The sequence below is a fragment of the Neolamprologus brichardi genome, chromosome 16, assembly GCF_056152115.1.
Source record: "Neolamprologus brichardi isolate AB-2024 chromosome 16, ASM5615211v1, whole genome shotgun sequence".
Taxonomy (NCBI): domain Eukaryota; kingdom Metazoa; phylum Chordata; class Actinopteri; order Cichliformes; family Cichlidae; genus Neolamprologus; species Neolamprologus brichardi.
The window spans coordinates 1,474,643-1,546,731 of record NC_142119.1 but is presented as its reverse complement, the minus strand read 5'-3'; the positions used below and the strand labels follow the sequence as shown (position 1 = coordinate 1,546,731).

Below are 72,089 nucleotides of genomic sequence, written 5' to 3'. Positions count from 1 at the left end.
CCCTCACATAGATAGATAGATAGATAGATTTTTTTTGTACTATAACAAGTAAATAAATCCTTCTTCAATATTCTTGAAAGTGGCTCATCAGTTTCCCATGTGAGTAGTTTATATGCTCTTTGGCAACAGGCGAGGTAAGCCATTGCCTCCCATATATTTTTACTCATGGTTTATTATTAAGAGCCATATCTTACTTCCATGTATTGTGATCGTGGGGGAAAAAAGAAGTGCATGGAAACCTGCAGGTATCATTCAACCAAAATGTAAAATAAAACCAAAAATTCACAACAGTAGTGTCAGATTTTATCCCAGAACAACCCTGAAGCCTAGAAGTGAAATGTCATGACACCTACTTTTGGCGTATGACAACGGCCTTTGTCATACTAGTAGGTGTAGTAGGATTTCTGGCAACGTAGTAATATCTATAATACCAACAATAGCCATTTAAAGGGCTGATAACATTTAAAACAAGTGACAGCAGTGGTGCTGTGGCTCTGTCACATCATACACTCATTCACATGTGCACTAGAAGTGTTCACTTTCCTTCATTTGCATTAAAAGCAACCATTCAGGCGAGAATCCAGGCATAATTAAAAGTTCTTCACAAATAGCTTGCAAAGTAAAACTACTTCAGTCTTACAGATTCATATTCAACATAATTACCATTGTTACTGAGCTGAATGTGGTTTGTACAGGTACTTTTCATGCTCAGGTGGAGTCACAAATGTGCAATAAATGAAGGTGGTTCATAATGAATCTATGAATTTCCAATATATTCACTTCTCTTTTACTCTTCATGCTTTTTGGCATTCAAGCCACAAAGTGGATTTCTCTTCTGTTTGCCATTTTGTAGCTAATTGGAGGAGATGATGTACATAATGCACATTTGGCCCTCGTTAGAGGTTGTTGGCACAAAACCTTACTTATCAGAGGAAACAAGTCACTTTTATATTTGTTCTGAATTTCCAGTTCAAACTTTAAATTTTCTGAATAGTATCGGGCTGCCTCAGCGGCAGGGTCTGTGCAGGAGAAATGTTCTAATTTAACTCCTGATCTTTACTGCGTACAGTCCAAAGTCTCTGCTTATCTTTCCTGTCCACGCAAAGTGTCTAATAAAACAAAACTGTGGTTTCATTTTTATGTAAATGTGGCAGTACAAAAAGATAAAACGCCGTACAGTACATACTCTAGACTTCCCGACTCTTTGTGAGTGCTAAAATACTGCATATTATTGGATCCCCTGTGATACAGAATTAATTGATCTCTTTGCCGGGTGACAGTGGATTGCAGACACTCTTCAAAGGGCCTCGACATTACACATTAGCTCTTTTCCACCAGCTTCTAAATCTTAAAAATAGCCTTTAAAATCAGGGCTTTGTCTATAGCAGCACAGAGATCATTTTGAGAATCACTACTTCTTCCAGTGTGTGTGTGTGTGCGCAAGAGCTATATTTAAGTTTTCACAGTTCAACTTCAAAAAGACTGCCACAGCAGCAGCCAAGGCTTCATAAAAATTCGGCTTGATATCAGCGTAATGCATTGCTTGAACATGAATAAAGAATTCATTTGATTGTCCAAATCTGGTTTTCTTCTGTTCCGGTTTTTAGAAGAAGCTTTATTTTTGTGCTTCCCACTCTACTGATCCAGTCAATTTTTTTGTGTCCACCTCCACCACAAATTTCATATTTCATGTCTGTGTCTTCCATCGGGCTGTGAATTTCTTCATAAAGCATTTGCTCTTGTCATACTGTAAGAAGCACTTCTCAGGTTATTCATGTTTTATGCATTTGCGTATTTTTTCATGGATGTGACGTATGCATGCACCGTGTGTGCCGTCCAAGTGATGAGCAACTTTTGATTTGCATATGATGCGGTGAGCTCGGGTTCCTCAGCAACATAGATCACAGATTTCTGTGTAATTTTCAGTATGAAATAAAAACAGCTGCGCTGATCATTGAACATTGGCCTGCTGTCACTTTGCATATAGTCATATCAAAGACTTTAGGGTACACTTAGCTTTTCTCAAGACAAAAAAGAATACTGAGAATAAATAACTTAATGGTTTTGAAGTTAATGGTTTCCAGCAGGACTTTCTCAGTCGCTCACATTGTTGTGGAGCAATGTTGGCCCATCTTCTTTACAGTGTCAAGTTAGCTTATTGACTTTTGTTGGCATTTGTTTATGCACAGCTCTCCTGTGTCCGACCACAGCATTTCAGTCAGGTTAAGGGACAAACGCCATCACCTTGAAAAGAAAGAAAATGTAACAAAACCCAAAAGTTGGTCATTAAACAGAAAGTAAGTTAAAAGGTTAAATCACCACAAACACCCTCCTCTCCACAGAGCAGAGAGTAAACAGCAACACACACAGATCACGATCTGCATCACAAACTTTCACTGGCACTACAGCTCTCTCTGGCCTTAGTCTCTGGGTTAATTGCTGAGTGGAGTCAGCTGTGTAATCAAGATGGCACCCAAGGCAGGAGAGATGGCAGGACACACCTAGGTCGTGTCCAAATTCATGGGCTGCATCCTCCTGAGGACGCGGCCTTCGCGGTCTACGTGGGCCGGGTCCTCAGAAGGTCGGGTAGGCCGGAAGTAAACGGCCGTGAAATTGGACGGTCTAGCCTCCTGATTAGCGTCACCGCTGTCTCGGTGGAGTTTAATAAACTCGGCCGTCTGCTCCTTGCTATCTAAAATATAACAGGACACTGGAGGAAACTCTCGACCGTCTCACACTTCTGTTTAATCAGTTTTCTGTTTGACGTTTAGTCAGCTGAGTAAAAACCAAGGAGGAACCCACCCGGGGGATTAATAAAGTTTTATTTTATCTAATCTAATCTAATAACTTTAATCTCAGCCAAACCGATTTACTCACGAACAAACAAAACACTGAAAAAAGCCCAACAATAACATTTTTCACTTTCACTTATATGACTTATATATCACGTTTAACCCGAGCAGCGAAACTCCGCGGTGATCTGAAAATGATGTGCCGGGAGTTGTGCCGTTCTCGGCCGCATCAGTAACCCTCGAGCTCCCGGCGAGCTATCGAGCTGGTGGGTAGCAGACGTCTCCGAAAACGTCGAAGCACTTTTGCAAATATGCGATATCTTGATAAACCGAGCAGATATTTGATGTTCACACAGCTACTTTCTCGACTGAAAATATGTTAAAAGTTTATTTTGTGACCCAGAAAGATTAGTATGAGTAATTTTAAAACTTAGTAGCGGCCGCCATTGTTGGAAACTGGAGTTTGGCTGGGCTGCGCTATGAATTCTGGGATATGGTAGGCCACGAAGTACACACCCGACCCATCCTTCGAATTCGGGGAAAAGGAGGACGCATTTGTCGGCTGCATTCGGAGGAGTCTACGAATTTGGACAGCCTTCGGCACGTCGCTGTGACGTAATCGGTCTACAAATGCAGCCTCAGGAGGAAGCAGCCCATGAATTTGGACACGACCCTGGACACCATAGATGACTTCATGAGGTGGCACCATTTAAGGGACCTGATTGGAGGTAATCATAGTTGAGTGATAAATCTAGAGCTATACAGTCTCCATAGTCTGCACAAAGAGGCTGCCAGAGGGGACTGATGGGTCAACAAGTCCCCAGTTTTAGTCCAAACCATGATCTTTTCTTGCTGGAGCTTTTTTTTTTTTAAAAATTCAGCTTTAGTGAAACAAGTAAAATATGCTATGAGTGACAGGTGAAGATGTGGAGGAAGGCCAAATAAACAAAAGATAAAACTTTAATGACAAATGCAAAAAATAAAAAAAAATCCCGGAAACACCGAGTCAAGACAGTAAAAATGACAAACACACACACACACACAGACACACACACACACACACACACACACACTCACGTGCGCGCATGTTTTTAACACTGTAAGGAAAATGCAACACTATAAACTATGAAACAGGTACCGGCTAATACATTATTTTTCCATTAGCCGGTAACCCTCAGTTAGTTAGGTGTGTCCCCCCCCTCTGTTGTCATACAGTACAGTTGTTGAGTTGCAGAAGATGAATCTGCTACACTACTCAGCATGTTTCTTTTTGGTTCGGTTTTCTTTGTGAATTCATAAACAAGAAAAAAGAAAAAGGGGAATAAAACACACTGCTGGCCTTAAGGTAGAACTCCTCCCCACTGCGTTTCCTCTATATGATGCTGCCCACTCTCCACTCTCCTGCTGCTCCTACAGCTCCTCAGACATTCCCCTTTTGTATGACTCGAGATTACTGTGACCCATTACTGCTCAGCGTATGTTATTTTGATTCATTCAGAAGCTTTCTCAGAAAGATTTTTGCTGCAGAATGACTGCAGCTCCTTTGATGGCATATTGATCGGAGCCCAATCAAGCTGAGTCTGTAAACATCACATTTTTATTACTTTTAATATTGTTACAAGCATCTGTCTATATCGGATGATTCTGTCCCTCATAGCGTTCCAGTATAAAGACCGATGCAGTAGTGTGTGTCCTTTAAGCTATCACAGAAAAAAGTGAGGGTTTGGAGGTTGGGGTCGTCTACTTATTGCATGTAATAATCTGATGTCCCCCCAAAGTGAGGTGAATGTTTGCAGCGACGATGTGAACACCTTTTGTTTATCATTCAACTTCACGTAGAGTGCTGGACAGATGAAAACTTTGAGTGAACACCCCCTGGCTTTCAAAATTCACTGCTTCTCTCTGGTATGCTTACAGATGGGTTTTCAGGGCACTCTGCAGGATGACTCAACCTTCTTGGAGAACCTGCCAGAGTTCTTCAGTAGAGTTATTGTGTTTCATCTTCTGTCTCCTCTTGTAATCCCAGACTGACTCTGTGATGATGTCCGTCAGGAAGGGTACACAAGAACTACTAACAAAATTCATGTAACACAGTGGAGAAGGGCAGCATGGTGAAAGGAAGAATCCATTAAGTTTTTTTGCAGATCCATGGAGGAGCGTGAGCTCTCCAAGAGCTCTTCTAGTTCTCCTGTGGCTAAATGTATTCATGAATGTGGCTTTCTGTCTAAAGTTGTTCTGTTGCATAAAAGTAAACCTATACATTTCTTCACTGAGGCAGCACTCTTTAGAAATGGAGTGATGTAATTCCAAAACCACACAAGCAGCTCATGCTGCTTTAAATTCTTAAATATACAGATAAGTGACCAGTAAGGTTGTTCAGGTTGGAGGACTCGATGATAAAGCTCTCTGATGGTGTTGTGTAAAAAAGAATCGAAACCGCTGCTTGTATTGTTCTTCTCACATAACTCAGTTTCAGCTTCAGTTTCAGTTTTATTTGTCATATGCAAGTTAGCACAGGGTCAACATTGCAATGAAATGTGTTTGACGAGCAGCAGTCACTCAGCAGCATGATACAGTAGGAGAAAATATAATAAAATATAAAAATATAAAAATAGTAAGGAGCTAAATATTAGAGAGACATGGTGAAAGAGAAAAAATGACTAAATATATATGTATCTATAAATATAAATATATGTACACTAGTGATTAAATAAGAAAATCTTGAAATAAGACGGGAGGGCAGATGGGATATTGCACAGGAATGAGCAGCAGAAAATTACAGTATTGCACTTTTAAATATAAATATCAATGACAATAAAGTGGAGTGACGAGTGCAGATTAAACACTTGTGAAGCTGCAGGGTAGCTTCTGAGTGCTGTGTTGTGTGTGTTTAAGTGTTGTGGTTGAGGTGTCGTATGGTTGGTGGTAAAAACTGTTTTTAAGTCTTGTAGTCCGAGCAGACAGACTCCTGTAACGTCTGCCAGATGGTAACAAGGAGCTGATGTGCTGGGTGGCTGTGGTCCTTGATGATGCTGTGTGCTTTACGGAGGCATCGCTGGAGGTAAATGTCCTGAATGGCAGGAAGCCTCGTGCCAGTGATGTGCTCTGCTGCCTTCACCCTCTGTAGTGATTTACGGCTGCTGGCAGAGCAGCTTCAGTACCAAACTGTGATGCAGCTCGTCAGCAAGCTCTCAATTGCACACCTGTAAAAATTTGAGGTGATGTTGGCGTTCATGCTAAACTTCCTCAGCCTCCTCAGGAAGTAAAGCTGCTGGCGAGCTTTCCTGATAGCAGTGTCTGTGTGAAGGGTCCAGGAGAAGTCCTCAGTGATGTTGACTCCAAGCTGCTGACCCTTTCAACCTTGACACCGTTAATGTGGATGGGCTGGTGTTCCCTGACTGGTCGTTTCCGGTAGTCCACTATCATCTCTCTAGTGTTGCTGATGTTGAGAGTCAGGTTATTTTCCAGGCACCACTCGTACAGCTCCATCACCTCCTCTCTATAGACGTCTCATCATTGCCTGTGATGAGGCCTATGATGGTTTTGTCATCAGCAAACTTGATGATGGTGTTGGACTCGTGTTTAGCAACACAGTCGTGTGTGAACAGGGAATATAGGAGGGGGCTAAGCACACAACCATGTGGCGTACCTATGTTTAAGATGAGTGGTGAGGAGGTGTGCTTACCAACTCTCACCACCTGGGGCCTGTTTGTGAGGAAGTTTAGAATCCATCTGCAGATCGGTGTTCCCAGCCCAAGGTCGACGAGCTTCGTGGCAAGTTTCGAGGGGATGATGGTGTTAAATGCCGAGCTGTAGTCGATGAAGAGCATCCTTGCATATGTATTCCCTTTCTCCAGGTGAGTGAGGGGGGTGTGCGTTGCCAGGGCGATGGCATCCTCTGTGTCTCTGTTTGTCCGATAGGCAAACTGAAGAGGGTCCAGTGTGTCTCCATATGGTTAGCAGCAAATTACCCCGATGATAACTGTTAGTGTTATGTCATTTTGTTTACAATGACCATCATTGTTCCAAAACTTTTAGGATTTTTTTATAACACGTTTAATCACATTTTTAATCACTGCATGCATATCAGTTATGTTTAGCATGTTTTTTCTTAGCTCGAATATTTATATTAATCTAAGCTATAAACATTTTGAAGCAGTCTTTTCTGGACATTTTATTAAGTTATTTTTCAAATAAGCCTCAGGAAGGTGTTGACATTCAGCTTGAATCATTTGTAACCAAACACAGTATATCAGCACACAAACAGCTCAAATCAGCTGTCAGTGGAGAGCTGATGATTTGGGCTTGTTTTGAAGCCACTGGACCTGAGTGTGTCCTTGAAGTCGTTGAGTCGACAATGAACTCTTCTGTTTACTAAAGTATCCTAGAGTCAGATGTAAGGACATCTACCTAACAGCTACAGGACATTGATCGCAACCACAGCAGCATATTTACACCTGGATGGCTAAAAAAGAAAAGAATGAGAGATGACCCAGACCTTAACTGCTTAAATATTCATTTAAAAAACTACCTTTACAATTTTGCCTCCATGACTTCTTTTTTTTAACCCAAACAGAAGCATCACAGTAGTCTTCTATAATCAGTGTGTGGCTTTGTGGTGTATAATTAGCCACTGTTGTTGTGTGGAGTGTTAATGTTGACAACCCAAATGCACACATGTGGAGGCAGATGGAGTAAACAAAAAGCACACCTTTATTATCTTTTAAGTCCATGAAGAAAGTAAAATATAAAAAAAAGATGCAGCAGGGACCAAACTAGGAGGGAAGTCAGACACTCTGACAATGACTAAGTAAAAGACAGCACTGTAAACACACACACACAAAGGCAATCAGGGGGAGTGGAGACAACAAGAAGCAGCTAAATCAGAGGAAGGACAAAAAGCCAGAAGTGCAACATGATGACTAAATGGGTAAAGACAGACATAAATAAAGTTAATATAAGGGAATTAACACAAGATGATGGAACAAGGAACCAGAGACTAAATTCACTAAAGAAAATACATGAAGGAAATATAAACAAAACTGTAACCAGGAACTAAGGACTCAGGAATAAATACATAAATAAATCCTACAGAAAATCTTAAAATAAACAGAACTAGAAAGTCAATGAACCAGGATGATGATCAGAGCTGTAATCCGATTAGTTTTTTCAAGTAACAAGTAAGGGATTACTATTGCAAAGAAAAGTAATTAGATTACTGTTACTTTCCTGTAAGCATGTTGCATTACAGTGTGACAATGACGTACAATTGTGCGACGTCCGTGGCAGCAACAGGCATGTGTAGATAAACAATGGATCATATGAGAGAGAGAGTACGACCATGCAGCGTTTAACGCTTGTGTTGTGGAAGTTTTCCACTTAAATAAAGCCTGCAGACGAGCGGTGGGCGGTAGCTAACATTCTTTAATCAAAGCACACAAAGAACAGACAACCAAGCTTGATGGAGAGCCTGCATGACCACGGGGCAGGTCAGCAGAGTCTCCCTGAGCCTAGCATGGCTCTCAGTTAAATACCTTCTCCAGGAACAAAGGCAGTACAGCTGTTTCACACTTTAAGGTTCACACTCCCTTGCTACTTCCCAGAGTCCTTGAAGAGACAAAAGACTGGTCCTCTGGAGTTCCTGTTTCCCCCAACATCCTTACTACACCCCCTACCATTTGTCTTAACGTATGAGTGTCAGACATGTTAAAATCCAGTGGCACAGAGGCATTATACAATGAAATAATGTGATTAATACATGAGTGAAAGAAATTCCTATACAGCTTGGAAGTACTGACATTACTTTAATGTTTTTTTACAGAATCCAACTCAGTGTCCGCTGTACACTCTCCGTGGGAAGAAAACTTCCTTCTACAGCGAAAAATTAAACTTCAAATCTGAGCAAACCTAGCACGCTGCCACAGGAGTGTGAAATTCACAGAGAAACCCCCAGATCCCGACTGACAGGACTGCTGCAGCACCGGGCAAACCTCTGACGGCCCCACTCCTGCTAAACAGGTGAAAATAGACTTGAGAGCGATAGGTAGCTAAATCTTTGATTTTACTTACTGTAAAAACAAAGAATATTTAATTTTATATGCTTGAATATGCAGAAAATGGGTTTAAATGTTAAACACATTTCTTCAAGTCAAACACTGTTACATATAATTTAATTTTTGCTTCATACAATGTGCATAAAGTTAAAATTAAAGCTAATAAAAAAAAATTTAAAAAGAGACTTTTTCATTTCATTCAATTTTATATGATGGATTATGCAGAAAAAATAGAAATGGTCTGAAAGGTCTGTTTCTTTATTACATATCAGGTTGTGTATCATGTTTTTAAAAGTAACTAAGTAATAAAGTAACTAATTACTTTTGAAAATAAGTAATCAGTAAAATAACTGAATTACTTTTGTGGAGAAGTAATCCGTAATTAGCAAGTAATTGCTAACAATTACTATCACTGTGGAGATTCCTTTAAAGTCTCTTTGTGCTGGTTTTCATTTTTGCTTTGTGTTTGAACCTAAATACTAAGCGAAAGATCATGAGTGTTTTCATTAAGATAAGAATTTGTGTTGTGTGTACAACATTGACCTATAGATTTATAGTGTTAAATGGTAATTATGAGACCGAGTATTTCTGGTAATTTTACAGAGTAACTGCAGCTCGGTTCACTGCTTGTTTTTTCTTCTTTTTCTCTCAACAGGTGATCCAGGAGTTTTTTTAAGAAAAAAAAAACAGAGTAACGTGAAAGTAACGCAACGGTTAGCTTAGTGATGGTAGTGACTGAAAAAGGAGAGAAAGAGAAGACATAAATGAAACAGATATATATTAATAGTGTTATTAAAACCAACAGACTGTTATAAATAATAAATATCAATAAAAGGAATGCAAATTTAATAAAATGATCCTTAGGACAGACAGTAGAAATTTATGAAACCTACAGAAATAGGAAGAACTGTAGCAGAGAAGACGGGGGAAGCAGCGTGTGGAGGAAAAGCAGTGAGGAAGAATTCTAGCTCAAGGCTAACGGCATTTATTATATTTTATTTATATTCACAATAAAACAATCAGAACTGGGAAACCTAAAATGAACCCAGTCCAAGCAGACGATTGGATCAGCTACTTACTTTAAATTTACGATATACAGTAATGAAGCAGCACAGCTTTTTGCATTCATACAGTTCTTTAAGCTTAATGGAAATATTCAAATATATCATCTTCGAGGAGGTTCAGCTGTTGTGATTAGAGGCAGCATCACTGTGCTCTGCTGTGTTCCTAAAAATAAGCAGCATCCTTGTAATCAGACGTGGACACACATAATCACATCAAATGGAAGAGGCTGCAGCTTTGTAGCTCATCCTTAAAGAACAGACCTCCACTGTGTTCACTTGCCTTTGTTCGGGTACCTTAACCGTGGTACTTTTTCATCGCTGCATGAGAAAGAGAATGCGGCAGATGACGAGCTGTGATGTGGAGCAGTGTGCGGACACTGCTGAGCTCTCGCACTGATAAGGCATGCAGAGGCACACATAAGAGAAGCAGTGCTCTGGGTTAATGGAGCACAGTTATTCTTTTTTGCTGTGGTTGTTCTTGGTGGTCGGTGTTATTATTTTCCAGCCTCGATGTGGTTTCTCCACTGATGATGATGATGATCCTCGAGCATTAAATCCAAGCCGGTGAACGCAAACAAGATATTTACTCTGTGTCTAATTGCTGCAAGACGGCTGCAAAAACAGTTTCTGCATAAACTTAAAAAGAATGAAAACTGGGTTATACAGTAGCGCCTGGCTGGTTTTGTTTATGAAACGAATAAATCCCAAACACTATAAAACCAGCTCAGATTGCCCACCAGTTGCTCCATCCACAGGATTAAAGATACCGAGGTCATGAGACACTGTTCATGTTTAATTTATGCACTTAAAGTTCAATAATAATGTGTGCAGTTTTTCTTTCTCATTAAGAGGATCTTAATCCTATTTCAAAGCCTTCTCCTCACTGTCAAGCACTAAATTAGGGCAATAATTTATTAATTTTACTTTAAAATTTCAACACATTTTGCAGGGTTTACGTGTTCCCAAGTGTCTGTTCTCTATAATGTCTAAAAGAAGTAGTGAGATTAAAGCACACGTAACTTTCAAACCAATATAATGCAACTATTTTAATTTGTGATCACAGATCAAAGTCATTTTTAAGGTGCACTGACTTGCACAGTTAGAATGGCACTTCTGTATTACCCACCATGTCTTAAATGCTTGTTCTTTGTTATTTCTCTATTTTGGGCATCCTCATCTTCCTGCCTCTGACCTGGAAATCAATCTCAGTACTCTATGATGAAGGATGACTGAATTTCTTAAATGTTTCTGGAGCACAGAGGAGTTACAGGAGGCTGTTCGAGGAGTTAAAGTCGAGGATGCACAGGCGTGGCACGTGCAGGGGGGAGGAGGGGAAACCTTTGGGGCTTAACAAATGCATAAAGTGGTCTTCAGGTGTTCAGAGCCTAAAGGGAAGTCCCAGCGTTTAAACTCTAGTGGGAGTGTATCACCTTGGAGGAGGACTAGAGGTTTAGTGAGGTGCTCCTGACTGATTATGGTCACATGAGGGATGGTACGCATGACACCATGGGTCACTGGCGTCATTTCAACCAATGTGTGAGTGGGAGTTGAATCACCTGAGAAGACCCCATTTTACCCGCCACAATAGTTGCTTCACATGTCGGCGTTGACATCACCGCAGCTTCATATTACCCGTACTGTTAATTAGGGCATTGGTACCCATTACAGTGATTTCCTAAATGACTCAGACAAAAACTCCACTTCAGTGCTGGTGGTGAAGAAGAAGAAGTCAAAACCAGAAGTAAAGAACCCCCCCGAGTGTTTTTTATGTCTCAGAAAGTTTCATTTTTCAAACGGTTGCATTACATCTGTGAATCTGAGGTTCTGTACTGATTAATAACATATATAAAAGCAGTAAAAACCAACATGATCATGCACACGTTTCTTTAACTGGCACATCTGGCTGAAAGAAAGCAACTGCTTGGACCAGCGGATGTGACTTCAGTTTTATCTGGCGCTGTTCACCAAAGAAAGAACTGCAAACATAACTGCCTCATTACAGGTGGCTGATAGTTGGCGCCATAGGCTACCACCTCTGTTCAATAATGGTTCTAACAGGTGGGCATAAATGACCTCCTTTACGCCTCTCTCTAATCATCTGTCACTGGTTGTGAAGGTCTGAGGACTCCTCTCTGCTTTGTGCAGCACAAAGGTTTGTTGTTCCTCTTGTGTTTAGGTCTTTTGTCCTTGGGATGAGCAGCTTTTGTCTGAAGGTGTTTCTGGGTCTGAGACAGCAATTTTTTTAAAAGAACCTGAAACAAAAATGGTTTCTACAGCTAATTTTCACCTGAAGTCATTTTATTGGTTGTTTGATTGTTTTATAACTTTTTTAATTTAGGTTTACAGTGTTTATTATTAGGTGCTTGGCTGTGGTGCTATCTGACATCTAATACAGCTTATTGTAACTTTGAAGCAAGCACATAATTACCACATGTGGCCACAGGGGGCACTGTGCAAAAACAGATTATGAACTGAATCTAAGTTGTCATTCAAAGTGTTCAGGTTTAATTTGGCTTATAGTTTTGGAATATATCTGGAATATAAGGCATTACAGAGACACTTCAAGTAGACATTAGCTACTTTCCTTTGAAAACTATGACACCTTAGACACAATATGTCCTATTCCGGATGTATTTTAGGACGTTTGGCTCACATGGGCCAGATGTGGCCTTAACAGACATAATGATAATAATAATAATAATGGATTGGATTTATATAGCGCTTTACAATGACCCAAAGCGCTTTACAATGCCACTATTCATTCACTCTCACATTCACACACTGGTGGAGGCAAGCTACGGTTGTAGCCACAGCTGCCCTGGGGCAGACTGAAGGAAGCGAGGCTGCCATATCACGCCATCGGCCCCTCTGGCCAACACCAGTAGGCGGTAGGGTAAAGTGTCTTGCCCAAGGACACAACGACCAGGACAGAGAGCCCGGGGATCGAACCGGCGACCTTCCGGTTACAGATACGTTTCCCAACCCCCTGAGCCACAGTCGCCCCATACATACAGCTCATATAAGGTTGGCCTGTTGCTAAAATGAGCCAGCCACTTTTACCCTATGCTGACACTGTCAGTCAGGGCCAAATAGTGCACATATGGGCACATTTGGGCCAAACAATTATTACTGTCTGGGACTAGTTCTCGCTTCGTTTTGAGGCAGTTTGCATTAGGCTACATCTGTGAAGAGTTGGACAGCGGTGTCTAATGTTTCAGAAACATAAACAGAAAAGTTCAAGATTAAGGATGAAAGGAAGAACAGTTCAGTATTAACACTTTAGGTTAAAAGAACAATGTTTCAATTTATTTCAATTAGCTACTGAAGAGAGGAGTAGAAAATAAAGCTCTAAACTTCTTTTTCCATAATCCCCACAATATGTGATCATAGCTTTAAACACACTGTGTCATCACTTTCTCCCCTATTGGCCCTCCTGTAATAAATTATGGTTTTATTGCTGCTGTGATGTTTCTGTTGCTCCCATTTGATTTTCCAAGCAAGTTACAAAATGCCAAGATAATACAGAGAAATGAGCAAAAGCGTCATTTTCACAGCAATAACCGTTTCACACAAGCAATAACAGACTAACTGCAAGCTTGGCATATTTGCATATGTACTTTTATTGACTCCTGCTGTCTTTAGTTGCATCATTCTCCAACTCTGCAGCACCACTATGAATATGAACCCATTTGGTTGCCCCCCAGTGATTTTTGTATATACCTAATGTGTGTATGAAATACAAAAAGTTGTGCTGTGTGTAATTGAAGGGTAGTGCAACAATTTCATCATAAATCCCAGTAATTTTATCCATGATGATTTTTTGTTACATTTAGTGAACCGTCAAGGAGATTCATAAAATTTGTATTAGTATACTGTATTATTAAAAGAATATCCAAATGCAGTCTTACACTATCATATACAGTGTTGGGAAGGTTACTTTTAAAATGTATTCCATTACAGAATACAGAATACATGCCCCAAAATGTATTCTGTAACGTATTCCGTTACGTTACTCAATGAGAGTAACATATTCTGAATACTTTAGATTACTTAATATATTATCATGCTGTTTACAACTACATGAATGTACTATTGCTGTGATTTATTACTGTTACTGAAGGTCCGCGGCTCCGAACCGTAGTAAAGGGACCTCTGGCTAATACGGTGGGTTCGTGTCGGCTTGTAGCCAAAAACTAGCTTTACTTTGTTGTCTGGGTCAACTTTGCTAGCAAGAGACAGAGAGAGGCGTTGAAAGGCTGCTCCAACAGAACTTTTTGGAGGAAAACACGAACACGGTGTACAGTCGAGTCTTAATAGCTTACTTACAACTGGGCTCGTCAGGCTCTCTTCTTGGCTGCAGTGGTTATTATTATATTTACATGCTTCCAGCTCCCGTTTCTGCTCGATGACAACTCGTACTTTTCCTTTTTCTCCCTCCCTCGCTCACAGACACATAACGGGTATGGCAGTCCATTCTCCCTGCCAGTGTTGGTCAAGTTACTTGAAAAAAGTAATCAGTAATTAATTACTGATTACTTCCCCAAAAAAGTAATCCCGTTATTTTACTGATTACTTATTTTCAAAAGTAATTAATTACTTAGTTACTTAGTTACTTTTTAAAAACATGATTTACAACCTGAATAGGTGATAAAGCGATAGATCTTTCAGCCCAATTCTACTTTTTCTACATAATCCATCATACAAAATGTAATCAAATGGAAAAGTCTCTTTTTAAAACTTGTTTTGTTAGTTTTAATCTTTTAACTTTATGCATGAAGCAAAATTTTAATTATATGCACCATTCTCTGACTTGAAGAAATTAGTTTAACATTTAAACCTATTTTCTGCACATTCCAGCACATATATATATATATATATATATATATATATATATATATTGTTTACACTCACTCTTTCAGATGCAAGTAAAACACAGCAGAAAATAAATAAAGTCAAAGACTAGCGGTCCTTTTGCTCTATTTTCACCTGTAAAGCAGGAGTCGGGTAGGCGGAGGGTTATCCTGGTGCAGGTGTGCCGCAGCGGTCAGTGGAAGGATACGGCAGTTTCTCTGTGAGTTTCCCATTACGTCGTAGCGCACTCGGTGCTTGCTTGGAAGTTTAGGGGGTTTTTTTCGCTGTAAAAAGAAGTTTTCTTCCCACGCACAACGGACACTAATGTTTTTGTCACTTTTTACGGAATCAAACTCAAAATAAGGTCAGTACTTCCACGCTTTAAACGCTGCACGCTCATACTCTCTCCCGCACTCGATATATGATCCATTGTTGATCTGCACACAGCTGCTGTCACACACGTCGCACTCGCTTACGTCACTGTCATGAGACATTCTCGCAAGAAAATCACGGTTTTAGTAACGCAGTAACGCAGCGTTCCTACGGGAAAGTAACGGTAATCTAATTACCGTTTTTGCAATAGTAATCCCTTACTTTACTCGTTACTTGAAAAAAGTAATCGGATTACAGTAACGCGTTACAAGTAACGCGTTACTGCCCATCTCTGCTCCCTGCAGCACGGACTACACTGCCTATGATGCTACATTCTTTAGAGCTATACCTGTAGCATTCTGCCTATTAGCTTAGCACAACAACAACAAGGCCTCTCTCACCCAGGAAACACGCAGAGAGAGAGCGTCACCCTGTAACCATGGCAACCGTAACGCTGCCACCTAGAACAACAGAACGTAGCTGTCAAACAAAACCCAAACAGTCCTGACCCGCCACAATATGAAACAGGGAAGTACCGCCGTGTAATCCATTTATTTCAACAAAGTAACTGTATTCTAAATACCACCTTTTTAAACGGTAACTGTAACGGAATACAGTTACTCATATTTTGTATTTTAAATACGTAACGGCGGTACATGTATTCCGTTACTCCCCAACACTGATCATATATGAGGTCTTACCTTAACTGGAGCTGTGTTAACATAAAGGCAAGCAAGAGCATAAATATCTGTGACTCCAAATTAACAATAAAGCAAACAAGATGCTCCGATTCCAAGTAAACATTACAGAATGCCATGACCTGCTGCGGGCTGGAGGGAACCCTGAGGTTGATCAGAAGCTGGCCTCACTGAACACGAACCAAAACCCCGCTGGACATTTTTGTTTGTGCTTGTCTCTGAGAAATCACTGCCAGACTCCTGCTGCCCTTTGTGAGCAAACATTGGCAAGCCAACATGGTATGAAAGCAGAAATCACTTGTGGGTGCAGAAGCATATTGCTATAAATGTAATTATGTTGGTTTTTTTTATTAAAAATGTCCATGTGCACTGGTGCTGAGGAATTTCAGTGTAATGTGACTGTTTGGTTTAAAGTTCATTAGATCTTTGTGTAGGAATTTCTAATGCAGGAATTTGCTCAGTCAGGTTAAAATATGCTCCAAACTCCATATTTTTATTTCTGGATTCTACCACCTTTCTATCCTTTGACATAATCTTTATTTATCTTAGACTGGGCCTCCTACAGATCCAGAAGAGTTTCAATAATTTGTAACGGTTTCCGGGTTTCCACCCACAGGACGAAGACATGCTCGTAGGTCGGTTAGTGGGCAGCTGTCCTCAGATAGGTTCTCTGGAAACCTAGATGGACAAACGGACGGACGGATTTCTAAAATAGGTAAGCTCGGCCATTACATGCTGACATGGAAAAGGTCACTTTTTAAAAAGTGATCATGTTACGTTGAAACCATTTAGATAAAAAGTGATTTAATCTCAATGAAACTTACCTGGATAAACAAAACCTTTCTTATATACTGCCCATGGCGCCTTTTCTAATTCTTCATTCCTTATTTGATGGGGACTTGAATTAAATTTTGGAGACTTTTAAGTTATGCTACACATGAAGAAAACATGGAGAACATAAATTGCTTCAAAAGAAGGATGATAAATGAGAAAATCAAAAGAATTTTGATTTATAATGAATCTTTTTTAAACATATAGATGGTAATAATTACTGTATTTTTGATGATGTTTCTTCAAAGTTTCACTAAGATTTGCTCACCTGTTAAAGAGGATATAGACCTATTGTATATAGACTGGGCATTGTTGCGCAGCAGGAAGAACCCAGGACAGACTGCACCAGCGTAGGGGCAGTGGGCAGTGAGCACAGGGCCCAGCAGAGGACGCCGTGCCTTCAGGCCACCCACCTAAAGTCTGTTTCTGATTCTTTGGTCCGACACATTCACACCAGTGGCCTGCTGGAGGTCATTTTGTACCTCTGGCAGTGATGTTGTTGTTGTTGACTGTTTTGGTTTGCACAAAAGAGATGATACTGGTCCCCTATCCTCTCCTTGAATAACTGACTGTATCCTGGAACCTAATCCATGCTCGTGAGACTGTGCTGAGAGACACAGCAAACCTTCTGACTGTGCTATCCTGGAAGAGTATGACCTGTACAGACTATGTAGGGTCCAGGTGTCGCCTCATGTTAGCATCAGTGACACTGAATTGCAAAACTAGTGAGAACAATTTCAGTGGCCTCCACCTGTACAGCTGCTCCTTGGCGAGGTTGTCTCATTGTTGCCCCTTTAGTGCACCTGTTGTTAAATTCATTAACACCAAAGCAGCTGAAACTCATTAATACCCATGTTCCTAAGTGTGTTCCTCCATTTGTTATAACGTATAGGATGATTTTTTTAATGTATAGTAGTATTATACATTTCCAGGTTACACTTGTGCTGTCTAGTTACAAATTAAAGCTTTTTTCCCTTTAAGAAAAGATCCCATGTATGGAAATTTGGGGAAAATCTGATTACCTCTGAGCTTTTTTATGTCTCCTCCAGCTTATCTCGAGACCCATCTTATTTCCCCTCAGTCTGAATAAACAGCCCATATCTCTGGCAAGATGCCACAATTGATTGCCTCTTCTTCTCAAACCTGCTGCACTGTCCCTTGTGACGGGATTCAATCCACCCTCTCAGCCCAAAGCAGTTCATTCACATTTAGCTGACAGATCATCTGACCAGGAGAAAATTGGAAGAGAGAGGAGGACTCTTTGTCTCTGTGCGTGTGTGTGTGTGTTAAAGTTTTGAAAAAAAATTACATGCAGCTTTAACAAGATTACTGAGGTCACTGAGGATCAGTGACTATGAAACTGCATCTGCAGGGAAATCAATTCTTCACTCATTGTTATTAGAAGAAAGAATCAGATTTGCCCTTTCCATGCATTTATTAAATATTTTTTGTTTCACTCTGAACAGAAGGAGCCCGCTTCTTCATCCTTTGAGTCGAGGTATCTATTAAAACATATTTGTTCTCTGCTGTCTCTTGACAGCAATAACACGATTGCTAACTGTGAGCCGCTCTGCTCACAACCACTAAAACTGTGAAATTGGACAAAACTACTGTTCTTCTTCACTCATAGAAAACTCGTCCCAAGTCTTTGCTCAAATTAAGATTTATGAAGTTGGATCAAAACACAAATCAGCTCTTGCAGCGGGGATCCTCTGCCAAGATCGGTGCTGAAGGAAGTGATTAAATCCACATCCAAAGTTTCATGTCCATAACCGCTACACCAAGTTTTGGCTTCACAGTTTTTGTGCTGAAAGATAAATAATCACATTTGGATATCTGTTCATGGAAGGATACATCTATCGCACCTGGTACAAACTGAAAGGTGAGGTTTTTACGCTGCACAATAAATTACAAATATTGCACAGCTGAGATTCTCATGATGCCACCAACAATCATAAATGGCAGGTGACCTTCTTGTTGCTTTATGTGAGTAACTGCAGATGCACAATTCAGCTTTCTTTTAAAGAGAGAACAAAAAGGAAACTTGGAGAAAAATCGTATGACTGGTAGATTTTATAAATGTTACTTATGAACTGGTCCAAAAAATCTCCAGTGATTATATTCCAGTAAAGGAGCGTCCACACAGGAACCAAACAACTAGCTGACCAGCAGCGATGACACAACCGGAGACCCACAGTGAGTCAGAGACATTCAGAAACGTCAAGCGATGATGGGCAAAGCATCAGCAGACAGATGGCGGCGTGAAGTTCAACTTTTTTCAGCGTTTTGGATTGAAGTGACTACCAATGAGAGTGAAAGATACCGATGATTTACAGTTGACAGGTTTATAAATGCCTGCACTCTAAATATTTGTTACTACATGATATGCCATGTTCCTTTTTTGTCATTTAAGTTCAGTCAACAACAAAAAATCCCTCAAATTTATATTTAGGGATTGAGGTTCCCAACAAATTTTTTTTGGATGCATAATATTTACATATCTGTGAATCAAATGTTTCTTTTGTGGTACAGTTCTGAACTTCTTAAGTCTTTCCCCTGACAAATACATATAGATTAAGGTAATACAGAAAAACTGCGTTCACAGACGCGGACTACACCTTTCTTGGCTGCTGCCTCAAAGCACATTGTGCGCTGTCTATCTTGCGTGCTGCACAATAGCGTTTAATATTTAGTATCTACTGTTATCTACTGCTAGCTAGTTTGTTGTGATGGTGCTGTTTTTATTATGTTGCTCTTTTTTGTTTGTTTTCTCTTTTTTTCTCCCTGTCCTATCCCCCAGTCATGTCTGTCCCGTTTGTAAAATAAATACATAATTATAATAAAGGTCAATCAAATGGACCAATATGGCAGGGCCATGATGATCCACTTGGTAAAATAAATCTGCTTCGCATCTTTCTTGGCCTTAAGACAACAATTCTGATGGCTAAAGATCCAAACGGGACAAAAAAAAAAAAAAAATACAGAAAAACTAAAAGTAACACTTAAACTAAAGCAATTTAATGAACCTGAACTTTTTTTTAACATTAAAACCCAAACCGAATAAATCAAACTGTCTGGAAATAACTTGAAACTCGACTGGACTAATACAAGATTGAAAGCTAAATTTAAAAAAATGAAATGAGGAATTATAAAACCACCAGTATGATAACTTAATAATAATATGATAGAAAATGAAAAAACAGCAACATTCGGTGCATTACTTCCATTGAAAAATAGTGTTGAATATGTTACGTATGTAATGCCAAATTGTCTCTGCACGTATTATATTATATATTATAATGGGAAAAGTTACAAAAGTCCTTCAAATGTACTTGTGCACCTTTCTAAGATTACTCTGAAGTCCTGGCATTGAAATTACATCAGCTCCAGCAAAAAGTAATCCTTCAAAACACGAGCAATCTCCTTATCTGAGCACTACTCATTTTTGTTCAGATCTGTGGTGCTGTGTGTTCTCATCTACCGCACGAGGTGATACACATGGAAGAAAGTTGAGATTAAACCTGAAGGGGGGAAAGGGCAGTCTAGCCTGACCTGTTTGGATGGAACAAGGTGGGTGAACTGTGTTCAATTTCCCATGGCTTTCAAGATATGAGTCATAGCAGGTAACACTTACCTTACATCAGTCAAGCTCTTCATGTTCCATTAATGTCATGCTTCTGTGTGTGTGCATCATTGCCAGAAGGCAGACATGCAACTAGCATATATATGAATCTGTGTTGTAGTGTGTTGAAGTTCCTTCCTTGTTGAAGAGTTCCCCTACATTAGCTGTCTCTGATTAAACTCACTGGAGACGCCCAGCTGTGTGCACATTTCCTCTTTCTATCAGTAAGCTCACATGGCGCTCGCTCTAAAAGGCCAAGAATCATTGTTGGGTAATGATGCACTATAAAAGCAAATCAAGGGTTTATTGCATTTAAATTTGTGCATTTAATTTTATTTATACAAGTTTTTGAACTTGGAGTACTTCTTCGTTTTCCACCGGTCCCATTTAGGTATGATCACAGCAAATCATCTTTCGATCCTTCACATCCTCCTCCAACAACCCTCTGCATGTCCTCCTTCACTACATCCATGAATCTTCTCTGTGCTCTTCCTCTTTTCCTCCTGCCTCCATATTCAACATTCTTCTCTGCACGTGTCCAAGCCTTCCCTCTCTAACTTTGTATCCAAACCACTTAACCAGGTCTCATCCAGGCTAAGCTTTCCAACCCATAGATCACAGCAGCTCTTTGTCTTTTACTCTCGATGCTATCCTTCTGTCACAGATCTCCCATAAAAGGCGTCTCCACCCACTCCACCCTGCCTTCGACCTCCTCTTCACCTCTCTTCTGCACTGTCCGTGGCTTTTGCTCTTTGACACCAGGTATTCAAACTACGCTACTCTACTCGTTGCATCTTGACTTTTCCACCTGTCTCTTATCATTCACACATGTTCTAACTTCCACTGACTTTCATTCTTTTTCTCTCCAGAGCATGCCTCCACCTCTCCAGGTTCTTTTCCACCTGTTCCCTACTCTCATACAAGTCCATACTTCCTCAATCAGTCTTAACTTCCTCATACAGTACCAAATGGCCTGTTTTGACACCCTAAACCTTAAACAATCTGTTAAAAAGTCCACTGCCCTATGTCCCAGACATCTCCATGCCTCCACAGATATGTCATCTGGACCAAATGCCTTTCAGCTTCATCATAGCTGCTCTCTTCCTCCTTATTAATCCTCCAACTATCATTCCCTCTCTATCAATTTCTTGAATTCTCAGCTCCTTAAAGTACTCCTTCTATTTTCTCAACACACTTTTCAGTCGTTGATCTATCTCTCTCCTTAATCACCCTAAATTGCTGCACATCCTTTCCAGCTCAATCAATACAAGTCCTTTTCCCCTTCTTCAGTGCCTTTTCCTTTACCACTTGTCTCTTTGCTGTACACTTTGCCTCCCGGTGCTTCCTGTTTATTTTATTCACCTTTTGGACTATCCCACTTTTTTTCTCCTATTCTTTCCCTGAACTTAACATGCTAAAATTGAGTTTTTGGTACTTTGTTCCAATATAAAACCTAATATAGCTGTGTATACATCTTTCATTTGCAGTTGATTTTTCACAAATATTCCTGCAATGGTGAGCACAAAGACTCCGGGGACTGTAATCATTTCCTATCAAAAGGTTAATTTAGCAGTGTGACCGCCCCAGTTTAACGGCTACTGTGAAGTCATGGGGCTAAAAACCCTGTTTTTCCTCTTCATCCTTGAAGAGAGTGGTCCCTGGCAAGGTGCAGTTCTTCTGACACCTGGGCCTTGTACTGTGAAGCAGGATTTGAGACTATCCAGGTAACTTGAGGGTTAACATTGGGTTTTCTGTACTATGATGGTGGATCATTTCTAACTGGGATGTTTTGCCATGTTCCAGTTTACAGGTAGGAAATCACCACCTACTGACCAACAGTGTCTGGAAATAGACGTCCTTCAGACTTTTCTGCATTGATATCAGGTACCAGTTTTTTGTTTTTTTAAGAGCATCTAAAATCTTTCTCTTTCCCTGAGGATAATCAGGGATAAATGAAAATTCTTAGACACAACTTAAATCATTGGACAATTTTATTATTCCAGACCTGTTATGACCTAAAACAGAGCAGCTGCTGACCTGATATCATATTCATCTGTAGTCTGAGCCTACATTTAAATTCTGTTTTTGATTCTTTACTTTCTCTCAGACCACTAAACACCACTGGGGCTGCATCTAAACATTCATTTAATAAAATACTCAATGATAACCCATCAGATTCTCTGGTGTTTCAGTCATGGAGCTGTGATATTGATTCTTCTTTTATCTCACACATTTTGCCTTTTTGCCAGCTTTCTCTCCTGGCTTCAGATAGGCTAAACTTTTAATACACTAAATAAACTATCAATATAGTAAATCTTGTCCAGCCTTGGATACTAAAATATTGTGCAGAGCTTTTCCTCTCACACATACTCATAGCGCTGCTTTGTCTGACACAGTTGTATCACTTTTACCCTGTATTGTGTGTTCAACCTCCCATATTTTTCCCATAACATAGTTTTATCTTCTGTTGTAAAATCTGTTACCAGTGGCCTCATCCATAGTTGTGACTTGTCAGATCCTTCCAACGCCATGTTGATCATGCAGGAGAAATCCTGGATGAACTTAAGTGACTTTATAACCAGATTCAAGCGGACGCTTATCCTGAGTGCCAGTGTTAAGGTAAGTGAATTCAGATAAAAGAAAGACAGCCTGGGTATGCTTTACACCTAGTGTGAGCACACTCTTCAGTGTTCATGTTCATGTTTGTCAAAAAAGCTAATATTTCCGTAACTGTGTGTTCTATGGGTCACAGTAATATCATCAAATATCTGCCGCATCCCAGAAAATGTAAATTTTGTGTGGAGGTATTTTTACATTTCTGGGCCATTAACTTTAAGTCTATTTATTGTAACATTAGCTAAACTGTATTATGGAGCATTAAAATTAAATAGTCCTCATTTACTTTAGAATACTAAATTCAGTTCATCCTCCCCAAACGAGTTAGTATAGCTCGCCGCTCTTAAGTTAGCAAAGGTTACATTCTTGAGTTTCTATGAAGTGTAGTCCAAAAACATTTAGGTAGCCAATAACAGCCTTTCTCTGTTTGACAGCCCACCTCTCTTACAGCCACATTTCTTTAGACATTGCCTCCATCCACATCACTGCTTATCTAACATGAAATCAGCTCACTCAGAAGTTACCCCGTCTGCTCTCCTTTGCACACAATGGTCCAGCTAATGCATCGTGTCCAACAAAGTTTCTATGAGCCTCCACAAATTGCATCAGCAATCAGATAAAATGCATTCAGCTCTCAATGTTAAAAGTTATCTGATTGTGACAAAGGCTCGGAGCTAATGCTATTTCTCAATCACGCTCAGCTGAAACTTGAATGACTTTTTGTACAGATAAGCAAAAGGCTTGACTGCGCCGCAGCAATCCATGAATTTGGGAGGTTTTTTTCAGAGAAGGTAAAATTATTGGGATAGAAACGTTCTGAATGAGGAACTGCATAAATAACCTGTGCAGGTCTGTCTCCTACAAAGTAGATTTCCATTTTCAAATGGGTTTGCCAAATTTAGTTACGGGGGAATATCTGTTCACAGCATCCTCTAGGACACAGGACTTTGACACTGAAAATCAAAAACTGCTTTAATACAATTTCTAACTGGCAGGCGAGTGAGGTGCATTAAATAAAGAGGACACAGAGTTACTATGAAAAAAATTGAAGTGGCATTTTTTGTGCTTCAATCGAGTTTTCTCAGACTTGGTATTGTTCTGAGTTTTTGGAACAGGCTTAACAAAAAGATTTTGGGTAGTATTTTTTTCTCATAGAACCAAAACTGACAAAATTAAAAATAATAATTAATAATTAATAACAACTTAAACAGTCCACAATGGTTTTCTCAGAAATTTGTTTGACGTTCATATTGACCACATACGTCTAAGTGTGTATTGTCAATGGCTTCTCTTTTTAAAAGCTCTATAAAAGTGAATCACAAGCCACTCCACAGAAAGAACATTTTAATGTATGTTTTTTAAGTTTTAGTGCCATTGGCCTCTTTTTTAAGTTTTTCTTCCAACGCTATTACCCTGCAAACACTATTATGTTCTGCAATATAGACAGTACAGAAAGTGAGTACAAAGAGACAAAGTACTTACAATTACCTTAAACAATAATTGTATAATAATAATATATCTTGATGCATGCTCAATCATCCAGGTAAGTAAATCCCAAAAAGTTGATTCTCTTCAACTGTGTTAGGCCTAGTTTCAGTCATTGTACAAAGGTACTGTTTATAAGGTTGGGGAAACCTGCAGTCAACTGAGACTGAAGAAGTCACCTGGATGAGAGATGAAACATTTCTCCCATAATAATAATAAAAAAAAAAAAAACATATATATAATGATAATATATTAAGCTTTGCCCACAGTTACATGTGGGGATGGGAAAAAATAGCTTTTTCACACCTTCCAGGGTGAGATTTTTCAAAAGATAGAATTATACTATGTCAAAGTGTGGCTAAGATTCACTCCAGATCAGTTTGTGTTAGTTTTGTCCATTTCTGCATTGTCAGCCTGCAGTGTTGGTCAAGTTACTTGAAAAAAGTAATCAGTAATTAATTACTGATTACTTCCCCAAAAAAGTAATCCCGTTACTTTACTGATTACTTATTTTCAAAAGTAATTAATTACTTAGTTACTTAGTTACTTTTTAAAAACATGATTTACAACCTGAATAGGTGATAAAGCGATAGATCTTTCAGCCCAATTCTACTTTTTCTACATAATCCATCATACAAAATGTAATCAAATGGAAAAGTCTCTTTTTAAAACTTGTTTTGTTAGTTTTAATCTTTTAACTTTATGCATGAAGCAAAATTTTAATTATCTGCAACATTCTCTGACTGGAAGAAATTAGTTTAACATTTAAACCTATTTTCTGCACATTCCAGCACATTATATATATATATATATATATACAGTGGGGCAAAAAAGTATTTAGTCAGCCACCGATTGTGCAAGTTCCCCCACTTAAAATGATGACAGAGGTCAGTAATTTGCACCAGAGGTACACTTCAACTGTGAGAGACAGAATGTGAAAAAAAAAAAATCCATGAATCCACATGGTAGGATTTGTAAAGAATTTATTCGTAAATCAGGGTGGAAAATAAGTATTTGGTCAATAACAAAAATACAACTCAATACTTTGTAATATAACCTTTGTTGGCAATAACAGAGGTCAAACGTTTACTATAGGTCTTTACCAGGTTTGCACACACAGTAGCTGGTATTTTGGCCCATTCCTCCATGCAGATCTTCTCAAGAGCAGTGATGTTTTGGGGCTGTCGCCGAGCAACACGGACTTTCAACTCCCGCCACAGATTTTCTATGGGGTTGAGGTCTGGAGACTGGCTAGGCCACTCCAGGACTTTCAAATGCTTCTTACGGAGCCACTCCTTTGTTGCCCGGGCGGTGTGTTTTGGATCATTGTCATGTTGGAAGACCCAGCCTCGTTTCATCTTCAAAGTTCTCACTGATGGAAGGAGGTTTTGGCTCAAAATCTCACGATACTTGGCCCCATTCATTCTGTCCTTAACACGGATCAGTCGTCCTGTCCCCTTGGCAGAAAAACAGCCCCATAGCATGGTGTTTCCACCCCCATGCTTCACAGTAGGTATGGTGTTCTTGGGATGCAACTCAGTATTCTTCTTCCTCCAAACACGACGAGTTGAGTTTATACCAAAAAGTTCTACTTTGGTTTCATCTGACCACATGACATTCTCCCAATCCTCTGCTGTATCATCCATGTGCTCTCTGGCAAACTTCAGACGGGCCTGGACATGCACTGGCTTCAGCAGCGGAACACGTCTGGCACTGCGGGATTTGATTCCCTGCCGTTGTAGTGTGTTACTGATGGTGACCTTTGTTACTTTGGTCCCAGCTCTCTGCAGGTCATTCACCAGGTCCCCCCGTGTGGTTCTGGGATCTTTGCTCACCGTTCTCATGGTCATTTTGACCCCACGGGATGAGATCTTACGTGGAGCCCCAGATCGAGTGAGATTATCAGTGGTCTTGTATGTCTTCCATTTTCTGATGATTGCTCCCACAGTTGATTTTTTCACACCAAGCTGCTTGCCTATTGTAGATTCACTCTTCCCAGTCTGGTGCAGGTCTACAATTCTTTTCCTGATGTCCTTCGAAAGCTCTTTGGTCTTGGCCATGGCGGAGTTTGGAGTCTGACTGGTTGAGGCTGTGGACAGGTGTCTTTTATACAGATGATGAGGTCAAACAGGTGCCATTCATACAGGTAACGAGTGGGGGACAGAAAAGCTTCTTACAGAAGACGTTACAGGTCTGTGAGAGCCAGGGATTTTCCTTGTTTGAGGTGACCAAATACTTATTTTCCACCCTGATTTACGAATAAATTCTTTACAAATCCGACCATGTGAATTCATGGATTTTTTTTTCACATTCTGTCTCTCACAGTTGAAGTGTACCTCTGGTGCAAATTACTGACCTCTGTCATCATTTTAAGTGGGGGAACTTGCACAATCGGTGGCTGACTAAATACTTTTTTGCCCCACTGTATATATATATATATATATATATATATATATATATATATATATATATATATATATATAATGTCGCCTTGAGGCGACATTTGTTGTGATTTGGCGCTATATAAATAAAATTGAATTGAATATATATATATATATATATATACATATATATACACATATATATATATATATGTATATATATATATATACACACATATATATATATATATATATATATATATATATACACATATACATATATATACATATATATATATATATATATACACACATATACATATACATATATATACATATATATATATATATATATATATATTTGTGTTTACACTCACTCTTTCAGATGCAAGTAAAACACAGCAGAAAATAAATAAAGTCAAAGACTAGCGGTCCTGTTTCTCTATTTTCACCTGTAAAGCAGGAGTGGGGTAGGCGGAGGTTTACCCTGGTGCAGGTGTGCAGCGGTCAATGGAAGAATCCGCGAGTTTCTCTGTGAGTTTCCCATTACGTCGTAGCTACTCGGTGCTTGTTTGGAAGTTTAGGGGTTTTTTTCGCTGTAAAAAGAAGTTTTCTTCCCACGCACAACGGACACTAATGTTTTTGTCACTTTTTATAGAATCAAACTCAAAGTAAGGTCAGTACTTCCACGCTTTAAACGCTGCACGCTCATACTCTCTCTGCACTCGATATATGATCCATTGTTGATCTGCACACAGCTGTTGTCACGAACGTCGCACTCGCTTACGTCACTGTCATGAGACATTCTCGCAAGAAAATCACGGTTTAAGTAACGCAGTAACGCAGCGTTCCTACGGGAAAGTACCGGTAATCTAATTACCGTTTTTGCAATAGTAATCCCTTACTTTACTCGTTACTCGTTACTTGAAAAAAGTAATCGGATTACTGCCCATCTCTGTCAGCCTGTAGGATTATCGTTACATTTACACTGCTTGAAAAAATCCTCCAATTTTTATAATAAAGTGACATTTTTCACCAGTGGGTCTCGTTTATTTGAACTCCCACCAGTGTGAAGGAGTCTAATTTATGTGCATTCTTTTCTTTTCTTATCATCATGACATTTTCCGTCGAGGTCAAGAAAAACCTTTTTGTCAGTGTGTCCTTCCTGTGTCTCAATTTTGTTTTATTTTGCTAATATTTTTTGTCACCTGCTTTTCTGATTAGTTTCCACTGTGGTTTATTAGACTATAAATACATGTCAGTCAGGCTCCTCAGTGTTTTTTGAAATCTCAGTGATTCCAGTTTCACTGATTTATTTTTTATATACGATTTTCTGTTCTTGTACTGGTTCTTTTTTAATTTTTATTTCAATGCTTGTTTTTTAGTGGCTGGTCATAGTTAAGATATTTATTCTCTACATTTTTGAAAAAGCTGAAGTAAAACTGGCTCTTCTTTTTAGCAGTAAATCTTACTGTGGCCTGGAGATATGGCAACAAGGTAACTTATTAGTTGGCATTACATTTGTGAAGCTGTTATTGACTGAATGTGAGTTTTTTTTCTCCCCCAGATAATAAATTTTAAAAACAGCCTTGTGTGCCAGAGGTTACAGAAGGAGAAGGCCCTGGTCTTATTTTTTAACAGTGCTTTGTGACTTGCTGTAACCTTTTAGAACTTTGTATTAGTTGTAATAAACGGACATTTAGAGGAAAATGTGCTGTGATTGATGTAATAAATGTACACTATATCCATTATGTTGATTAGAAACAAGACAAAATGCATTTGCTGTTGAATTAGTAGTTTCTAAATGTATTTTCAGGCTATATAGACAGCTGTGACTGTGATTGTTACTGATTACCCTCTTATTTTAAAAATAACTGATCAGTTTTAATCTATGAAACTATAAAATGTCAGTCTTGCTTTTTATTTTTAATGAATGTCTCAACATTAAAGTAATTAATGTCACAATAATACAAAACAGTAAAGAGTCCTTATAAATTGGTGTAATTGGCACTTGAAATAAAAGCTTAATGTACCAGCAGGATTATTTTTCTTTTGATTACCGAATCAATCAAACGATTTGTTAGCACGAAACAAAACTCCTGTTTCTCTGAGCGACACAGGGGTTGAGCTGCACGACATACTCACGCTGTTATTTTTTACAAGCACATATCAGCCACTCCCAGCCCCTTCAGACGGCTCCTCAGAGAAGATTATTCATCAGACCTGCAGATCTCTGGTCACAATACAAGCCTTTGAACCAGTGGTACTTGTATCAGAACCCCAGACAGTCTGAGAGACACACAGGCTTTAAAAGCCATCCCCAAATACCAGTCCTGACAGCGCCCTTCCTGCTGCCCTGACAGCACCACTACAGCTCGCCTCACACCTTATTAACTGTACGCAGCCCCCTCAAAGGATTCCTCTGGGTCACAGACAGGGTTATTTACCACACCTGTCACCTGGCTCAAAGGCTTTTGTTGCCTTTGATCTGCTGGATGCAACACAGGAGCAACAACATGCTTTTGCCCGGCACGGCCGCGTTTCATTAGTCTGCATAGTAACCTTTTAGTGACAAAAATCTTCTGATCTTCTGAATCGGGGAAAATTAGTGTGCTGTTATGAAGACAGGGCATGCCAATGAGATTTTCTTTTAAAACTACTTATTGTGTGAACTTTAACTCATCATCAAACTTTAACTAGCAGCTAATAGTCATGACAGTGCAGATTTTCATTAAACGCTTACAGTTTTACCATCTAATCAGGGCGCGTGAGTTGGTGCATGAGGCTTTGAGCTGATTAAAAAGTCCAATATATGTAGAATAAACTGCACTGTAGGCTTGCAGCTAAAAATAAACCTAGAAATAAAGGCATACAGTGGAAACTGCACCTGCAATCTGGCATCCAGCACTATAAAAACACACTGTCTGTTGCATGCAGCAAGAAATAATAAATCAGAAAGAGCACAGAAAGTTTAAACGGTGGAAAAATCCAACTACAAAACAAGATAAACAGAAAATTTCAGCAAAAAGAAGAAAAAAAGAGGACAGTAAATGTTAATTTATCCTCCGAGGAGCCAATTGAGTTTAATATGCAACCAAACTGTCACGGTTCTGGGTCCGTTGGACCCAGTATTTTGAGTTCCTTATGTTTTGGTTTCATTTTGCATCAGGAATTGTTTTCTTGTTGTGTTAATGATTATGCTGTGTATTATTAGTTTCATGTCTCTGTTTATTTGTGTTTAGGATTTGTTCTTTGGTTGTGTCTGCTTTGTATTGGTCTAAGTTCCATGTGTCATTTTCTGTCTGTCTCTCAATGTCGAGTCTGCGTCTTAGTGTGATGGTTTCTTGTTCCTGTTTTACTTTGAAGGTCTGTGTCTCATGTGAGTGTATCCTACTTTGCTCCCTGTCTCGTCAGTTCTGATTTCTCCCAGCTGTGCTCTCCTTCTGTGTCTCATTCCCCTCGTTACTTCCCAGTGTATTTAAACCCTGTGTTTCTCTGAGTAAGTGTCGCGTCGTCCCTCTTGATGTGTGGATCTATCTGTGTCTCCCTGTGAGTTTTAGTTTATGTATTTCCTGCCAGCAAATAAAGCTGCGATTTTGAGTTCATCCCCTGAGTCTGAGTCCTGCATTTTGGGTCCTACTCCTGCTTGCCACACTGCACTCCATGACACAAACCACCTTCAGTTTCAAGTGTAGCAACCTGGAGCGCCGTTTCCAATCCACGCTCACAAAATTCAATAAAACCACCTGGGAGTCACTGCAGGAAAAGTGAAAATTGAGCAGCCAGATCTCATCCGCAGAACAATTTCTACAGCTACTTTAGACAATTTTTCTTCAGGCATTTTATTTTTTCTGAAGCAGAAATGCTGGCGAAGGATTACAAGGATAAAATTGTATTTAGAGAAGAAATAAACGAGTTACAGTTAAGGTTTAATCAAGACTATAATGGGTACAATGCGTGCACCTAAAAAAAGTATTTCCCATAGAATGGATTGACACTCTTGTATGGGCTGTCTGATGTTCCTTCCTCCACACGCAGAAGAAGAGCTCATCATTGCACAGGTTAGATGGCGTAGAGGTTTTGCTGAGATATGAAGGCAGGTGTGATATTTCAGCTCGTCCTGTGATGTGCAGAAAAATGTGAAAAGCCCTGATAGAGAGCGCAAACCAAAGCTGTTGCACCTTTTGATAATTACAGTAGATTATGTTATTTTCAGAGTGTAGTTCCATTTGACTACAGATGAACACCAGAAAGCTAAGCTTCATACAGACTCTGCATATTTATAAGCAGATATGTTTCTACTGTAGACAGTAGAAAGGTGTAGTTAGTTAGGATGTCTTCACCCAGTGGCTTTTGGTGGACCAGTTATGAAATCTCCAGCATTTTCATGTTTCATTTTCTACATCACCAGAAGTCTTTTTGCAACCTTTTTTTTCCATTTGTGGTACTTACTCTCTACATTTTTGCAAAGTCGAAGTAAAACTGGTTCTTCTTTTTTGCTGCACATGTTATTGTGGCCAAGATATATGGGAACAAGGAAATTTCTTAGTTGGCCTTACATTTGAGAAGCTGTTATTGACTGAATGTGAGTTTTTTTCTCCCCCAGATAGCAATTTTTTAAAAACAGCATTGTGTGCCAGAGGTTACAGAAGGAGAAGGCCTCGTTGTTGTTTTTTAACTGTGTCTCAAGATAACTTTGTTCATATTAGTTGTAACATTGAGATGAAAATGTGTTGTGAGTGATCACTAAGCAAACAGATGTACAGTATATCCATTGTGTTCATTAGAAACAAGACTAAATGCATTTGCTGTTGCAAATTATTAGTTTCTGAATGTATTTTCAGGCTATATAGATGGCTGTGGCTGGGATTATTATTGATTACCCTCTTTTACCGATCTTTTTTAGGTTATGAAATTATAAAATGTCAATCTTGCTTCTTTTGCTTGTGTAACCAATACGTCTACTCACAAAAGAATGAGTGAAGCAATATGGATAACAGCAGAGGACAATTTATTTAGGGTCTGATGGCAATTTACCATCGGTGTCCAGCACTTTAAAGGATTGATGGACTGGAGCACATCTGTCCTTAACATACCCTCTTAAACATCAGCTTGACACTGATACATCAAAGGAAACTTAACAGACTTTAAGTGCAAATGTTTAAACCTGAACAACTTAAAACTTCTCTGGGATACAATGTAAACAAAGACAAGAAGAAGAAAAAATATTTCCATCAATAGTCACTTCTCCTAACCAGGAGACAAGTGAATATATTATGTAAAGAGTCTTTTTTCTCAGTCCTGGGGTTGTAACACCACAACCTCCTCAGTCTGTAATCAGAGAGTGTCTATTTGACAATAACCAAAATGTCTTTGGATTGTCTTTGTGAATGCAAAAAGAAAAAAAACAATGGTGTTAGCTGGCCAGCAAAATAAAGAAAGTGTATGGCACTGAGTGCGGGCGTGTGTGTGAGTACTTCGGTCCAAATAATCGAGGTCCGGATGGATGAATAGATGGCAGCCGCCGGTCCTTTAATGGCACCAGCGAGACAGCACAGTAGTAAGGCAGCACAGTAGTAAGGCAGCACAGCAGTAAGGCAGCACAGCAGCGAGGCGTCTGGCGGGAGAACGAACAATAGTCTTTTTTAAGGCTACTACAGAAGGAGATATTCCCCGCTAGCTCACCCAAGCTTGCTCTCTGGCACAGCTACAAGCCACGTGAGCTCATAACCCCACAGTGACATACGAACTTGGCTACCAACGTCCGCTTAGCATGGCGGCTAATTGTCGAGCTTGCTAGCTTGTCCCCGATTAGCGATTAGCACCTTAATAACCATTACTACACATCACATCATAGCAAACACACGATAACACATGGAATAATATAATATACATACGAAACAGATTTTTACCTGGCAGGAGAACGAACAATAGTCTTTTTTTAAGGCTATTGCAGAAGGAGATATTCCCCGCTAGCTCACCCAAGCTTGCTCTCTGGCACAGCTACAAGCCCCGTGAGCTCATAGCCCCTCCCGCTAGGATGTACTACCACAGTCGACTGTCGTAAAGCAGCCGCAAACCAATAGCAATTAAAAAAAAAAAAACTCAAAATCATTGAAGAACATTTTATAACTGAACACCCAATATAGACATATACATATATACTGAATATCACACAATATCAGATAACCCAATTAACACTGGGTTACACTTGCCAACAGTCTTCCTGTCTTTGCCCATTGGTTTGGTTTGTCTGGTTTGTGAGACCCAGTTGTGAAGTTCAAACTGTGCATTTTCACTTTTGAGCAGGATTTGAAGGACTTGCTGCAAATGTCTGGGTGCCAGAAACCAGAGGACACACACCCAAACCTCAGAAGATCCAAGTGCTGGTCAGTAATTTCAGCTCATCAGCACGTATACTGTTGATGCTGTGATTCTGAATAGATTGCCATGAGTGGTCATGAACAGAGACTCATAAAATCTGAAGATAATGACGCAGTTTGGACAGATAATTCGGCGTAATTGGAGCTTTGTTAGCAGTATGAACACGTTGATTGTCAGAACTCTTTACTGCTGAAAAATGTTGCTAATTAACATTCAACCTGTTATGACCTTGTTCGTAAGTGCTTTTCCATGATGTGCTGTATTTCAAAGGAGGCACTTAACACCATAATGTAAGATCAATGAAGTAGATTATATATTAGTGCAGTACAGACCTCTATGTCTGCATGCAAAAGAAGCAAAGACATCGTGGTGAGGGTGAAACACCTCAGATTAAGTCTTTACAGGGGTCACAGTTTTTATTATTAATAAGTAAAAAAAAAAAAAGGCTAATGAAAACTGCTATTTTTACACCTTTTCTTTGGTAATTGTATTTTTAAATTTGTAATGTCATTTGATATTTTTGATTACTTATCACTAAGAAATGGGCAAACGCAGGGTTTGATATTTTTCAAACAATAACATCTCCTTTTGCTTTGTTACAAGACTTCTTTGCCTCAAAAACAATAAAACAAAGGAAAGACTGAGCAAAAGTTTTAATTCAGATACATAAAAACACATAATGAGGAGACAGAGTGACACTATAAAAGGCCCACAGAAACTTAAATACACATTTGCAGGAAAAATAAATGTGACGTCTGGCCAAAGCATAAAATACATTTAAAGGCTGTTTATCTGAAGAAAACTGAATTCTAGAGAACAATTAAGACCTTAGGGTTTAAACATTTCTATAATTGAGTTCATCAACATTGGATTGCCTTCTTGTTTAAATCAGATTGCGCAATTAACTGGACTTATTACTTATTAGAGAAAAAATACACACAATACTAACTTCTAGTGCACTGTTTAGGCCCCACTCACAAATGTATGGCTGAAATGGGCCAAACAATCTGTAAATAGAAGGGAAAACCAACAGACTTCATCCTATTAGGTCTGTATGGTCATTCAGCCTTCAGCTACACTAGCCAGCCTAAAAGCACTGTCTTGGTCCAAAAGTCTCGGGCAGGGCCATCTTTCTTGGCCTGGCTGAGAAGAACTTCCTGTTTGCTGTTGTAGTTTTTGTCCCCCTTCAGCCACTATTACAACCAGAGAAGATGCCTAAAATATGTCATCTCCCACTACTGGAAAGAAGAAAAATCTCTGTTTCTAAGCGTCTGTGCACGCTCACATAAAAATGTGTGTTTCACAACTCATGTGACTACTCTTGCACACAAAATGATCATTATGAGTACCGCCTACTTCGATCAGAGACGTTATCGCGTGACCATGATGAGAAAATAAAACAATAAAACCTTATGCAAATAAGAATGAGATTAATGCTGCAGAAAACCATTAATCTAATGATTTGGCGCACAGAGCGGTGAAATAAAACATTTTAATCCAAGTTAATTTTATTGCTGAGTGTGCTCTCAGTGCGCTGCTGTTTATATCTAAGGTGAGCATTAGAGCTCTGAAACTTTAAACTTGAACCATTTAAACAGCTTAATAAAGGAGATGTTTTAATTTGTTGGTAGATGAAAGTTGAATTCATTTTTATTGAACAGTTATTCTGGGTGTCTATGTTCTAGTAGCTGCAGCTCCACCAGTGCAAAACAGACTTTTCAGCAGATTCGACTCAAGTGCAACAACATTTATCCATTTTCTAACAGAATTGATCAGGACCAGGTTATGTTCTGACCTACCTTATGCTTAACACCTAAAAACAAGAGGCAATTTAATAGGTAACCTTGCCGGTTTGGGGTTCCTCCTCTTTCTACTTGGCCTTTCATCTCACTGGCTGAGGTCTAAGACCTGCAGCCAATGGATGTCCTCCAGTCCCTATCCTTTTCCATTGTAGACTGAGAACTATCCTTACTTTAGGCCTCACTCTCATACGGTGTTCCCCAGGGGTCTATTCTTGGTCCTGTTTTATTCTCTATATGCTTTTTTAATACAATCTGAAATGTTTGGGTGATGTCTTTTAAATGCTGGAGATCAAAAACTTCTTTCAGTTCTATGATTACTTTTCAGAAGTATGTTTGTTTGTTGACCTCAAAGACACTGACCTGTAATGTACAAGGTCTAAAATAATCAGGCCCCATCTTATCTTAATGACCTTGTAGTACCATATCACCCTATTAGAGCACTTCGCTCCCACTCTGCAGGCCTACTTGTTGTTCCTAGAGTATTTAAAAGTAGAATGGGAGGGAGAGCCTTCAGTTTTCAGGCCCCTCTTCTGTGGAACCAACTTCCAGTTTGGATTCGGGAGACAGACACTATCTCTACTTTTAAGATTAGGCTTAAAACTTTCCTTTTTGCTAAAGCATATAGTTAGGGCTGGACCAGGTGACCCTGAATCCTCCCTTAGTTATGCTGCAATAGACGTAGGCTGCCGGGGGATTCCCATGATGCATTGAGTTTTTCCTTTCCAGTCACCTTTCTCACTCTCTATGTATTAACAGACCTCTCTGTGTTGAATCATATCTGTTATTAATCTCTGTCTCTCTTCCACAGCATGTCTTTATCCTGTCTTCCTTCTCTCACCCCAACCGGTCGCAGCAGATGGCCGCCCCTCCCTGAGCCTGGTTCTGCCGGAGGTTTCTTCCTGTTAAAAGGGAGTTTTTCCTTCCCACTGTCGCCAAAGTGCTGCTCATAGGGGGTCATATGATTGTTGGGTTTTTCTCTGTATCTATGAAGCGCCTTGAGGCGACTTTTGTTGTGATTTGGAGCTATATAAATAAAATTGAATTGAATTGAATTGAATTAATGTAAAAAAAAAAAACAGGGCATTCTATCCTCTGTTACGACCCGGCCTACGTGTAACCGGGCCTAAACATCTAGGTGACTCCAATGGCTCCCAAGAAAGGCCAGCAACACAGTAACTAAAGGTGATAAACAGCAGTTTATTTTCTTCGGTGTCGAAACAAAAGGGAAAAAAAATCTTGGCTATCAGAAAATAAAAACAAAAGACAATTCTCTAACCTAAGCTCCCATCCAAACACAGGAAAAGCTTTCAACAAAGAGGCTTCTCACTCCTCTACTAAATTACTGCAGTGCTGAATATTTACAGTGAATGAGAATTTACAATGATTCTACAGCAACTATTTGCAAAATAAAGCAATGCTCCTAAACATCAGATAACTACATTACAAAACTTTCACATTTTACAAAAGAAACCATCATTGAGGATTCCTCACACAAATTCACAGAACTACAAACAACCGGCTGGCTCTTTGTTGGGTGTAAAAGAGATAAAGGAAGCAGTAGATGACTTTCAGCTGGAGCTTAAAAGGCTGCTGTCTGTCAATCATCCAATCTGGACTTCAGGAGCTCGTTTGAATCAGCCAATCAGCAGTCCAGCTTGTTTCACCAGCCATTACCCAAACACACCCACATGCCAAGCCAGGGGGAGATTCAAAAAACACACATACCCACACACCAATATGGGAGGAACCACACATCAAAACAGACAGCATGTGATCACTAACCACAACATTTGATTCAATCATAACACCTCCAATAATTCTGCTTGTAATGGCGTGAAAGAGAAGCTGTTTTCTCCTTCAGGTGTGTCTGTGTCTTCCTGACTGTATTCAAGGTTGTGTTAAAGTGAATTAAATATTTTATGTAAACTTCTGTCAGAGGGATTGTGAAATCGAGTCAGGTAAGTTTCCCTTTTGATAGAAAGAAAACTTTCCAGAGGTGTTATTAATGCCATACTCATCATGGCCTTCCTGTCCAGAGCAGTGATAACACCATAGAGATAAAAGCCATCCTCCCCACCTTCAGTGTGATCCTAGGGCTTGAAGAAGTCATCCTGATGCACCACAAAGGACGCCCATCAGTAAGGGTGGTTCCCCACTAATACATAAACTACTTTGTGGTTTTTTAGGTCACTACAGAAAGCGTTAATAAATTCTTCAAGGTTTCAAAGGTGACTTAATGTTATGGGACACTTTAGATGTGGAGGAAATTGGAGGAGCAAACATCCTCAGGACGTTTTCCCATCTTATCTTGTCTTATCTCACTTCCCTTACCGTAACATCAACAATCCATTCAAACAAAGAGAAGTTATGAACTTGATAACATCAGGGTTTATCAATCGAGATCCAAGAGCATTCACGTCAGGGGCTGGGACCCAGCGTTTTGAGTTTATTTTGTATTTTTGAGCTTCTTATGTTAAGTTATTGTGTTATTATTAGTTACGATTTAGTTGAGTTTTATTCTAGTTTTTGTTTCATTTATGTCTCCTTGGTTATGTGTCATGTTTCCTGTCCTGTCTTTCATGTGTTTCATGTCTGTGTTGTGTCCATCTTGTGAAGCTGGTGTGTCATGCCTACGTCTCTCCATGTTTCCGGTTTTATTTTGAAGAGTCTAGTGTTTCCATGTTCAGTGTGTTTTGTTTTACTTCCTCCTGTGGCGTCACGAGCCTTTGTGTCAGCTGAGTCTCCAGGTGTTTCCACTTCCCTCGTTACCCTTCTGTGTATTTAAGTCCTCTGTCTCCTTTTCTTTTTCAGATTGTCTGCTTGTTTTCATGTGAGGTCATGTCAAGTCACAGAGTTTTTGTTTCCTACTGTTCATGTTTGGACTGTTTCATAGTTACGTTGTTGTGTGTTGCTGTTCAGTTTCATGTTCTTTTAAGGTTTCAGTTTAGTTTCGTCCTTGTTTCGCCTCGCCTTGTTTTTCTGTTTTTTGTATCAGCCGCAATGAAGGCTCACCTTTTGTTTAAATACCGGTTCATTTCTTCCATGTCTGCTTTTTTGGTCTGTTTCATAAACACACCAGCATTCCCCACCATGACAATTTACATGAAAGGGGTGGTCCTCACAGCCTAACCTGAGCTAATTATACAAAGGTAAACAAAACTATAATATAAGAAAAATATGATGAGATTAAGCTCATAAGACAGAATAGAATAGAATAGAATTCAACTTTATTGTCATTGCACATGCACAGGTACAGGGCAACTAAATGCAGTTTGCATCCATCCAGAAGTGCTTTAGCCATGATATAGATATATTACAATATATATTAGCAGTAATATAGATATGTAAGTATTTTGCAGAAATGGGTCTATTATTTCTGAAAGCAACAAAGCAAGGGGAAGGAATAACTCCTGTCTCAGCAGGAAGAAGCCAATAGCAGAATCATAACCAGACTCAGAGAGGGGAAGCCATCATTTCAAAGTGAATGTGTGTGCATTTTAACACACAGACACACACACACACGGTGTTGAAGAAAAAAAAGTGTTTTATTTTTTAACACTTAAGCCATTAAGACTGAGAAAGGCCTACTATTTAAATAAACTCTGGTTTATATGAAGTCAGGAGGGAATGCTGGCAAAAATGCTGACTGTGTGGGGCCTCATTAATACACATCTAGAGACCAGTTAAAACCTGGCAACCGGCAACTACCAGGTGAGCAGGTAGTTTCCCCCACTGGTTGCATGCATCTTGTTACTGGCATTCACTAGAGGTTACATGGTGCTGCACAGAAGACTTCATGGTGATTGCTTTGGTCACTGGCAAGTTCCAGGCATGTCTGCAAAGTGAGATTGGGACTGGGACTTTTTTCTTTAGAACTGAAGAAGCCTCTTGGATGAGAGGTGAAAAGTCTTCACAATCCTAAAGAGGTCCACTTGTCTTCTTTTTTCAGTCAGTACAATACAGCTTTTACTAGAAGGTGAACGGTCTCAGGACTTCTGTTCAGTGATGGTTGCTCATGGTGGGCATAGCTGACCTTCTCTCTCAAACTATCTGTCTTCAGTCTTAATGGAGTGTCCCTTTTCCATTAGGCAGCGATGCACAGCTGAGTCCTGCCCTAAAGATGTGACTCTCCTCCTGTCTCATGCAGTGTTGGGTGTAATGCGTTACTAAGTAACGCGTTACTGTAATTAAATTACTTTTCCACTGGAAAAAGTAGAGTAACTAATTACTGTTCATTTTTAGGTATTTTAATTACAGTTACTTACAATGTACTTGCGTTACATTGTAAAATAATTAAACTCGCTGAATGTCATTATTTAATTTCAATAATTTATCTTCTAAAGGTAAAAATAAACTCTGGCGCTGTAACATCGCTGTAGTGCAGCTGCGCGTCATTTTGCGCCAGTTTGCTGCACAAGATGTCGGACTGAAGCGAGTGGCTGTTTTACGACGTGGACATACTCTTCACTTTTCTGAAACAAGCAGACAAGAACATTACAGTAATATGTAAAAACTATCGGCTGCTGTTAATAGCAGGAGTAACCTACTGAAGTGCCTGACACGAGAGCATAGACGAACACTTCTGAGTGATCCTTGTTCATCATCCATGGATATCACCGCGGCAACTGCTGCTAAGCAGCAAAACCTGATTTTACTTCAGCAGCACAGAAAGCGTCTGAAGGTGAGCTTAAAAAAATAATTGCAGGCTACACTGTGGAAGAGATGCTACCGCTGCGTACTGAGTCTCCGTCTTTAAAAAATATTTATTTATTATTTAAAGAGTTTAATTTCTATTGTCCACTCAAGGTTTATAGGGATTTTAAGAAGTATTTAGTTATATTATTTATTTAGTAATTAAGTTACTTTTCTGACACAGTAATTAGATAAGTATTTTAAATACAATATTGACTAAGTAATTAGTAATTAATTACATTTTTAAAGTAACTTACCCAACACTGGTCTCATGCACCTGTGGACTGGTTGTTTCTTCTCTCCTACGTGAAGTCCGAGCACTCCTCAGCGCACTGCACATCGTACACAGCATTCATCAGTTTGCATGCAGGTGTTTTATCCTGATGATGAACCAGCTCTGAGGGTCTCTGAGGGTCTTACTGGGTCTGACGTGCACTAGGATGCTTGTTTGCAGAACTACAGTGTTGTCAATGTTTGAGGTTCTTTCCTGTACAGATTACATAAAAATGATGTAAAGGAAGGTTTATGATGTTCAGTTATTGTGTGCCCAGCTCCTCCTTCAATTTTATATTTATTGTATCTGCTAATCTTTATGTTATTATGTCGTTACAACCATCCTTTAGTCTTTTCACTGCATCACGGTGGTGCTGGATGATTATTTCTGTGGCAAATAATCCTGTCTGGCTTGGGTACTGTCAAAATGTGGCATCCCATAACGCCCTTTGTTTGGGAAACACAGCTTTAGTTTTTGGAAGCGCTCACTAAGGTCAGCTTGACCATCTGCTGCTCTATGTCATAAATGTGTACATTTGCCAGCCGAGCGGGGCTCACACTCTACCTCTTGGAGAGACTCAAAAACCGCCCCCGCCCCATCTATGATCGCCAGCCAGATACATTAACATCCTCATGCAAATGCCTTCCCTCTGCCAAGGATATTACCTTGGCTATTCTGCACAGGCTGTGGAGGTTAATTAAACATGTTAGAAATAATAAGTCAAAACATGAACAGCTACGGTATCATTAGATTTGATTTATCATCGGGTTTAAATTAATAGTATTACTTTCTTTTCAGGGCAACAAGCACGTCACATTAGGGGTCACATTAAGATTCAGAGCGATGGTAAATCCCCGCTTATCTGGTTTCTATAGCGGCCCACATCGGCATTATCTATGTCTTTTTAAAGAGAGATAATCTTGACAAAGATGAAAGAGGCACTGATGAAGAGAATATGACAGATAGGCTGTGGCTTGTCTCTTTTCCTACCATCTCTGATTGCTCTTAGCCGCGAGGGGAGTGGATCCATCCCTCCTCCAAAGTCCTATCACCCTCCACATCTCTGGCTGCCTCCTTGATATGTCCTCCTGGACTCCATCTTATCCACTTCTATACAGCCCTCAGACTTCAGCCGCTTTTATCGCCACTCTTCTCCCCGGACTCCTCCAAGTTCAGGCCCCAAATGATTAAAAAAGAAGCCCTTCAACAACCTTGATGTCCTCCTTCTGCTCTTCAGCTTGACCATGCTCTTTGTAGTTTACTGAAGGAAAAGCAACAAAAAGGAAGATCAGACAGAAGCGAGGCCTTTGGGCTGTGACAACTTTAATTTTAATGGATGCTTTCTGCGTAAACCTCTTTAAAACTGCTGCGAGTTCATGTTAATACCGATGTCCAAACTCACATGTTAACGGCATATTTTCTGCTTTCAAGTCTCCTGTGAATCCAAACTGGATTTTTTTTCATTTTTAAATCGTTTTCTGAAATAAAAGCAGGAGCAGCCTGACTATTTTGAGTCAGAGTACTAGAGGAGGACACGCTACTGCTCAAGTGATTGAACCTTTTATCAGGACGCTTTAAAGGGATACAAAAGAGTCTGCACTTGTGCCCCAGATGGTAAAAACACTGCTGTGTATGACGAGGTTTATTTCAAGCTTAACTTCATTTGTGTTTGGCCTCCATTAATAATAACTCACAGTACCTCTCTGATTTTGGGGGTCACTTAGAAAATATCCTTGTTTCTGAGAAAGCTTCTTTTTTGTTCTGATGTAATATTTTAATTGAACGGGAAAGCTTTAAGGATGAATTGGAGTCATTCATCGTAAGTCATTCATGGCACATAAAGTCCAGTTCCAGCACCACACTACGTTATCTCATGAAAGTTTATCACGCTAAAAGGCTGATTTATCGCGCTGACATGGCTTAAAACTGATGTACTGATAAAGGAAACAATGCATTTCATGTCAGATCGGTTATTTTCACGACCAGCAAGAACTGTAATTAAATAATTTTGTATAACAATGTCAGCTGAAGGTGTAGTATGTGTGCTGTTCTGTTGTCTGATTTAGAAAAGCATTGTTTATAAGCCAAATATTATATTGCATTATTATATCCATCCATTCTGTTCCACTTATGCTGATCAAGGGTCTCAGGAGGGGTTGAGACTATCCCAACTACCACAGGGGGAGAGATGGGGTACACCCTGGAACCATTTACATTCACACCTATGGGCAATTTATATTCACCAGTTCACTTAAACCCACAAACTTCATGTCTTTGGACTGCGGGAGGAAGCCAAAGTACCCGGAGAGAACCCAGATAGTGGATTCAAACCCAGGACCTTCTTGCCGTGAGGTGCTGCCCTTAAAATAAAATAAAGAAATGTTAAAATCAGAATGGGAGACTTGAAAACATATTTAACTGGCAACGACACAGATATTAACCTGGACATTTTCTATCGTTCATGTCTATTATCAGAGGACCCGGGAAGAACAGCTTTAAATCTAAGACTTGTGTTAGTGGCATCCTGTTAAAAGAAGATAACAGATAAAGAAAAGAGAAGTGGATCGTCACTGTTTTCGTCTCTTCACAAACCACATGGCTTTTGCCTTCTAATCAGCCCAGTCTCGTAGCAGTTTGTTTAAAAAGGACTGGGTAGGACCCATAGTGTTGTGTGTGTATACATATATATAGTCACCGGCCACTTTATTAGTTACACCTTGCTTGTACTGCGTTGGATTCCTTTTTACCTTCAAAATCAACTTTATTCTTTATGACACAGATTCAGCAAGTTCAACAAACTCCACAACACTCAGGTAGGCTGTGGTGTTTAAACAAAGCTCTGTTGGTATTAAGGGGCCCAAACTGTGCCACAAAATCTCCTCCACACCATTACACCACCAGCTGTCTCAACTGTTGATGCAAGGTAGCATCAATCCATGCTTTCATGTTGTGGCCAGTGAGTGTAGTACTGTATTTCTTGTTTGTCTGGACAAACAAGAAATACAGAACTCTGTATTTTTGTTTGCTCATGTCCAGTCCCAGTTTCCTGTTCTCTCCTCGCATTTTGTGATTTTGGATTTCTAGACTTGTTTCAGCATTAAAACTCGCTTTTCTTTTCAATTATTCTGCCTCAAATGTCCAGCATTTGCATTCTCACCAGTACAGCCCGACAGGCAGTAAACCACCAGACTTTTCAAATATATATGATGTATTACATAAATAAGTACGATATATTTTATGCATTGCAGAATTTAAGATGTTATACTTCCCTTTCTCATCATTAAATGTGCAGAATGCAGTGATTTGCAAATCATCGAAATCTCCTATGGAAAAAATAAATATAAACTATAGAACACAAATTTAATTCAAAAACTGTTTGTTATGTTGAATGTGATGTATGTGTGGGGAAGGTAAGGAGGTCTTTAGCCTGAGACATAACGCCTCTGAAAAGCCATTAAAATAAAGTTGATATAACCTGTTCATTAGTGATCCTGATGCGTTGGAATTTTAAAATCAGCTTTTTCTCAGATGCACTTTTGCTCCAAAAGATAAATGAACACTTCAGCATCAGTTCAAATGCCTTTTGGCCGTGACATAAGCATGAAATATTCAAAGTGTGGTTGTGATGAACACCGAAACATCGCCGCGTTCTGTCTGCTCAGGGCTGAGATTTTTAAAAATGCAATATTTATTCATCTTGAGGGCTGTGTACAGAGAGAGCAGCTACTCCTGAAATATTAGATCTGTTCACTCTCCTGGACAGAATCACTCCAATTTTCCTAGAGACGCTCTGGATTTCAGCAGAGGTAGTTTGGGGGAAAAAATCTTTAAAGGGAGATCTAGCAGAAAACTTTAAAATGCAGGAAAATCCATCACAGTACACGAAGCTTGAATCTGTACTGAAAGAGAGCTGAGGCCGTCTGGCACGTGGCGAGAGGCTGGGACTTTCAAACTGGGCTGTAATGGAATTAAATTACACAATATGGTGTAAAATAAGAACCAGAGTTAAGGGGTTTTGCCTGATTCAGTGCTGTGTGATAGTATTCTTCAACTTAATCTTCTTTTTCCAACACTCAGTATGATTTGAAAAAGAAATGTGGAGACATTTTAAAGCAATAAAAATGTTATTTTTTCCCCCTATCGGTCGGTAACCAAGTGTCAGCAGTACTTCACAAATGAGATCCTTGAATTATTCTTGAGATCTGACCACACAAACTGAAATATTTGGAATCGCGTTAGAAAAACACGCGCTGAGACATCAAGTCCAAGGACCTCTCTGAAGTCTGTCACACTAAAAATGTGACAGGGCAAAGATCAGGATGCATTTCTAAAACATTAAGTGTTCACAGGCACACGGTGGCTTCAGTAACTGTGAACTGAAAAACTCTGAAGGCCTCAAGACTCTTCAGAGTCTTATGCTGCCCCTAACATCAGCAATCCAGCTAATCAGTCACACGTTGATGGGACTCGCTAAATCAGTCCGGGGTTTCCCAGTCTGGCACTTTCACATCAAAGAGGCAGAGCTGCATATTTTACAAAGGAATAGAAATTATGATGTTAGAAAAACGAGGTTAACCAGGCAGAACAGGCTAAAAGTGTGTGTGTGTGTGTGTGTGTGTGTGTGTGTGTGAGACCAAAAATTCGAGTGTTACTATACTTGTTGGAATCAGGGCCCATAAGTTTGAAGACATTTTTGAGGCTCAAAATGTGGTTTTAGTGTCAGCATTACAGTAAAGTTATGGTTAGGTTTAGGCATTAATTTTTGATGGCTAGGTTTAGGGTAAGTGGCTAGGGAAAGCATTATGACAATTAGATGTCCTCACAAGGATATAAAAGGCAAGTATGTGTGTGTGAGAGAGAGGAAAGAAATAAGTGCTAATATTGAAAAACACTGTATAAATGTGTGTGCGCACTTTAAGCATTTGGAGAAGCACCAAAGTCAGTTTAAAGGTACTTTTAGTACTGACACGAATTCTGCAGAATTCAACTAAACTTCTCACCACCAGAGGGCAGTGTTTTACCAGTGGGTCTGTTGAGATGTTTTCAGATACGCACTTTTAACTTTTGATATTTATTTTTGGTCTTAAGGTTTTTACACACTGGACACATAAAATTCATACAAATATTTCTCATGTTAAAAATGTTTTTGTGACTCATTATTCTAAATACAGCCTTCACACTGGCTCACAGTCTACTTATATGTCAAGTTGCGTAATTTCGCACAATGAATTTGCGATTTATTTTTTTTTAACCAAACTCAATTTTTCGGATCTGAAGAAACAGATATGACCAATCAGGTCAGTGCATTTTGGCAACAAGTGCACTGGTACTGAATGTACAATGATATGGAAACAGTGAAATGATAACATTTTAGCGCAGAAGCACAGCTGCTCTGAGTCAAACGTTTCTCTGAAATTCCCTGAAATTATTTTGCTGCCTCCGCAGATGTGATCACAACTCTGCTTAAACTGCCCCACTGACATCTTGAAATATGTACGAAAGCATCCGTGATACATCTTTAAGTCCCAGGTCAAACCATGAAGTTCTCCCTGCTGCTGCCTTCTTCTGACTGATAAACTCAGAAACTCCTTTTCTTCCTTTTGCTGGTCTGGAAACACCTGCACCAGCTCTTCGTGGCTTGATTTAAACTTCATCTTTTTTTGAGGATTAATTTTCTGTAACAAAGCAACGATTTCAGTGTGTGTATAGGTTACACAACTAGTTTAACATTTGCATCTGAAAAGTTCTGAATTTCCTTTCACCTTTTTCCAACACCATCGGTGTGTAAAGGCCTTTAACTTCTTTGCAGTGTGAAACAGTCTAATTTAAGCAGGCTTAGGTCTCAGTTACACAAACCTAGGGACCAGTCGGCGACTATCAGAAAAACCAATGCTCACTAGTAAGAACATGACCGGCAGGCGAGTGGTTGCTGGAGCTGCTGCACTGTTCCACTGGTTGCTCGGACATTAGCTTGGTCACCCATAGTTTGCAGTGAAGATATTGACTTGTCCAATTCAATTCAATTCAATTTTATTTATATAGGGCCAAATCACAACAAGGCGCTTTATATTGTACAGTAGATACAGAGAAAAACCCAACAATCATATGACCCCCTATGAGCAGCACTTTGGCGACAGTGGGAAGGAAAAACTCCCTTTTAACAGGAAGAAACCTCCGGCAGAACCAGGCTCAGGGAGGGGCGGGGCCATCTGCTGCGACCGGTTGGGGTGGGAGAAGGAAAACAGGATAAAGACATGCTGTGGAAGAGAGACAGAGGTTAATAACGTCCGCAAATATTCACCATTTGCTCTGAGTTGAAGTGAAACTTGAAAAAGTGGGACGCAACAGAAACGTGTAATATTGTCCTTCAAAGTAAAAGCTGTTCATTATTGCCCCCCCCAAGAAATTTCAAAAGGCACAACTTTTACTTTGAAGGAGAACGCTCTATCGCAGTGATTTGTACGTGTTTATCTACCTCAAACATACCCTCATCCAGAGCAGACTAGGTGTGCAGCATTAAGTTACCATGACAATGAATCCTGGTAAGAAACCTAAAGTTACCTTAAATTCTGCTTCATAGTTCAAACTTGTGATGTCGCATTTATAATGTTTTTTCAACAAGACAGTAACCATCAGGGCCAAAATCACCCCTGACTCTGGACTGAGTACATTAATTTCTAAGGATGTGTTCAAACAACACTCTGAGGATTAATCTGACCTTTCCACTGACAGTCACTGACTCTCCTGATTTGCCAAATTAGACAGTAAAGCTGTGCAGTATCACCTCACTTCTTTGTTGCCATTTAGCCAGTAGGTATTGTAATGAAACTCTGCTCTGATATTACTCTGAAGGACGCTATCATTCCTGTCATGATGACAGTAATAACTATAAAACATCCGCTGCAGAGCTGCACAGCTTCTCCTGCACCTTCTTGCTGATGCAGGCTACAGTGACCAACCAGCTGTCACCTACATGATGTCTGATTTCATATTACGGTGTGAGGTCTGTCAGCCTTCATCCTGTGATTGGCACTCACTCAAGAGAGCCAACATCTGATTTCTGGCCAGTTATTGAAGATAAACGGATATTACTTTCTTTTATGAAGCAAAGAGACCGGCAATCACTGCGGTGCGTGTGTCATTAGCCCTCAAATGAATCAGGACAATGGCCGTGCCAAGTGAGAGCGGCGGCAATTTAGGCTGCAAAGAGGAAATGCCCTGTCAAATCGATCTGCCTGCTGTGACATATCAGTATTTAACCTTCCTGCAGTCTCTATCTGAATGGTGTCGGTACATGATTTTGCACACCGGGCTGCTGTGGAGAATTGTTCCTCCCACTCGTCAGACCTTTCACCTGCTGCAAAGAAAAAAAAGCTGCTCAAAGGATGTCTTTACTGAGCAGTGTCTTCATTTTGCAGCGTACGTGGACCATTTAGACCCAAATGGATTGCATGTTCATGCAAAGGCATACAAGAACAGTTAGGAAGGAAGAGAGCAACCCCCGGGATGCAGGGAGAGTGACATCTGTTGGGCACATGGGGAACTACGTCTCTGTATGTTATTTAATGTTCCTGAAAGAAAGACTGACACCACTCAAAAAGCTCAACTTCTCCAAAGACATTTTCTTCCCAACTCCAAACACAGCAAAACACTGCAAATTTTATCACACAAGAATTCATTTAAACTTTGCCTTAGGAGATGTGCACTGTAAACAGAAATCCTGTCCGGTTAATGCAGATGTCAGAAGCTTGATGCGTCCTTGCCTGCTAAGAACAATGCCACACAAAAACCATTGCAAAGCTCTTTTTTTTCCAAATTGACTTCCTGTCAGGAGGATTAGTCCATTTAAATGCAGATTTCTACCTGGTGTTGTGCCGTATTGTCTGACTCTCAGTGAGAAACGATTAAGTGCATGGGCGGGGTGTGACACCCCCCCTCCATTTAGATGAAGCTTTTGCCTTCAAGTTTATTTGTCATTCGCACAGAAGAGATCCAAATGCTGAAGACAAGACTAACTGGTTCCCAAGGACCAAAGTGACAGCTGAAAAACCACTGAGCCGTCTGGAGATATAATAGAGGCTGTTGCGTTATGCGTAGATTTCAAACATTTTTTGGCATTTGAAGAGGACAAACAGCACAGTGCCCAGACACCTGAGCACAACACACTAACACTGATGTACCAAAACATTAAAAACACAGTCAGTGTGCTGGCTGCAGGGAGAAATGGCCTTGTGCAAAGATACTGGGGATTTTAACTAGAGATGGCACGATACCACTATTTTATGTCCGATACCGATACCGATATCATAAATTTGGATATCTGCCGATACCGATATGAATCCGATATAGTGTTTTTTAATCAATAAAACTGTTTTTTTAATATCTTGCTGCATTTTGTATAAGTTCATACTCAAGTTAAAAAACAACAACAACACTAAAGCTATTCTGTTATACCTGTATGTAAAAAAAACACACTGCAACCATAATATTTCATAGTTCAGCAAAACTGATCAATCTAATAAAGTTAAACCTGCTCCATCCTCCCTATTCTGATATTTTAAAGAGTACTTAGCAGAAATATTAAGCAACCTGACTAATAGGGTTGCAAACTCCCAGCAAAAAAATAAATAAATAAGGAACCACCCCCACCTCATGATGCTTAATCGATGTAATCAACTTTAATTTGATGCAGGGTGAAAAAAATTCACAGAAATATATTATTTTTCAAGAATAATTAAATAGATTCAACATCTTTCTTCTACAGAATTGCAGACTGCACAGATGGTTCCAAAAGGAAAAAGTAGTATAGCTTACTAGGGTATATTAGACTTAACAGTTACTATATACAGTAATGGACTTCTATACATTTTACATCAGATTAAAACTTTGGGTGTAAGATTCAGATAATTATTAAATAATTAAAAGCTAGATATTTTAAATGAGAATAAGAAAGAAAAGTATGTCTTTGTGCCCCCTATGCCCTATCGGCCCCCCTGGCTACACTTTGCTAGATCCGCCCCTGCACAGTTACCAGCCGTCAGCTGCGTAGAAAAAGATCCTGGTGTAGAAAGTAATATTAAATAAATTCTAACAACAGCTTATCAAGCTTAATAGTGCTGCTGTTGTTCAGCCGCTGGTTTCTTCTTTCTGGTGAGAAGTGGGCCAAAAACAAAGAAGAGAGACGGACTCGCGACAGAAAAGCCGATCAGCTGATCATTGATCAGTTTCACGATTGAAGTAGCAGCAGGAGAGAGAGAGAGAGAGGCAGTCGCTCCATATATCGGTTGTTAAGCTTAACGCGGGAATGCTTTACAAACATTCAGAGATGAACTTACACACTTGCTTTACTTCTCTCTGGGAAAACTTCCTCGGAGATGAAATGTTTGCTAGCAAGGCTACAAATACACAGCCCCATGACCACACTGCTTCCACGTGCTACGGTTATGAGCCGAGTTACGCCGTGTCGCAAGTTTTGTGAGGTGCTTTTTTGATATTTAATGGATCGGATTACATTTTTTATTTCTCTCCGATATCCGATCCAGTAATTTAGGTCAGTATCAGACCGATACGTAATATCGGATCGGTCCATCTCTAATTTTAACAAAGGTCAGATTTTAAAAAGCTGAACCCAAAATACGCCCGTTTTTAAGGTTTGCTAAAAGAAGATGGCACATTTGAAAATCCATCCATCCATCCTCTTCTACTTATGTGTCAAGTTGCAGCATGCTAAACAGGCATCCAGACATCATTTTTCACAGCAAAATGGACACGATAAAGTGCTGTGAAAAGTATGCACCCCTTCCCTGCTTTCTTAGCTTTTTGCTTATGTCACACTTTCATGTTTCAGATTATCAAACAAGTTTCAAGACTGACATATTTACTGTGGTTATCTTTGTCTTATGTAGTCTTTAAATGATGATTTCATTTTTTAAGAAGCGTGTGAAAAACTAAACGCCCTCTAAACCCAACACTTGGTTGTGCCATTCTTGGCAGTAAGAACTGCAATCAGATATTTGCACTAGTTGCGATAGAGTAATATCCTGTTTGAGGTCACATTAAAGAATTCAGCTGGAGTTAAATTTAGGCAATGACTAGGCCGCTCCAAAACCTTCATTCATTTATTTATTTATTGAGTCATTCAGAGGTGGACCTGCTGGTGTGTTTCTGATGATTGTCCAGCCATCAGTTCATGTCCTGAAGCATAACAGTCTCCTTCAGGATTTTCTGGTAGAGAGCAGAATTAACGATTCCACCAATTACAACAATTGATCTATATCCTGAAGCAGCAAAGCACCTTCACACCATCACACTACCACCACCATGTTTGACTGTTGCTATAATCTTCTTTTTATGAATTGCTGAGTTACTTTTACGCCACATATAATGAGATTCAAACCTTCTAAAAGTTTCAGCTTTTGTTCCATCAGTCCGCAGAATATTTTCCCAAAAGTCTCATCTCACATTCCATCAAGCAAATGTGAGATGAGACTTTTCTCTTTGGAAAATACCTCAACAAAACAAAAAGTGCAAACTGTTGCTGACTAAAAAGAACACAAACTAAAGTTGAAGAGGCATGATAAATAACCAGAGAGATGCAACTCAAAACAAACTTGACTAGTTTAAAAGCAGCAAACATGATTAACTTTATGAGGTGTGCTAGCGCTTTATCAGTGCGTCAGCAGCAGTTGGTTAAATGTCGGGTGTACAGGGTTGTGGAAAGTAAAATCTAAATAACCCAAAGCCAACCAAGTGAAAACATGGTGCTGGGAGTGCGTAGCCAGGGACAATGACTAACTCTGCCTACCAGGAAATTGCAAGACACAAATCTTATGACCATAAGTGAGGACTGGGATGTAGCTGGACTGGTAAAACAAAAGCTTTGCCTTTTTTACCACAACCCTCCAGTTCAACGCCCACATTCCTGCTGATGCTCCACCAATCTGCCAGTCATCCAGCATCACTCACCATCAGTGCACAACATTTAAACTCCTTCGCTCGGGGTAGCCTCACCCCCACAACCTACAGGAGACAGAACACCATTTTCCAGCAGAGAACCATAAATAGCCTCCGGCTTGAAGGTGCCGGCCTTTGAAACATTTCTGGTAAAAATGTCGCCCCCTGGTGGTGACTGTAAGTTTTACTTACAGTTTGTGCAGAGGGTAAATACAACAAACACCTTTAAGATGTTCTTTTAAAATGAATAATTTAAATAAAATCTTTTGCTTTTTATTTTTACTTTTTAAATGTATTTACTGAAAGTTATCTTCTCATCATCAGGTATTGATAAATGTGTGCAGCGGGCTGCTGAGGCAGGCATGTGTTGTTGTTTTTTTAATCATCATGATCATCATCAAAGTGAAAGGCAAAGAGTTACTTGGGTGTCCATCTTGTGGACTGATGAGGGATGTTGCACACAATCAATTTTTGATGTCGTTTCAGAGACTCTATAATCCCTCTGCATACCCTCAGCAGGGGGCTCGTAGTCCTGTTGGAAATTCTTGCTGTGCAGGTCTGCAGGAGGCCAGAGTCTATTCCACCTTAAACTGGCTGATAGGAAGGACGTGTCCGTAGTCAATCTTGGAGGCGGCAGACTGCCACTGACAGCCTCCGGTGATTTTGAGCCTCCAATTGACCTCAGCTCAGGTCTGTGGATTTCCTCCAGGCGCTCCGTTTTTTCCCAGACACGAGGACGTGTATGAAAAGCTTCACGCCGTCGTGCTGCGTGGCAACAAGTTCTAACCGCCATTCCCCTGTTCCATCCTCTGCAGTCATTACCCGCGTGTCACGTTTTATAAACTTTTATAAACTGCTGCAGTTTCCTGATCACGCGTCGCTCTGTGGGATTCGTGCTTGGAACAACTGCAGAGTGAACCTGACTTTTTCTGCCAAAAGAAGTTCAGAGCGAGTTTTTTTAAGGATATTTTCTGGGGTGTGATTTACTGAACTTTCTATTTCCTGACATTTGATGGTAATAAAACCCTCAGACTCTGAGGTGGTTTGTTCTTATCATGAGAGCAAGAGTCATTACTTCTTATAGGCATCGAAATGGAAAATCAGATCCTGGATTTTATGATCAGGTGAGATCTTTACTTAATTTTTTGGCTTATAATAATTCTATTTCCTTCTTACCTGATGGGAGGCTGCTGAACAATCACTTTTAGGCTTTATTTTCTTCTTTAAAAAGACTTGACACTTAGTCAAAGACTGGCACCATCCCTGACTCTCATATTGCCACCTTCATTAGAGGTCCAAACCCCATGTAGGAGCAGACACGGGACATATATGTGGACTCCATTTACATATAGGGGATTTTCACGTGTCACCCTCCCTAGTCCTCCCTTGCCCCCCCTTTGGCCCCCCATTAATTTTCTAGATCCACCACTGGATTCAGGAAACCTCACCTAGACCATCCTGGAGCTGGGCCTGGGAAGGGACTTGTTTGAAGGGCTTCCAGTGGGCCCACAGATGGAAAGCCTTGGGGGACTGGTGCTGGTTGGATTGAGCAGTGATTGAAGGCGGGTGACTAAAAGACTCCAAAACCTGAGAAGACTGTAGTCAGTCGAGGGTTTGTTTCTATTACCGCTCCATTTCGACCGATTAAAAATAGTTTAACATAGTCACCTGTTAATCCTGAGATGGATACTTGAGCTTTACTCTAATAAGGAGTCACAAAGACGACAGCGGCGCTTAGAAACAAATTTGAGCCTTTATTGGAATGTTGCATTAAATACACAAATCCCATTCTTTTCATAATTTGGTATTTAATAATAAAAAAAAAACTTCTAGTCTAACAATACTGGTCTGACAGTCATCCTTATTCAGTTTCACTTCTCTTTCCTGGAAACCTGACGTGGTCTGTGTGTGAAGAATGAGAGGGCAGACAGCGAGGACGCGGGGAATAAAAGGACGACGCCTACTCAAATTCAGTAAATACTGCGTATCAAAGCTGCACCGAGGATTAAAACAGTCTCTCGCTGGCACTGATATTCGTAACATTATTTCAACCCCTGATTTCCCCAAGTTTTACATATAAAAACTTTAGTATGAAATATAAACAAGCTCTTCCCAGGATGCAAACAGACAGGCAGATGCTGAAGCTGAAAGAAAAAAGGACAAAAATATGTTCTAAGCGTGATCTCAGAGAGTCACCAGATCTCGCCTGGACTCGCGTTTTATTCGCATAAATAATGTTCTGGTGTCAGGAAAATACCATCCCACCGACATCCACCAACACCGTCATCATCATCGCCACTCAACAGATCCAGAAATTGTCTTAAAATCGTTTTGGCTTACAGACTGTTTTCCCTCATTATGAAAAGAACAAAAAGAAAAGAAACAAGAAAACGGAAAAACATTCACAACACGTTTTCCAGCCCGTCTGTTTGGTCTGGGCTCTTTTTTTTTTTTTCCTCCTTTTCCTGGATTCTTGCACACACCTCCACATGCCACCAAGCGCTGCCTAACATCACTGCCTCAGACCCACCCCACCCTCCCACTGCCAGCACAACTCCAGAAAGTTAGGACATGACTCCGAACACGGGGTTGTGGCGGCAGATGCTCGGCCCGATCTCTTCGTAGTCCTTCTTGGTGTGGCACACCTGGTAGAACTCCGGCTGAGGAAACACAAAACAGGAGCTTGTCAACATTTAAAATACTGCAAACAATCAGTGGCCAAAGATCTGAAACAGGAGGCGTGGGGGAAAACGAAACAGTTATCGCTGAAAACATGGATGAAACACGGTGCTGAACTCATGTGAAACATCCAGCAGCACAAAAACACAAAGCTTCCAGGATCTAAAAGTAGCTTATCGTGACAAATTTTGGGGGCTTATTTCTATAACAGGGAAGTACAGAGAGTTGACAGGAAATGACACAGTGACCTGCTCAACCAGGCAAGTTATGGTACCGTCCATTCTCCTTTAACTGAAAAACCATTAGCCAACTCTATGGATGATCTTCGCAGACTGTAATAATGACCATACTACTACTATTACATCTGCTGGAAAAACATTTCCTAAATTTGGGATGAATAAAACTGTATTTTTATTCTCTTACACAACTGGAAATCTTTATGCAAACAGAAGTGTCGCCCCCTGCTGGTCATTATAAAGAATGCTGTTGTAATAACAATGCATCAGACGTGTAATAAATACACAGAGGCTGGTGGAGGACTTTACTATGTTTGGCAGAAAGATTCAAACTTTTCAGGGAGAGATCAGAGTGCAAATTATTTTAAAGTTCAAAACTCAGGTTTCACTTTACAAACCTGAAAAGTACTTCCATCTTTTACATACAGTCTGTGGCTTTATCCTAGTTTAGTTTTTCTTTAATTAACTGTTTGAGGTTTGAACTGTACGTGTGCTGGAGTGGGTTTGAATTGGACTGTATTTATTAAAAGCACGACTCCTTTGTGATGTTTGATTTTGACTGATTGATATATTGGTTCTAAATTTAGACCAAACCGTGAGGGGAAACAGGGGTCGAGGTACAAACTCAAGATGTTTGCGATTATCTGACAACACTTTCTTTAACTGTGAATCCTGAGACATGAAAAGGATTGTTATTCTTATCAGATTATTCGATTTTTAACATCAATTAGCCTTTGGTGAATCAGCTGTCAGACCTCCGCTCCCACTCACGTTTCCTGCTGATAAAATTATCCGCCTCGCTCACACAAATAACTCATCAAGAGACAGGGGGGGAAAAGAATAATGAAATGTCACAACCACCCACAGCACTCACTTCCACTCAGAGGCACTAAAAGAAACTACACAATAAATGAGAGTTTAACTAAAGTGCGTGTGTGGCCTTAAATGCCACACGGGAGCAAAGCCGACATGCGGGTGAATCTAAAAGCAGATTTCCTTCTCCTGCAACAAAGTTTAACCACATGATGATGATGATGATGATGATGACATGAGAAATACTTACAGTTGATGCTAACATTGATCCACCAAACCACACTGCGTATCTCTGCATGTGATGAGTGATGACCTGGACATCGATCGGTTTGGGCTGCGGAGGAAACACAGAGGAAAGATTATTTCAGAAGCTGAGAGAGCTACAGAGTGAATGCAGCCAGGGGAGGACTCTGTGGCAGTGACATTACAAGAAACAGTCACTTTGATCACCACAGATTATATTTGAAACCGTGCAACCGTGAACGAACCCTGACTGACAGTTTCTCAATGTTTTCAAAATCTAAATCAGTGTTTAAGACTTTGTTTTTGGAGCTTAATAAACCAAAGACAAAACCAGGTGATGACAACATCTACATACAACCTGTGATTGCTGGTGCCCCCTAGTGTGTCAACTATATCTTAATATAAATAAATGTGGGATAACGACATCGAGCGAGTGACATCAAACTGAAACAACTTCACAAAATCAAGGCCAAGAAGATCCTATCCTGTTTTCCTTGAATGTAATTGGAATTCCACCTTTTAATGACACATAGCTGTGAGGGTTCACAGAAGAGGAGAAGAACAGAGTCCAGCTGAGGCGGGGTGGGTGGAGAAGAGAGTCAGGAGTAAAGGAAGAGTTTGCTGATCTGATATCTCTCTAATCCTGACTCACAAAGCCTGATCCCACCAGCTGTCCAGGACGGTGCAAAATTATACTTAACAAACAAGTTTGCAAGACGTTAAAATTAGAGACGGATCGCTCTGATATCAGCACATTTATTCACTTAAGTGTAGACTGTGGTCACGTGAGCTGGCATGACTGAAAAACTCCAACAGTTGTTGGAAAGCTTTTAGAACAGTAAGAGAAACCTGAATCAACAGTTAGGAGGTTGGTATTACTTAAATCTTAAAAGTTTATCTGCATGTGATTTAAATAAGTGTTTAAAGAAGGTTCTGGACATTTCTGCTAAACCTGACCCTGCTCCTGCTCTACTTACGCACACCGAGGAGATTTATTCTGAGGTTCAGAACATTCTGGTCCGCCTTAAATTAGCTGCAGTCGCTGCTTGCTGCTCCTCTACCGTCTGAGGTAGATTTACGGCTGCAGGTCCGCTCGTAACGAATCACCTTTATGACCTGAGCATCTATGGAGCTATAAAAAAAACTGTGCCCTGCATACCTGAGCCTGAAATATTTCAAATCTTTTTAAGCCTCATTAGATTTTTATAGGGAGAAATTTGCTGTTGAAATCAGTTCATCTACTTTCAATAAACCTGTGTGCCGTTTTGTAATTTAGCTGCTTGAGAACTATCGATCTGTGCCCAGTGTAAATACATTTTTTCTGCTCACCTTGAGCTTGCCTCCGCTCAGCTCCTCACTCATCTTCAGGCGGGCATCGACCGTCCTCTTTAAGTCTCTCTGCAGACGGCGCCCAAAGTCCCTGAACATGGTGGAGCCTCCCGACAGGACGACGTTCTGTGGAAGAAAAAGGACGCCGCTATTACAGAGCTACGAAAAATCACACAAACGCTTAACACCATGAACCTGCAGCCGACCAGCAGCCTGTATGACTCTCACAAACTGAACTCAAAATGCATTAAACCAAACAAATGATCACGTGACATGATTTTGTTTTAATAAAAGCTTTAAAAAATAAAAAAAAAATAACAAGACTTGTGGTTTTTACTTTTTCACTCCTGTCTCTTTCAAACTAAACAAACATTCCCTGTACCATACCTGTACTCATGCCAACGTTGATATTTAAAGATTAACCCTTTAAAACCGGTCGGAGCGGCACACTCTGTTTTGCATAACTATTTTTAAATCCCAGTAGCTCTGCAACCACGTGAGCTAGCACAATAATTGTTTTTGCATATGAAACCGGAGGAGTTGTACTTACATCTTATGCCATCAGCTTGTCCTCGGTCACAGTTTCCTTCCACATATAGTTTTGCAAAAACTGCATAAAAAGCACTTGCAGCAACAAAAACATAATATTCCAGAAACACACTTTGCCGATCCGATCAGCTGTTTATAACACTTCCTACGTCCATCAGCGTGAACTATCACATGTCCACCATGACCTGCCCGAAACCAGAAGTGACGTCATTTTGCGGAAATGTAGTTTTTTACCATCAGGGCCTCATGAGCCTATACTGGTGTTTTTAAAAGTTATGTTTGACTTTATGACTTTCTGTGTGGTTTCTGGGATGCTTAGGACTCATATTGCACTGCTGGAAATAGTTTATTTTGATGCATATGCTGCTTTTTTGCAAATTTGCATTATAATATTTATTTTCGTTTTTCCTGCAGTGTATAAAAATTGGTGTATTTCAAAAATAAAACTATGAAGACACTCAAAATAAATTTCCTGTGGTGGGAAACTATTTTGTGCAACTTTTTTGTATTTACAGTTTTGAGGGATAAGCCTCTTAAATTTCTCTAACTAGAAATATATGTTAAAAAACAAAAACAATTTTCAATTATTTTGTAGTTTATTGCACTTTTTTGCAATTTATGTAATTACTATGCACTTAATGCAGACATATCATTAAAATTTGGGATATAATGGTTGTATTGATGTATATCAACTTGAAATGCTCCCAAAAATGGCTCCACAGCATGTAAACATATAATATAAGCTCTGGCGGACTTGGTTCTATGGTAGGTCTTAAAGGGTTAAACATGGATAAGGCGTTAATGAAGATGATGAGCCTATAAACAGTAACTGAACTTTTTGGAAACTCTCCACCTTCATTTACGTCATTTTGGAGCGATTTACCAAAAAGAAAACACACACACGCTGAACAAAGATGATTTTTACTAATAAAAAATAAACATTATCACACTGTTGCTCAATTTCCTCTAAATATAAATATACAAGAAACTATTTATTGGATAATTTTTTGGCTATGATAAAATGGAAAATGTGATGTGACAGCTGTGAGTCTGCTAAAGCTGTGGCGTGCTCCTGTTACCTCGATGGTTTGGTGCCAAATGGTCGTGTTAAGTCTGTCTTTTTCCCACCATGTGGTTGGGATAATATCAAACATGTTTTATTCCACGGGCTCATGAAAACAGTCAAGCTCAGCATGGTGAACACCATCTGTTCTGTCAGCCAGTGTCATGTCCACCTGTTGTAATCTTTTTATTTTGTCCTGTTTTTTTTTGTTGTTGTTTTTTCACCTGAACAATCCATCAAACGCACAAACAGGAGCGTGTGCTTCAGTTCTCCCCCACCAGCAGCAGCATGATGTGAATAAGTCTTACAAAAATGCAGATTTTTTCACGCTTTAAGATGTTTGGGCTTCATGCGTGTCAGCTCACCTTATAGAGAGGACGCCTGACATCGATGGGGCAGTTCTGGATGACCTCGTCCACCACCTCAGAGATGGGCTGGGTGAAGTCCGGGTTGGCAAACTAGGAGGAAGAAACAAGGTTGACATGTCATCAGTTGCAGCGTGCAGGTAGATACTAAATGTAGCCATCAAACAGCAAAGTATAAAACAAAGATGTGCAGTTAATTACCGCGGGTGGTTCACTGAGGTAACAGCAGAGCCGCCTAATCAGCATTTATGAGCAGCAAAAAACATTCACAAGCCACCCTAATGCAGCGATAACAAAATATCAGAGCTTTGTGCATGCCTAATAATGTCGTGGGACTGGGGACGTGTGTTCATTTCTTTAATTTTTGGGCTCTTTAATAGTTTATCCAGCAGAACAGCTCTGACTTGTTTCTTTACAGTCCTGCAAGTTTGCAGCAGAGCAGCATAACAGCAGGACACACACTGCTTTCCCCACAGCTTCATGTGTCAAACTAGCTGCTTACTAACTTGTAAAGTAAACAAACTCACAAATTCCCTTTCTTTCATTTAACATCTAACTTTAACATTTAGTCTTTAAGTGCATGTGTAAACAATCCTAAAAAACTCCTATATTGACACCACAATTTCCCACATGTCTCAGCACCCAATTGCGACAAACAGCAGGTCAAATTTGCGTTTCATGATTTGCACGGCACAGACAGACCTCTGGGTGGAAGAAGATCTCGGGTCCCAGGAAGCGCTCGTAGCCCACGTCGATGGTGAACTCCTTCTTGCTAATTGCGTTGATGCCGGTGTACTGCTTGATCCACTTGGAGCCGTCCGTGTCGTACTTCTGGAACTCTTTGACTAGATCTGGGCACACGTAGCTGAACCGCTCCTGGTGGTCAGAGCAACAGGACAAAGTTGTTTTTATATCAGGTCACAGAAAGCGGAATCTGCCAACTTAATCATCGCGGCTCTATTTGTGTCACAGCTTCTATTATCATGGGTTGTAATGCCGGAGTGATAGGGACATTAGGCACCGACACATTTGAATCGTGCAGCACTAACAGCGCCCCATACTCATTATTTTGATTTACAGGGACTGGGGTACACGGTGCCAGCACACCAGGAGGCACCGGAATTAACATTTCCAGACACGAAAGGCAGTATGCACGACAGACAGTGCTAATGTTAATTATTTCAATTCACTTCATTTCTTGTTTTTCTGTTTCGGGGTAATGAAGAATGGCCCCTGACATCCAGAACAAAGTCCTGGATAACCAGCTGTTTAATAAACATGGAGGAAACATGGAGAAATGGGGCGAATCAAGAAAATATAGTGACTGACAGAGGGAGGAAAAATAAAAGGAAGAGCATTAACATAAAAGTCACGTCAATCCGTGACCGGGAAAGTTGGAAAATTAATTGGAGGAAAAAATAATGAATTCTTGAGACACGAATTTAGCTGCAAAAAACAGAAAATATTGAAGTGTGCCGTCTGTGTCCCACAAGGAATCGTCTCAGGCTGAGTTTCAGGGAAACTGTGTGTGAAGGACGCCTGCTGCCTGAGACAGACTGATGGCGCCACCTGCTGTCACTACGAGATAAATGCAGTGCAGTCCCACTTTGTTCCCTGATTTAAAAAATAATTCAGCGGAGTCCGGTGCTGTCACTGCAGCAAACGGAGCTCGAGTGCCCCGGCTCTTTTTCAGCTGAAGCATTTTAATCTAAGGAGTGAAATTAGTCTCAAACTGCTGGTTTTTTTAAACAGCGTTCAGCTTCTGTTGTGCACAGAAACAGAAAATTCGGGCTATACAGATATAACACTGCCGATCCTTTTACACTAAAACTCATTATTGGATTTGAATGCTGCAGTTTGTCTTTGTTGTAGCTATTCAGCAGTATGACAATGACAGAACATTACAGATTCTCTAATAACATTATCACCACACTGAGCGTGGTGTTGTGTGTGAGAGCAAAGAGAGCGAGGGGATGTTTTCTGCCCCTACAGCCACAGGAGACCAACATGTTGCATGCCACTGCTGACACATTGAATAACTATAATAACAGCCTCCCCCGCAGAGGCGGCGGTGGGAGCTGTACCTTCACTGCCTTGGCCGTCTCCAGCGACTGCTCCGGCGGGATGCCGATCTCTCTCTCCCTCAGGAGCTGCTGGGTGAAGTAGGTGATGTCTCGCCCTGCGATGGGAATGTGCTTTATACAGCTGCCAATTACATAACCTTCAGCCTAAGAGAAAGAGACAGGTGGAGAAAGAAAGATAGAGGATGTCATACAATCTGCAACCAAACAGAGATTCCAGCAGTTAAAGCTGGATGCATTTTTCCATCACATCTGCGAGGCCCCACGGAGACGTGAGCGTGCTCAGCAGTCTCACTGATTCAGCCTCAGAACGAATTCTGCAAGCACATTTCCTCAAACTGAGTAATTCCTTCCAGCCTCCGAGACACTCTGCCCTACTTTTTAAAATGGGCACTATCCGGTTACTCAGCAAAATGGAAAAATATATAAACACTGCACACGGTGTATAAAACTTCAAAGAAACACACACTGCTGCTCTGCATCACAGGTAGATGAAAGCCATCTGTGTTTATTAACTGTTACAAATGACCATAATGAAAAGAGCAATCAATTAAAACGCTGTAGAAATAATTGACTAAAATTAGCACAGGAGCATTTTTTAATGAACAAAAACAGTGTGCCTGCTTCCTGCACACACAACATTAAACTCCATTTAACTCCTAAAGCACACACTAGAAAACATTTGCTTTGGTTAGTCATAACCAGGAAGTAGATGCATGTGAGTGGTTAGTTTCTCCAAAGGTTTAAAAACACATTTCTGAAACTTTTTGCTTTTTTAAGATATCTGTAGTAGTGCACACTGAAGGCAGAAAGGGGAAAAAAACAGTTGAGGAGCCTTTTGAAAACGGGAAAACAGGGAAAATGTACGAGGAAATGCAAAAAAATATGTTTAATTTTCACATAAACAGTAAATTACAGAACAAAAAAAAGGGAAAAAAAGGTGGATTAATAAGAAAAAAGCAGAGCTTTCAGGCACGACTTCAGTAATGAAAGCCACATGTTGAAACACACCAATCACATAAACTCGGTCTATAAACAAAAGTGTTGCTGGTTCTTTGTGCACATTGGAAGTTATACTAGAACTCCGCTCTGTTTCCATTTTACCTTCACTGAGCAACAAAAGAAACACCAGACCCTCCACTGCTCAATTTATCAATGTTTTTTAAATGATTATCTTTACTTCAAATGAACTGAGGTGAGTAAACAGATCAGAAATGACGCGTCTCATTTCTGAATCAGAAATGTTTTCATTTTAAACTTTCAAACCATCACTTTCATTTCATGTTTCACAAAACATTTCTCGGTTGTCTTGTCGATGCTTCCCCTCTGAAACTTTCTATTTTCTTCTAATGAACAGAAAACAAAAATAAATGCAGCTCAGGGAGGCGTGTCCTTCAATGGCGTGAGCTGAATACTCACCACAGGGATGACGTGGGTGACGCCGTCTCCGCTGTCGATGACGGTACCCGTCAGCGTCCTCTCCCCGACCTGTCTGGATGTCCAGGAGGCAGCTAGAGCGAGCACGGCCTGTCACGCACACATACACACGGGAATGTCACACACTTCACGGTATGTTCACACTTCAGCAGTGCTAGTGATCGTGACACACTGCTGTGAACTAAACATGGTCACATGATCACATGATATGAAAAGTTATTCAAAACAGACATGCTATAACTGAACCTTTCAAATTCCTCCATATACAATCATATATGTTCACATACGGAGGCTCGTTTGTGTCTTTATGATAGAACATAAAAAACAAACGCTGTATTAAAAGTATTTTAAGTAAAATACATTTCAGAATCTCAAGTTTTGCTTTATGTTGAACTGAATCTCACACTAAGATATCAGTATGGGCGCGTCACACAGGAACAGATACCTGCTAATTAGTGCAAATAAATTTGAATTTCACTCAATAATCTGAAGCACAGTCTTTTTGTACGGTCCGTTAGTACAATTAACCCCACAGCAGCTTTTTTGTTGATGAATAACATCATTAAAAATGTTCCAAATGGCTCCAACAGCACACAGAGACCAACTAGCTGACAGCTACCAGCTACAGCCACCTGCCCTATAACGTTTCCAGGACCCTATTATTGCAAACTTTACACTCCTATATAAAGTTACCTCCTGTGCAGTTGAATTAATTCTAGTCTTCACTGCAAAATAAAGACACAAACATGCTTCCACAGTTAAACAAACTAGAGCTCTAGGGTAATGGAGGCTGACCTGCACAGCGATGTAGAGCCCCGGTACGTTGAAGGACTCGAACATGATCTCGGCAGTGTACTCTCGGTTTTCTGGTGTGTTCAGTGGAGGCTCCGTCTGCAAACACAGGATGTGGTACAGTTAGACTCAAGTCTGGACCTAACCTCTGCAGATCAAAAACACTAACACAGATCTACAAATACTCAAACATATTCACGGCAGAGCATTAAATTCATTTATCTTTATCTTTCTAAGAAGTGACTGTTGCAGTTAAACTGAATGTTTAACATCACTGGAGAGGCCCTGTGTTTAAGACTCTTACCAACAGGAAGTAGTGGTCCTCAGGTTCGGCCCTCAGGTACTTAAAGATGATCTGCTCCATGAAGCGCTCCATTAGATCCCAGTCCTCCACAATGCCGTGACGGATGGGCCACTGTTGTAAAAAAGCTCCGTTTAATGAGTGACATCAGTGACATTACAGAAACCTATTCTGAGAAGCTAAAGATGGCAGCTCTCCTTCCTCAGCCTCCAGACACTCAACAGCTGAACCCTCAGCAAAGTCACAGACCATCCACTAAGTTTACATACTCATCTATCCCACCTTTTAGCGCTGGGAGTCCAGCTCAGCCTGCAGTTCTCACAAATTGAAAATAGAAGGGAGCGCTGCTTGAGTCTGCCTCTTCACAAGCTGTTAGTCTGACTCGAGTACAGAGAAACATCTACACGATGCACCCCAAAAGCAAGTAGCCCAGCTTGAGCCTTGATAAAATATCCAATCTCTCCTTGTTTAGATGAAATTCACATCGACCGGGATTCTCTGTATTCCTCTAAAGGTCTCGTACCTTAGTGGAATACGTGGGTTTGTCTATGGCTTCATCTCCGATGTAGAAGTCCAAATCATCCACCCCCTTCATCATCCTACGCTGGGCCTGGTCCCCGACCTTGGCCGACTCTTTGATGGCGATACCTGACGAGAAAAGAGAGAATTAAACAGAGAAAGAAAATAAACTGATAAAATCTGGTGTATTTTATGACTAAAGACATTAGAAAAGTGGAATAATGTCAAACATTTGCGGAGGCCCGTTGGCGGAATTGGTTTAAATACGTAGGATGCAAAATACTCACATGATGGAATGATGAACTGTGGCTCCGTGTTCCCTGCATACCCCAGTTTGGTGTAACTGCAACAGACAACAATCAGTGTCACTACAGGGAAACCGGCTGCACGTCGTGGACATCGAGTCTGCTGGAACTGCATTTGTATGCGAGGCCTTTTCCTTCAGTAAAGATTATTTCTGGCCCTATCGTTTTGATCAATGGCATCACTGTCCCTCAGGCGCTCTGGGTGGGTGCCAAAAGCAGCAGCGACTCTGGGGATTGCTAATGGGAGCCCCCTGAAAGAGCCATTCATGCTGTATTGGTCAACTATGTTCGTCTATGTTTGTCAAGGAAATCAAGCGTCTTTCATATAACTCGGGCAGCTGCATTTGCAGCGTTTCTGCAGTACGAGAGAATCTGTAAGCATGATAAATGATTTAAGATGTTTAAGATTTAAGAATGGCTGATCCTGAGAGAGCACACCTTCAGATTTAACATCAAAGAACTGAGTTTACAACCGTCTCTCCTCTGTTTGAACAATGTTTCGGAGGCACATGTGAACCAGATGTGATCCCGGCTCAGGGCTCCTGTACTTCCTGCACACAAGGCCCGAGGGACCGATAGAGGACCCTGCTGACGAATGCCAGAGCACCGCGGGCAAAACAAACCACATCCTGGTCACAACAGTGGCTGCTTTGAATTCATCTTTGCAAAACGAGGAGCCGGAAAGACATCAGCAGTATCTCAAAGACGCTGAAGTTATGGCGCAACAAATGTCCTAAAAATATGACTCAAATACCAACTTTAAAGATAAGATTCATATGAGGCTGCTCGCTTTTGATCTTCTTCATAAGAAATCAAGAACAAATATTATTAAAATATAAAAAATATTTAAATGTAAATAAACATTTAACTAAATGCTAATCAGATGATACCCACCTATATTTACCTACGAGACCAGTTTACATTAATCAATTAGTTTAACTACAGGCACCTCTTACAGACATAATGGCCTAATTTTCTACTTCTAAACACCATCTGTAATCATACTGACTCTGGATGGCATGACCTTGGATTCCAGCAATACTGTCAGGTATCTTTTAGTCATTGTGGACCAGTATATGTTCTTCAATGTGTAGATTAATTAAAAATGTAGGACTGCTTTCTTTCATTTGATGATTATTGTTAGAAAAATTAGAAACATCTCGTCTCAGAGTGATGTTGAAAAATTAGTTTATGTACTTTTTACTTCTAGACTGGAATTCATTCATTCAAACTCTTAAAGACCTCACAGTACCTTATTATCGTAACAGAGCATTTCTCTCTCAGACTGCTGTCTTACTTGTAGTTTCTACAGTTTCCAAAAGTAAAATGGGAACTTGCTAAAACAGCCTGAAGCTTATGGCTGCCCCTCTCTGGTTCTATCTGAGGTTTTGTCCTCTTCGTGAAGTTCTTCCTCCCCACAGTCACCAGAAGCTGCTCACAGCCGATCATCTGACTGTACCGTCTTTATCTAACAATATAAAACACCTTTAAGCAACTGTTGTTCTGAACTATGGCTATAAAAATAAAAACTGAACTGTGAACAAAACATGTTCAATGATGTCATCACTTCTCCTCCCATATTTTCTAAATGTTTTCACCTACAGATGAATTCATTAGATTTGTTTGACCTCAAGCTGCTGTAATATTTAACTGAAACTCCTTAAAATGAGACGATGAACCTCAGGAGATTTATCCAGGATCAAACATCTATTTAGAATATTTACCCTTAAGACAGTTATGATGGCTTTTGAGTTTCCTGTCCAATCATAGGTTTCTTTTTCATGCACAGCACCTTCTGATGCACAGGAAACGCTGCAGTTTGTGTAGAGTAAATACAGACAGGAAGCAGAGATGTACGATTAAGAAGAAACCGGCTGGGATGGAGAACATATTAAAAAAAATAAAAAATAAATAAAACACCTTTAACAACTTGATTTCGCTGATCTCATGGCCAAAGCCTGTGAGAAAACATCAGCTTTTACACGAAAATAACTAAATCGTCCTGATAACTTGTTAAAAATGTGAAAGAAAAATGTAAAAAATAAAAATCCCCGTTAGAAAGCCCACATGTTCTGCAGATCTACGCATGTCTGTGTAGCTGGGAGACAAAAAGGGAAACTCTGCTTCACAGCTAGGCAGATGTGCTCCACCATCTGATTTATGTTTCTGGGGTCAAATAAAGTTAAAGTCCTCTGACAGCAAGAGGTACGAGCTGACAGGCAAGAGTGAAAACACCGCCCAGTTCTCTCTTTTCCGCTTCAGCTCAACAACTTTTGGTTATACAGTAAAATCTTATCTGGCATCTTCACACTTTATCTGTGCAGCACATTGAAATATTAACAGAGCTCTGGCCAGCACTGATTTTTATTTGTTTTAAGGTGCAGCCAGAAAAAACAGCATAGCAGAAACTCGGAGGGAAGCCCACCAAACCTGTGCTGCTGGAGCCTGGAGACCTACTGTATGATGTCACCATGTCTGCCGTGTCTCTTCTTACTGAATTGTCAGGTGAGACTCAGCAGACTCAATATTTTTACTTCACATGAGCTCAGATTTTTGTACTTTAGATGCTCACAGTGACAAACTGAGGCAGAGTTATTAAGAGACCATGCAGCTTACCGCATGAATTTTGGTTTAGTCAAAGTTATTTTAAGCCACACAGAACAGATAACTGCACCCACCAGCCACAGCATTAAAACCACAGCCTGAAACTGAGGGCTGCACTGCAGACAGCTTCACCTGCACCAACAGCACACAAAGCTAGCAACGAGTTTCTCGGCTGGTGGAGCCCAAAACAGAGAAGAAGTGTGAACAGGCGCGGTGAACGCACAGCTTCTTTCTTCATGATGAAATGTAAGTGTGGTGCTTTCAGTTTGTTTTACATCCTTAATGGCTCCTTTCACAAAAAAAAAAAAAAAAAAAAATATGACAATGAATGAAAATTTAAATATATTTTTTGCCTTTATTGCATTGTGAAAGTTTATCTCCAAGTCAAAAACAGTGACATGAGTCTGTGGGAAATCAGCTCATGTGAGCTATGACCTCAGTGAGTTTGAATCTATAAATAGGATGTTTGTGTTGTAAATTAGAATCATCAGGGTCACAAAGGATGATAAAGCAGGATTTGATTTATTGTGTCGTTGTGAGTGAGCAGCATCCCTCTGGACCTCAGTCAGGCCAAGAAGGAGCAGCAGAAACGCTCATCACTCATGGAGTGATGTCAGGCAGCAATGTATCCCATAGCTGCTATGACATCACCCACTGACATCCCATTACGAAAACTTGAGCTAAGCAGTTTTGCCGTCACCATCTTGGTGTTTTAACATTGGACATGATGTCACAACAGTCACTAGTCAGACAAGTGTTTACAGAGGTCTTCAGACTTTTCTAGGACTGGAAGTCCTTTTGCAAACACATTTCTCGCCCCCTAGTGGCCATTAAAAAGTGATCGTTTAAGATACCTGGAAGCTAGGTTCATCTTTTCCAGAGTGTATGCTTCAGACAGCGAGAGGAGAAGGCAAACGGTCTTCAGCAATGCAGTAAATTTGAATATCATTCATTACTTTTTGTGTGCTTACAGTGATAATATTTAACTGACACAAAATCCCAAGAGTCGCCATTTGGAAAGCACTGGAGCTGTTTGTCTGAGGAAACCTTAAAGATTTATGCTGCTTGATTAAGGAAAAGATTGAGCTGACAAAAGTTCCCATAAAAAATGTTGTGCAACTTAATTTCCTTCATCAGTGCGTAATTAGTCACATTCATGTTGTTAAAGTCACAGCTACAGAGTGATGATGATCTGACACATGCTACAAGGGATGGCTTCACACTTTGAATGGTAAACAGACTCTGTTAATACTGCATTTCTCTGGTTTTTCAAGCACTCAAAGCACTTTATGATACGAGTAACACTCACACAAACATTATTCTGCGACACAAAGAGCTGTTTAAAACTAAAAAGTGTGTGAATAAACACTAGAAAACTAAACTTCTGAGAAAAATGAGAACCAATAAAACCACTAACCTGATCCACCTCCTAAACCTCAACTTCCCATTTATTTAAAGAAGATAAACTTTCAAAATTTCGTCACAAAAATGACCACGATTCAGGGTTTTATTGCCTTGGACACAGCTAAAAATGAAAAACCCTGTGCTGGCAATCGTAAACACTAACAGCTGTATCACATGTGTAACAACAACAGTCCTCTGAAAACCTTCATTCCACAGAGCCGTCCTAGCTTGCCTACTTTGACCTGCCCGGACACGCTTTTAAATTTAAAAAAAAGGAAAAAAGAAAAAAAGCACGTCACCCAGCACGACAGCGGACACATCGTTGCACAGGACAACACGAGCTGCAGGTTTTATGCTGCCTTTAGCTAAATTATCCTTTATTTTTATTGGAAAACACAGTTTTTAAGTCCAGCATGACTTATGTCAGGAGACGCCCACAGGTTGCTTCAGACAGAAGACTCCACCCAAACCTCAGCTGCAACACCTGCGATTGGTTTTTTTAAGGAAGCTTTGGTGTCCAAAAAACAAGTATGACCGTGACTGAGCTTCTTTCAGTCTAATCTGATAACATCATCTTGGCCACTCAGAGGCCTGATGATGTGTAAAAGGATGTGAAGCGGTCACTGTATTAGTCAGAGGCAGCTGCTGAGCCCCATCAGAGCTGTAAAAACATCTGCCCACAGCTGGCACTGTGTGCCTCCGCCGCAAAGTTTCTACTTGGAAAAATAGAAAACAATCAAACTTAAACTCTTCTTTCTTCTGGTCAGAGGTTTGCATGGGTATAAAAGTGGAACATGAGGGTTATCATGAAGCCGTCTGCTCGCTGAGGAGAAATTAGCTCACAGATTTCGCTGCAGTAGATTGGTTAACAGCCTGAGGGGATAGGCAGGCTGCTGATACGAGCTGTATGCACTGTGACGAGTTCAAGCCTCCACATGCAAGCAATGCATGGCACGTTTAGCCCAGATTAACAGAGCAAGCACACCTATCACACCGGCAGCACCTTTTAGCCAGGGCTGCAGGTAGGGATAAAAAACACCTCCCTCTGTTTGTTACTGTTCACGTTCTTGCAGCGTTTGAGCCTCTGAAAATGGCTGCACAGTCAATTTGAATATTTCAAACAAGCCATTAGATAAAGCTGCACTCCTATCACGACTCAGTTGGTGCATTTTGAATGCACTGTGGTGCCCACCAAAGATCTTTTGACCTTTCACCAGTTTGTAATTATTTTCTTTTCACATTTAGATCCATTTTATTCATCAAATGACCAGAAACATTAAATCAACTGTTCTTGTGTGTATAATCACACACACAAGATGCTTCCAACAACCAAAACCGTCAACTCAGAAAACCATCCTAATTTCTGGTTTTGACTGTAAACCTGCAGCATGTCCAAAACAGGAATATTAAAGAACATCTGCACTTATATGCATCATGCAGCATTTATGAAGCAGCATTATGGAAATGATGTCAGCTGTAATGTTGTAAACATGTTTTTAGGGCACAAAAAACCAAAGGTTTAAAAATATAATTCACAGAAAGACTTTAACGCCTTCCTTCCTCATTCATAAAAAAAAAGAACCCAGTCCTGCTCATCTTTTACAACTCATCGCGTGGTGCAATCATTAAAAACAATCCTTTCATTTATAGTTTTTGCAGCGTGTGAAAAGGGCAGCAGTTCCAAGGGAGTTAATGCAATCATTTCTTCTGATTTGTAGAACTTTCAGCACATCCTGACTGCTTCATTTCACATGAACTGGAGTGGCAACAGCAACAACGTTTTTAATAAAAACTTTCTCCAAAGTGTCCTTTCAGGATGGCCATGCACATGAGTATGACTTCAGCTTGAGTAAAAAGGCAACATTTTTCTCACAGTCTTGGTGATTTTCCTTCTGTGAAGAGCCAGCATTCATTTGGTGGATGTCAACATTTTTTTAAAGCAGGAAAAAAAAACCTGAAGTTGTTTTACTGTCCAAATACTTATGGACTGACCTCATTTTCCCCCCAAAGTCCCCAAAAGGGAACAGTACAGCTGAACAATATGTTTCAGAATCATCCCTTTCCAAAACTTCAGCTAATTGTTAACATTTCATTTTATTTCCAATTACCTATGAGCCTGGAAAATGACAAAACATTCTCATATCCTGCAAGACTAAAATAAATATGACCTTGTTTTAATACTGACTCTTAACTCTTTCCTTCCTCCTTCATAGAAAAGGAAACAGCATTTTTCAAATGTCATGCATGGTTTAATGCATCATCTAACAGAAAGTCTGCAACCAAAATTAGGCTGTTGACACCTAACACAGCATTTCCATTAAAACCACGGATACAAAATCATTTCCATCATGGCAGCATTGAGCTACAAATTCATAAAAACTGTGTCGCTGTCCAAATATTTATAGACATGGCTGTAATACTTAGATAGCATGTGAGAAAAATCTGTTAGCTTCAACCAAATAAAAAATAAATAAATAAATCAGAGTGATTGCAGGATAGGGGAGAAAGGTGTGTTTTGTTCTGTTGTAGCTAGTTATTGTGTAAAGTAAAAATGACAGTGATTTGGTGGTGATTAAAATACGTTCAGAATTTGCAAATTAATGATGATTCATCTCATAATTGATGACAGACCGCTCTCCTCTACATAACCTGGCTTTATAAGTTAAAAGTATCGGCATTAATATTTGCAAAGCTAGCCCTGTATTTACTTTATGGGATTGATACCAAAATTCCAAGAGCATTGCACAGCAGTACTCTGATCAATGCAAGGAGCTGCAGGAGGAGCTCAGATTGTCTTTCTCTGTTTTTTTCCTCTGTCCTCTAACACAACATCCGATGCCAACGTTTTATATGTTTTTATCTGCGAGATCAAGTCGTTATGAGAAGAATCGGCGGGCCGGTAAAAGAGGCGAAATTAGAGAAGTTAATAAAAAAAAAAAACACGCTCGGATGCCGAGAGACGACCATATATGGACTAAAAAACGTGAATGAGGAAGTGTAGGCTGTGTAGGAAGTAGTATCGCGCATGCTCAATCCCAAATTAGTGAGCAAAGAGATTTATGAATTACACTCGTTTTTACAATCTTTTTAAAAAAGTGGGAGCAAACACAAGCAAGGAAAATTTTATCTTATTAGCATCAGATATTATCATGAGAGCGGAAGTGCAGATTTTCCAGCTCCAGATGAATGAGGGGAACCCTTCCTGCCTCAGGTCTGCACCAGAAAACACCACCTGAGCGGCAGGAAGGAGAACCAGAACAGGAAGGCGTTTAAAGTAACCCTGAAGCTCCCGACAATAAGCAGTAATAAGTCGCTGTTAGCATGTTCGCTCGCTGCCCAGCTGTGAGCGTACACAGACACACACCCATGGCTGCTGCCCCTGCTGACACTGACAGCCCCCTCAGCCCCCCGGGCTGCCCGTCTGCCTGCACGGCGGTCCGGACTAAACAGCTTACCCTGTGCCGCAGTCGACAACACACGCCGGTAACCGTCCAGCCATCTCTGCCCCCCGGGTCTCTGGCGCGCTACAAAACCGTTAAGATATGATGGAAAGCTGGCTGTGTCGGCTGGAGGATCTGGCTGGCCGTCCACAGGCGGAACCCTGAGCCCCGCACACTGCCGTTTTCCACTTCCGCACTCGGCTTCTGGCAGGCAGGGAGAGGCAAGATGGCGGAGGCCGGGCAGAGCGACGCAGGCAGGGACGCCGAGCTGTCAATCACCGAGATAGGGCGGGGCCACAGCGTGGCGGACCAAAATTGCCAAAATCAATCAGCAATCAATCAACAACAAAAAATAAAATAAAATAAATAAATTATGTTTAAGGGAATTTTAAAAATAAAATTGCGAGTAACAAATGAAAACTAATATTTCTATGAACCTAAAATTTACTTAGTTAAAAAAGGTAAAGTTATAAACTTCTTTTAAGGTTTTATACAGATAAATATATATAGCCAGGTTTGAAAAAGAACTGAGATTAAAGTTGCAAAAAAGCTATAAAAATCTCAAAATTAAAAGAGAAAACAAAAAACTTTTTTTTCTCATCAATTAAAGAATATTTACTGCATCAGTTTGTCTTCATTTTATCTGAAACACACAAGGATCAAATCTCTGACTTTATTTTGGGGATGTTGTCCTTAAATATAACTAAAGCTTTCACACAGGGGTCATAAATGATATGAAATAGAAATAAATACCTTGGACTGAAATGTCATATTTGATTCCACCACTGAGCTTTCTTTTTTCCAAAATGGTGTGTATATAGTAAAATATCAATAATGTCACTCCTGTTACGTTTGTACCATCAAACTGAAATGAGACTAGTGTCTGCAGCTACACTAGCAAACTATTTTACTAACTAAACTTAGCATCATTGTTGTCTATGGGACTCAGTTCACAGTACATGATCGCCTTTAAGTGTTGCTCCACAGCTTATAAATAAAGTGTTGTTATCACATTCATAAGTGTCTCCGTCTGCATTTGCGTCCGTTTTCCTGATTTGG

The 72,089-nt window shown here is 40.1% G+C and overlaps 1 protein-coding gene across 1 annotated transcript; it reads right to left on the bottom strand.

Moving 5' to 3' along the window:
- Nucleotides 1–52,604: 52,604 nt before the first annotated feature.
- Nucleotides 52,605–71,448, bottom strand: LOC102797400 (actin-related protein 3-like). The gene is made up of 12 exons (XM_087853008.1): nucleotides 71,046–71,448; nucleotides 63,565–63,620; nucleotides 63,282–63,406; nucleotides 62,762–62,872; nucleotides 62,461–62,556; nucleotides 61,648–61,755; nucleotides 60,232–60,375; nucleotides 58,850–59,023; nucleotides 58,148–58,240; nucleotides 56,171–56,296; nucleotides 54,849–54,932; nucleotides 52,605–53,530 (listed from the first exon to the last, which is right to left on the bottom strand). The coding sequence occupies exons 1-12, from the start codon at nucleotides 71,087–71,089 to the stop codon at nucleotides 53,435–53,437; spliced, it is 1,257 nt and encodes a 418-aa protein (XP_087709134.1). The 5' UTR covers nucleotides 71,090–71,448; the 3' UTR covers nucleotides 52,605–53,434.
- Nucleotides 71,449–72,089: the final 641 nt, after the last annotated feature.

Bases quoted from the DNA above. Each gene is read 5' to 3' on its own strand.
- LOC102797400 (XM_087853008.1), bottom strand. From the start codon at position 71,089: ATGGCTGGACGGTTACCGGCGTGTGTTGTCGACTGCGGCACAGG. The intron at 56,297-58,147 runs GTGAGCTGACAC...TTTCTTCCACAG, and splicing joins TCAGGCGTCCTCTCTATAAG to AACGTCGTCCTGTCGGGAGG. The intron at 53,531-54,848 runs GTAAGTATTTCT...GTGTTTCCTCAG, and splicing joins GATCAATGTTAGCATCAACT to CCGGAGTTCTACCAGGTGTG.